At 43.6% G+C, this 58,922-nt stretch overlaps 1 protein-coding gene and 1 long non-coding RNA gene across 3 annotated transcripts; one reads left to right on the top strand and one right to left on the bottom strand.

Annotated features, from left to right (window-relative positions):
• Positions 1-5,230: 5,230 nt before the first annotated feature.
• LOC311515724 lies at positions 5,231-33,238 on the bottom strand. Its single transcript, XR_014710211.1, has 5 exons — positions 33,174-33,238; positions 31,406-31,660; positions 22,318-22,362; positions 16,416-16,459; positions 5,231-7,513 (listed from the first exon to the last, which is right to left on the bottom strand). It is a non-coding gene; the product is annotated as an uncharacterized lncRNA (long non-coding RNA).
• Positions 33,239-33,528: 290 nt separating this feature from the next.
• Positions 33,529-56,346, top strand: RGN (regucalcin). Of its 2 annotated transcripts, none has more exons than XM_084618968.1 (7): positions 33,529-33,720; positions 38,450-38,615; positions 45,572-45,754; positions 46,687-46,902; positions 48,542-48,673; positions 54,409-54,563; positions 56,009-56,346. In XM_084618968.1, the coding sequence occupies exons 2-7, from the start codon at positions 38,453-38,455 to the stop codon at positions 56,057-56,059; spliced, it is 900 nt and encodes a 299-aa protein (XP_084475094.1). In that variant the 5' UTR covers positions 33,529-33,720; positions 38,450-38,452; the 3' UTR covers positions 56,060-56,346. The 2 variants fall into 2 exon arrangements, with proteins under 2 accessions (XP_084475094.1, XP_084475095.1); XM_084618969.1 differs by lacking the exon at positions 33,529-33,720 and adding an exon at positions 36,838-36,855.
• The last annotated feature ends 2,576 nt before the right edge of the window (positions 56,347-58,922 follow it).

A 58,922-nucleotide genomic window follows, 5' to 3' on the forward strand; every position in this document is an offset into this window, starting at 1 on the left:
ATTCCTAAGTGAGAGGAATCTGCCTGTTTTGATTCCCAAAAGAGCCAAAAAAGAAAGGGAAAATCCCAAAACAAATGAATCTTCCCTACTCCATTTGTATCACATTCACTGATTTAATCATAGCGCATGCATATGTTTTACTGATGACCGAAACCTTCCCTAAAATACTTACCCCACAAAACACCAGACCGCCCTGTCACTGCTCAGACTTCCTGCTAGCTTTGCCCCTGCTTTTCCAGACTCAGGAAGAATTTTGAGTGTTAGGGAGCATGTGTGGGGGGGAAACAGTGTATTCTTAGCATGAGTGTTTGGAAGAGTTCACTTCCAACCAAAGCGGCCGTATTAATACCTTTAGAGGTCCTAAGCACTGAAAAGATTATGGTGTTCCCACCATGTTGTTCAAAATAAAAATACCGTAAAATAAAATGTTTCGAAATGACACAAAACTTACATGTATGCTGAAATTAAAATAGCTTCTTTCTAGATTTTCTGATTGCAAAATTCTGGATAAATTCATCGAAGCTGACTCGACGAAGCATGTCTGCTTCCATACACAATAGAGAAAGTGAACCAAGTCTGTCTTGACACATTGTTCTCTGAGGGTTTTTTATTCTTTTTGGCTGAGAAAAAGAGCATTCTGCGGAGCAGTAATCATCTATGTTAGAAAAATACGTAGTGCGATCTCTACATTTGAAAATACACATTGTATTCTGTCTTTCAATATTGTGTCATGAAGATCCATGTGACTGAATTTCATTTTTCCTGTTTCATTAAACTTTGCACGCATGCAACTGTGGAACTGCCATACTTTTAAGAGATTCATGTTCAAGTCAACAGGGTATGAGTCAACTAGCTTTTGGGAACGTTGTGAATATTGTTCGTCAGATAAGTCCATATCGTTTAGAAAAGACTATCTACTTGATACTTTTGTACATTTCACCTCTCCTCTTCTTATGAGCTTCAAGTGTATCAATTATAGCGTAGTAAGTAGATACGCAAAATTTGTCTCTAGGATTCAATGCTGTTTCTGTTGCACTGCTATCATTTGCTTGTTTTTTCCTGATTTGCTTGCGGGACTGGGCTTCTTTGTAGTTAGTATCAGGCAAGATGTCTTTTGATAGGTCTTCAAATCTTTCGAAATCATTCCTCAAAGTGTGTAAGTGGTCTGCTAATGATTGACAGAGGTCTGGCACATGTTTTCAAATTCAATTCTTTTTCTTGGAGAGCTTGACTTGTGTGGTAAAAGTGTTGTAAAATTTCATTCCACATGGTCAACATGAATTCAAACTCTAGTTCTTGCATCTTGTTTGCAATGTTTTCTGCCTCTAGTATAGTTTCTCCCTTTTGTGATTGGTCTTCAGCTATACTTCCTAATGCATCCACAATCTTTGAGTAGGACTCCAGAATTGCACTTGTTGCCACTGCATGTGCCTCCCAGCGAGTATTAGAGATTTCAACACAAGATCATTGCCCAAATACGTTTTAAGAACTGCCCATCGATGTGTTGAGGCAGAGAAAAATGTATAAAGTAACTGGACTGTTGAGAAAAAACTTACTGCCACTGGACAACAATCAACAGCACTGTGGCCAACAAGATTGAGAAAGTGTGCAGCACATGATATGAATAGGGCATATTTGTTCTGTTCTAAAAGCTGCTTCTGCATTCCTTGATAACGCCCTGACATGCTGGCAGCGTTGTCATAAGATTGACATCTGCACTTTGAGAAAGTGTGTAGTGGAGTGTAAGGAAGTCTAACAGTTCTGATTTTTCCCATGATGACTACTTCGATGCTTTTTTTGAAATATCAAATTCCCTGCCCCCAAACTTTTTTTTGGGTGCCCCCTGCTTTGCTGGTGCCCTAAGCACATGCTTAGTCTGCCTACTGGGTAATCCAGCCCTGGAGCTGACCTGTGGAGAAGTAAAGTAGGTAGTATGCAAGTTGGGGGATGAGGAGTACTTCTGAGTAGGTGGGAGTTGGTTTGGAGGGAGTTGAGGAAGCCTGAAGTTTCTAAGCTGCTTGGGGGATGGGTTGAGTGCAATGAGGTACTAGTTGATTAGTGGGACAAATAAGGAGACATGGGCTGAGTTGGAAGGTGCACCTTCCAGTGATGCCTTTGCCCAGTGTGTCCTCACGTTCTCTTTGAAAATATAGTCAACTTCCAGGATAGGGTGTAGGGAAGGGTTGCAGATTGCTACCTGCAGCCCCAGTACTTATTCTGGCCACCACAACTGTTAAGAAGAGGGGTTTTTATCAGTATGAGTTTGGGATGAGTACATTGGTTTCACCAATACCAAACGAGTGCCAATAAAATCTGTACACTACCCCCACAGCATTATGTATCTTGGCTATGCCCCCCTATTTACAGAGGGAACAATTTAGTGTTTCACAACTATTATTGATTCTGTTTTTTATCCTGGCCCTTGTAATGTCAGGCTCCCTTTGCACCATGCATCCCAAACCCCAGGTGGGGTGAAATTCTAAATGTTAAAATTTCAAAAAATTACTCCAAATATCTCTGTAATACTTAAAAAGTTTTGATTTCTGATACCTCTGTTAGGAGAGAGAGAGGAAAACACAATATATCTTTTAAAAGGGGGAGGGGAGGAGAGGACCTCAGGGAATTATAGACCAGTTGTCTAACTTTGATACCTGGGAAAATACTGGAACAAATGATTGATCATTTATAATCACCTAGAGCAGGGGTTGGCAACCTTTCAGAAGTGGTGTGCCGAGTCTTCATTTATTCACTCTAATTTAAGGTTTTGTGTACCAATAATACATTAACGTTTTTTAGAAGGTGTCTATGTCTATATAACTAAACTAAGGTGTCTCTATGTCTGTATAACTAAACTATTGTTGTATGTGTAAACAAGGTTTTCAAAATGTTTAAGAAGCTTAATTTAAAATTAAATTAAAATGCTGACCTTACACCGCCAGCCCGCTGCCGGCCTGGAGTTCCGTTCACCTAGGCTGGCAGCAGGCTGAGTGGGGCCTGCGGACAGGTCCCCGGCTGGCAAGGGGCCGGCAGCCAGAACCCCAGACCAGCAGTGGGCTGAGCGGCTCAGCCCGCTGCCATTCTGGGGTCCCGGCCTTGTCCACGTATAGTGGGTACCTACCTTCTCCCTGGTTCTAGCCCATTTTCTTCTCCTCTCTGCACTGAGATGAGGGTGGGAGTGGGCTGAGAACAGGGCTGGGGTGAAGGAGCAGGCTGGCGGTTGGGGTGCAGGGTCTGGCTAGGAGCTAGAATGAGGGCAGGAGCTCAGTGTTGGGGCAGGAGGTTTCGGTGTGGAGTGCTTACCTGGGCAGCTCCATTGGTGCAAGGGGTGCAGGTGGGGAGGGGCGTGTGTGCAGGAGCTCCCGTTTGGTGCTCTGGGTGGGGGGTGCAATAGCCAAGGCATGGGGTGTGGGGGGGTGCAGGGGTCAGGGCAGGAGGCTGGGTGTGTGTAGGGGGTGAGGGAGGTCAGGGCAGGGGGCTGGGAGTATGGGCTGGGGTCGTGGAGGTGCTCACAGCCCCCTGCCCTGAGCGGCTCACAGCCCCCTGCCCTGAGCGGCTCACAGCAGGAGGGGACATGCTGATTCCACCCCCTTCCCCAAGGTCCCTGGAGCAGAGAGCACACTGCAGCTCCACTTTTCCCTCTTCCCCTCCATAGCAAGGGCCCTCAGCTGATTGGTCACAGGGAGGGAGAGAAGGAGGGGCAGGAACCCAGCACGCTGGGGGAAGAGGTGGGGGGAAGCTTGCCTGCCCTGCAAGGAGGGAGTGGTGGGCAGGGGGCCGGAGAAGAGCAGGCCAGGCTGGATTTTTAATGGCATGCTGCTGTCTGCCAGGGTCCCCAGCAGACAGCACTGTGCCATTAAAAATCGGCACGCGTGCCATAGGTTGCTGACCCCTGACCTAGAAGATAATAACTAACATGGATTTATCAAGAACAAATCATGCCAAGCTGATCTAATTTCTTTTTCACTGTTGTTGGCCTATTGGACGAGGGAAGCGGTCTATGCGCTATTAGTAAGGTTTCTGACACAGTACTATGTGACCTTCTCCTAAGCAACCTAGGGAAATGTGATCTAGATGAAATTACTGTAAGTTGGGTGCAAACCTAGTTGAAGGTAGTTATAAACTGTTTACTGTCAAACGAGGGATGTAGCTACTGAGGTCCCACAGTGGTCTGTTCTGGCTTCAATACCAGTGAATATTTTCATAAAAGACTTGGAGTGGAGCATATGCTTATAAAATTTGTGGATGGCACCAAATTGGGAAGGATTCTTAGCACTTTGGAGGACAAGACTAGAATTCAAAATTACCTTGACAAATTGGAGAACTGCTCTGAAATCGAGATGAAATTCAATAAAGATGTGCAAAGTACTACACTTGAGAAGGAAAAATCAAATGCACAAATATAAAATGGAGAATAACTAGCTAGGCAGCAGTACTGAAGGATCTGGGGATTATAGAATATCACAAATTGAATATGAGCCAACAATGTGGTGCAGCTGCAAAAAGGGCTAGTATCATTATGGATATATTAACAGGAGTGTTGTATGTGAGACCAGGGAGGAAATTTTTCTGCTCTACTCGACACTTACTAGGAGTACTGTGTACAGTTCTGGGCACTACACTTTAAGAAAGATGTGAACAAATTGGAGAGAGTTCAGAGGTCAGCAACAAAACAGATAAATGTAGAAAACCTGACCTGTGAGGGAAGATTTTTTAAAAACTGGGCATGTTTAGTCCTAAGAAGATTGAAGGGGGGACCTCGTAAGTCTTTTGATACATTGAAGGCTGTTACAAAGAGGACAGTAATCAATTGTCCTATATCTACAGTGGACATAAAGGACAAGAAGTAATGGGCTTAATCTGCAACAAGAGAGACTTAGGTTAGATATTTGGAAAAGTCTTCTAACTATAAGGATAGATAAGCACTGAAATAGGCTTCCAAAAGAGGCTGTGTAATCCCCATCATATGAGGTGTTTAAGAACAGGTTAGACAAATACCTGTGAGGGATGCTCTAGGTTTCCTTGGTCCTGCCTCAGTCTAGGGGCTGGACTAGACCTCTCGAGCTCTCATGGGTCACAAGATATTGGCTCTTAAACCAGTCACTCTCTGTATTGAATGGTTTCAGAGTAGCAGCCGTGTTAGTCTGTATCCGCAAAAAGAAAAGGAGGACTTGTGGCACCTTAGAGACTAACCAATTTATTTGAGCATAAGCTTTCGTGAGTTACAGCTCACTTCATTGGATGCATCACGAAAGCTTATGCTCAAATAAATGTGTTAGTCTAAGGTGCCACAAGTCCTCTTTTTCTTTTTCTGTACTAAATCTTGCTCATCCTAGGCCTTGTTAGGACGTAACATTGATGGGAAATATCACCTGGTGGGAGGAAACAGTTCTTTGGCAGGTCAACTTTTTAAAAACAAATTTGAGACACCTGCTTGAGCTGCTCTGGGGTTTGGAATGTTAGAATAAATGAGAGGAGTGATGTGATCAAAGTGCATGATGAACTGAATACATCACCTGGATATCACTTCCACACAAATACAGGGGTGGGGGGGGGGGTAACATGTATGTATATATAAAATATACTATTCATCTTTTTTGTTGTGGGCAGGCAATTACTACACAAAGAACTGAAGAGTTAATTCTTTGAGTAGCTGCAGCCACTTAGGTTTGCACACATCCAGCATGCACGGGCTGGAGAATTTTACCTAGCAGTACCCATACAGGGAAGGAGGGTACTCACACCTCCTGGCTTTAGCCTCTCCCCTGCCTATATGAGGCGGTGCTGCCCTGACCCCTCTACCACCTCAGGTCCTTCTTACCACCCGTGGCTGGAGTCGGAGCTCTGAGGTTTTCAACCTTACAATCCTCTATTCAGTGACTTCTTTTCTCGTATATAGTTCATTAGTATCCCTAGTAAATTGTTAGTTAGACTTAGTTTAAGTGTTCCCTGGTTGATACCCTCACCAAGGTTTAAACCTTGTCCGTTGTGTGGGGGAATGATCCCCAACAACAATCCCCACACACGGTGCTTGTTATGCCTACGTGAAGTGAAGCACACCGCAAGGAGCGGTGTTTGATTTACAGATGAGTGTTTCATGAACAAAGAGGTGGGATCTTCATCTGAAACAGCACCTGCTCTAACAGGCCATGTGGCCTGTTTTGGTACCAAGGCCTCATCAGATTGCAGGTCACCCTCAGATTTGGAGAGTGCTGCTGCTTTGCACCCTGGAGCTGGCACATTTCCAAAGAGAGGGAGGAATTGTTCCCCATCAAGTGTACTGAGGAAAAAGTCACATAAGACCAACGGAGGCCGATCCAGGTCCTATGGGGACTCGTCTCCCCACCGCCCCCCCTCCAGAAGGCATGTGGATCAGCATGGGGTGAATACTGGTGTGTGCAGGATGGAGCAGGACAAGTCAACCACTCCCCAGCACTGCACACAGGGGCCAGCCACCCCGTATTGTTGAGTCCGGTTCCAGCCCTGGGCATCCGTTGAGTTCAGTACCGATGAGGGCGATGCCAGCACCGGCTGCTTCCATGCTGGTGGTGTATCTGGCAGCAGCAGACCTCCTCTATCTTTCTGTCCCAACCTCTCCCTTGGTTCAGGACTTTGACAGGGCTGTGCCCTTTATAGCCCCATTGGCTCAGCCGGCTGCTGAACCTATCCATCTGCTGATGCTGCACCCCGATATTTCCCTTCTATACACAGTGGAAATGGGGCTGGCACTGGACTTGGCACAAGGGACCTCCTCAGCACCTGGAACTTCTTTGGTAGCCCCTGTGGCTGGAAATGCCAATGTTGCCATAGCGACAGTCACCACTTTCCACTTTGGCACCATTAGTTACTTCAGTACTGATGACGACTTCAGGGTCAACATTGCTCCAGCACCAGAAACGACAAAGGCATACTCGTTGCTGGCGTTATCGTTTCCACCATTGATGCCAGCCCCCTGGTCATTCTGGGCTATGGACAAGTCGGACTGGCTTCTTGCACTATCAGGGCTGGCCCCACAGCTATCCCCCAGGTCTCCTTGGCGTCTGAGGTTGAATCTTATTCCTCTCTCTTTCCATGGCCTGAGCGAGGGGCGTTCATGGAGTGCTAGACTGGCGCTTGTCTCATGGTTGGGACAGGGGCCCCTGCTCCGGCACCTACTGGCTACCACTGCCATATTCATATCAGTGGCCTCCAGGGGCCACTGCTCGGATATATAGGTCCCACACCTCATCCCGCTTGAAGCAGAGATCATTGGCCAGGTCTGTAGCAGTGACCATCGATCTGCCACCGGTTCTGGTACCGGTGAACCTTCCCCTTGAGGAGCCTCCAGATTCATCCTGCCTGGTCCTGTCAGCCTTGGAGCAGGATTCAGCTCTGGCACAGTTTAACCGCCTCATTCTCATCCCTGGACAATTCCACGGTGCCAGGCTCTTCCTCCCCTTCCGTACCGCAGGATTTCAAGGTGCACCAGGACCTGTTGCAGTGCATGGCCACTTCCCTGGGTATTCAAGCAGAGTTCCTGTGGGAGAACACTCACAGGTTAGTGGATATCCTGCAGCCATCTGCCCCTGGGAGAGTCACCTTATTCATGATACGCTCTTTAAGCCTGCTAAGGTCCTTTGGAGCACCTGGCTTGGCTACTGCCTGTAGCTAAGCATGTGGAAAAGAGCTACTTCATTCCTAGGCACGAATTTGTGGGTTTTTAGTCTCATCAAGCCCCAAATTCCTTGGCAATAACTCTGGTGAATGAAAAGGAGTACTTGTGGCACCTTAGAGACTAACCAATTTATTTGAGCATAAGCTTTCGTGAGCTACAGCTCACTTCATCGGATGCATCCAATGAATGCATACATTCATTGGATGCAAAGCTTATGCTCAAATAAATTGGTTAGTTTCTAAGATGCCACAAGTCCTCCTTTTCTTTTTGCGGATACAGACTAACACGGCTGTTACTCTGAAACCGAGCAGTGTTCCAGTTGTCACTCCTTTCCTCCCCCTCCCCCCCCGATCCCTTCCATGTGAGGCCAGGCTAGCCTGCTTTCACAATGTTTGGGGTTTGATCACCACCAACAGTTGGATCCTAAGCACCATTGGATCAGGCTGTGCTATCCAGTTCCTTTCTACTCCTCCTTCCCCGTCCCTATTCAGGGACCCCTCTCAAGATACTGCTCCTTGAGCAGGTTCATGCTCTGCTCGTATTGGGAGTGGTGGATGAAATTCCATCAGATCACCGGTGTCAGGGTTTCTGTTCCTGGTACTTTCTGGTACCAAATTCAAGGTAGGAGTAAGACCTATTCTCGACATTTGTGGCCTCAACAAATATATCAGATACCTGAGGCTCTGAATGGCTACTCCATTGACTATCCTTCCCCCGTTGTCTCAGAACAATTGGTTTGCTGTCCTGGACCTTCAGGACACCTACTTCCATATGGCAATTTTGCCAACCCACAGAAAATTCCTTTGATTTGTCATAGTGGAGAGCCATTTCCAGTGTACCCTGCTTCCCTTTGGCTTTACCAAATGGCCATCGTCATGGCATATCTCAAGAAGAAAGGGATCTACATCTTCCTGTATCTAGATGACTGGTTACTGAGGGGCAGATCCAGATAGGAACTCCATTTCTTATATCCGCTCCACCCTGTGCTTGTTCAACCCTCTGGTCTCATCCTAAACAATGGGAAGTCAACTTTGCTTTGCTCACTCAGAAAATGGAGTTCATTGGGGCCCAAATAGACTCTACCAATTCGAGAGCACTTCTGCTGACCGACAATTTTCAGGCATTTGCCACCTCTACCTCAGTCTGCAATTTCAGCCTTCCATGACAGTTTGGATGTGCCTGGGGCTTTTGAACTGCATGTCTGCTTGCATGCAGGTGGTCCAGTTCACAAAGCTGCATCTTTGTCCCTTCCAAATGTGGCTTAGGACAGTTTACTGTCACTCTTCACTCCTTGGACAGATTTAGCCGTCTTCCTTCACTGGTCCTGGATTCCTTACAGAGTGGACACTTCTTGAGAATGTTTGTTTGTCAGGGCATTCTTTTTGTCTGGCCCTTACCAACCAGGACTGTTGGGCAGGGGAGCACATCTGGGGTCGCTGAAAGTACAAGGTCTGTAGTCGGAGCAGGAGTCCTCTCTGCATATCAATGTGCTGGAACATCAGGCCATTTACAATGCATGTCACGCTTTTCAGGCCCATATTAGGGGTGCAGTGGTTGATATTTACCAACAATACCACTGCAATGTGTTATGTGAATAAGCAAGGAGAAGCACACTCCAAAGTGCTCTGCCATGAGGCAATCAGGTTGAGGCAGCTTTTAATTGAGGAGAGTATCACTCCGATGGGTGACCACTTGGCCCAGGGTCCAGAATCATCTCACGGACCATCTCTGCAGGATTTTTTTTTTTTTTTTTTGGGCTGAGTCACCAGTAGTCTCTGAAGACAGTATCCTCCACACTATCTTTGCAACCTGGAGCGTTCAGTGATCGACCTGTTTGCTATGAGGGACAACAGGAAATGTCACCTGTTCTGCTCTCAAGGGGGCCTCAGACCAGGCTCCCTGTCCAATGTCTTGTATCTCAGCTTGCAAGCAGCTCTCTTCTGTGCTTTTTACCTAATCATCCCATAGTTCATCCTCAAGCTGAAGGCAGATTGTATCCTCATTGCTGAGGTAGCGCTGGTTTTCCAGTCTTCTTGTGCTATCAGTTCAGCCTCCAATCCCTCTTCCTCTCCATCCCAACCTATTCACTTACCTTGTGCTCTGTGCTCAGTTCCCTGCATCTCTGTGTGGCTGCTGCATCGCAGAATGAGAAGGAAGAACGGAGTTTGGAACATGTTCAGCAGGTTCTGTTCAACAGTAAGAAGCCCTCTACAGGATGGCCTATTTGGCAAAATTTAAACTGTTTTCCATGCGGTCACTCACCCGCAGAAATCAACCAATGCTGGTTTCCATCCAGGACACCTTGGAGTACCTTCTGCACCTTCAGTTGTCTGGAATTGCATTTAGTTCATTGAAAGTGCTTCGGGCAGCGATATTGGCATTTCATCCCCCCTATTCAGGGAAGATCAGTCTTCTCCAATCTCATTGTAGCAAGATTCTTAAAAGAGCTCCTTCGTATACATTCTCTGGTCCAAGAGCCGGTTCATCTGTGGAATCTTAATGGGATACCGATGGGATCTCTGTTCAAGCCCCTAGCATCTTGTCAGGGGACAGAGGACAGAAGCGACTTTGTGTGTACAAAGTGCAAGATGGTCTCCATACTGAAAGAGAAGGTTCAAGGTCTGGAGCAACAGGTATCGACCCTGCGTTGCATAAGAGAAACTGAAGATTTCCTGGACAGACGTCAGGATATGCTTCTACAGGCACAAGGTTCTGAAGATTCAGAGCAGGCTGCGCAGCGGGGACAGGAGGACGGTAAAGAAATCTGGCAACATGTGACCTCCAGAAGAAGGGGGAATGTCCATGTACCAGCAACGCGGATACAGGTAAGTAACCGATTTCATGTTCTCTCCACAGGTACCATTGCGAGGAGTGGCCCAGATGATACATCTGGGGGAAGGGAGCAGAAGGAGACTCCACCAGTTGAAAGGCATGAAATGCACTGTCCTAAGGTTGGGGGTTCCACAACCACCACTCCCAAGAGAAGGAGGCGGGTGATGGTGGTCGGGGAGTCTCTCTTCAGGGGGACTGAGTCATCTATCTGCTGCCCTGACCGGGAAAACAGAGAAGTCTGCTGCTTGCCAGGGGCTAAGATTCGCAATGTGACGGAGAGTCTGCCGAGACTCATCAAGCCCTCGGACCGCTACCCCTTCCTGCTTTTCCACGTGGGTACCAATGATACTGCCAAGAATGACCTTGAGCGGATCACTGCAGACTACGTGGCTCTGGGAAGGAGGATAAAGGAGTATGAGGCACAAGTGGTGTTCTCGTCCACCCTCCCTGTGGAAGGAAAAGACCGGGGTAGGGATTGTCGAATCGTGGAAGTCAATGAATGGCTATGCAGGTGGTGTCGGAGAGAAGGCTTTGGATTCTTCGACCACGGGATGGTGTTCCAAGAAGGAGCAGTGCTAGGCAGAGACGGGCTCCACTTAACGAAGAGAGGGAAGAGCATCTTCGCGAGCAGGCTGGCTAACCTAGTGAGGAGGGCTTTAAACTAGGTTCACCGGGGGAAGGAGACCAAAGCCCTGAGGTAAGTGGGGAAGCGGGACACCGGAAGGAAGCACAAGCAGGAGCGTGTGAGAGGGGAGGGCTCCTGCCTCATAGTGAGAACAAGGGGCGATCAGCGGGTTATCTCAAGTGCCTATATACAAATGCACAAAGCCTGGGAAACAAGCAGGGAGAACTGGAGGTCCTGGCAAAGTCAGGGAATTATGATGTGATTGGAATAATGGAGACTTGGTGGGATAACTCGCATGACTGGAGTACTGTCATGGATGGGTATAAACTGTTCAGGAAGGAGAGGGAGGCCAGAAAAGGTGGGGGAGTTGCACTGTATGTAAGGGAGCAGTATAACTGCTCAGAGCTCAAGTATGAAACTGCAGAAAAACCTGAGAGTCTCTGGATTAAGTTTAGAAGCCTGAGCAACAAGGGCGATGTCGTGGTGGGAGTCTGCTATAGACCACCAGACCAGGGGGATGAGGTGGATGAGGCTTTCTTCCGGCAAGTCGCAGAAGCTACTAGATCGCACGCCCTGGTTCTCATGGGCGACTTCAATCATCCTGATATCTGCTGGGACAGCAATACAGCGGTGCACAGACAATCCAGGAAGTTTTTGGAAACTGTAGGGGACAATTTCCTGGTGCACGGGCTAGAGGAACCAACTAGGGGTGGAGCTCTTCTTGACCTGCTGCTCACAAACCGGGAAGAATTAGTAGGGGAAGCAAAAGTGGACGGGAACCTGGGAGGCAGTGACTATGAGATGGTCGAGTTCAGGATCCTGACACAAGGAAGAAAGGAAAGCAGCAGAATATGGACCCTGGACTTCAGAAAAGCAGACTTTGACTCCCTCAGGGAACTGATGGGCAAGATCCCCTGGGAGAATAACATGAGGGGGAAAGGAGTCCAGGAGAGCTGGCTGTATTTTAAAGAATCCTTATTGAGGTTACAGGGACAAACCATCCCGATGTGTAGAAAGAATAGTAAATATGGCAGGCGACCAGCTTGGCTTAACAGTGAAATCCTTGCTGATCTTAAACACAAAAAAGAGGCTCACAAGAAGTGGAAGATTGGACAAATGACCAGGGATGAGTATATAAATATTGCTCGGGCATGTAGGAATGGAATCAGGAAGGCTAAATCACACCTGGAGTTGCAGCTAGCAAGAGATGTTAACGGTAACAAGAAGGGTTTCTTCAGGTATGTTGGCAATAAGAAGAAAGCCAAGGAAAGTGTGGGCCCCTTACTAAATGAGGGAGACAACCTAGTGACAGAGGATGTGGAAAAAGTTAATGTACTCAATTCTTTTTTGCCTCTGTCTTCCCGAACAAGGTCAGCTCCCAGACTACTGCACTGGGCAGCACAGCATGGGGAGGAGGTGGCCAGGCCTCTGTGAAGGAAGAAGTGGTTCAGGACTATTTAGAAGAACTGGACGCGCACAAGTCCATGGGGCCGGATGTGTTGCATCTGAGAGTGCTAAAGGAATTGGCGGATGTGATTGCAGAGCCATTGGCCATTATCTTTGAAAACTCATGGCGATCGGGGGAAGTCCCGGAAGATTGGAAAAAGGCTAATGTAGTGCCCATCTTTAAAAAAGGGAAGAAGGATGATCCTGGGAACTACAGGCCCGTCAGCCTCACCTCAGTCCCCGGAAAAATCATGGAGCATGTCCTCAAGGAATCAATTCTGAAGCACTTAGACGAGAGGAAAGTGATCAGGAACAGTCTGCATGGATTCATCAAGGGAAAGTCATGCCTGACTAATCTAATTGCCTTCTATGATGAGATAACTGGTTCTGTGGACGAAGGGAAAGCACTAGACATGTTATTGCTCGACTTTAGCAAAGCTTTTGACACTGTCTCCCACAGTATTCTTGTCAGCAAGTTAAAGAAGTATGGGCTGGATGGATGCACTACAAGGTGGGTAGAAAGTTGGCTAGATTGTCGGGCTCAACGGGTAGTGATCAATGGCTCCATGTCTAGTTGGCAGCCGGTATCTAGCGGAGTGCCCCAAGGGTCGGTCCTGGGGCCGGTTTTGTTCAATATCTTCATTAATGATCTGGAGGATGGTGTGGATTGCACCCTCAGCAAGTTTGCGGATGACACTAAACTGGGAGGAGTGGTAGATATGCTGGAGGGTAGGGATAGGATACAGAGGGACCTAGACAAATTGGAGGATTGGGCCAAAAGAAATCTGATGATCTTCAACAAGGACAAATGCAGAGTCCTGCACTTAGGACGGAAGAATCCAATGCACCGCCACAGACTAGGGACCGAATGGCTAGGCAGCAGTTCTACAGAGAAGGACCCTAGGGGTGACAGTGGACAAGAAGCGGGATATGAGTCAACAGTGTGCCCTTGTTGCCAAGAAGGCCAATGGCATTTTGGGGTGTATAGGTAGGGGCATTGCCAGCAGATCGAGGGACGTGATCGTTCCCCTCTATTCGACATTGGTGAGGCCTCATCTGGAGTACTGTGTCCAGTTTTGGGCCCCACACTACAAGAAGGATTTGGAGAAATTGGAGAGAGTCCAGCGAAGGGCAACAAAAATGATTAGGGGACTGGAACACATGAGTTATGAGGAGAGGCTGAGGGAACTGGGATTGTTTAGTCTACGGAAGAGAAGAATGAGGGGGGATTTGATAGCTGCTTTTAATTACCTGAAAGGTGGATCCAAAGACGATGGATCTAGACTATTCTCAGTGATAGCAAATGACAGGACAAGGAGTAATGGTCTCAAGTTGCAGTGGGGGAGGTTTAGGTTGGATATTAGGAAAAACTTTTTCACTAGGAGGGTGGTGAAACACTGGAATGCGTTACCTAGGGAGGTGGTGGAATCCCCTTCCTTAGAAGTTTTTAAGGTCAGGCTTGACAAAGCCCTGGCTGGGATGACTTAGTTGGGAATGGTCTTGCTCTGGGCAGGGGGTTGGACTAGATGGCCTCCAGAGGTCCCTTCCAACTCTGTTATTCTATGATTGTCCCTTTCTGTGTTTGTGTCAGAGAGCTTTTGTTCCTGGTAGTGATAACATCTGCAAGGAGAGTGTGTGAGTTGTAAGCTCTGATGGGAGGGCCTCCTTATACAGAATTTCCCAAAGACAAGGTGACTTTACGACCACATCCAAAATTTCTGTTTAAAGTGGTTTCTCAGTTTCATTTGAGAAATATGTATATTTACCTGTATTCTTTTCTAAACCACGTTCATCTCTGGACGAGCAGCATCTCGCTACATTACATGTCAAGCGATGTCTCGCTTTCTATCTGGTCAGGACTAAACCATTTTCGTGTTTCGCCTCACCTCTTTGTGTCATATGCAGATCTTATGAAGGGTCAAGCTGTCTTCAGACTATCTATCTAGCTGGATAACATCCTGTAACAAGACTGCATATGAAATAGCATCCGCTACACACCCTCAGCGGGTGCAAGCTCATTCAGTTAGAATGCAAGCACTGTAAATAGCATTCCTCAGTGATGTTTCCATATTGGACATTTGCAGGGCTGCTACGTGGTCATCTATACATGCATTCATGAGCCACTATGCCATTACTGCACATTAGAGTGGAGGCAACCTTTGGAAGGGCGGTTCTGCAATCCTTGCTTAGGTAGACTCTGAGCCCCACCTCATAAGAATATACATAAGAACCTAAGTATGGCCATACCGGGTCAAACCAATGGTCCATCTAGCCCAGTATCCAGTTTTCCGACAGTGGCCAATGCCAGGTGCTTCAGAGGGAATGAACAGAACAGACACTCATTGAGTGATTCATCCCATCGTCCACTCCCAGCTTCTGGTAAACACTCAGAGCATAGTATTGCATCCCTGCCCATTCTGGCTAATAGCCACTGATGAATCTATCTTCCATGAATTTATCTAGTTTTTTTTTTAACCCAATTATACTTTTTGGCCTGCAAAACATCCTTTGGCAAGGAGTTCCATAGGTTGACTATGCGTTGTGCAGAAAAAATACTTCCTTTTGTTTATTTAAACCTGCTGCCTATTTCATTGTGTGACCCCTAGTTCTTGTGTTATAAGAGAGTAAATAACACTTCCTTATTTACTTTCTCCACATCAGTCATGATTTTATAGACCTCAATCATATCCTTCCTTAGCAGTCTCTTTTCCAAGCTGAAAAGTCCGTCTTTTTAATCTCTCCTCCTACAGAAGCTATTCCATACCCCTAATAATTTTAGTTGCCCTTCTCTGTACCTTTTCCAATTCCAATATGTATTGTTTGAGATGGGGCAACCCGATCTGCACACAGCATTCAAGATGTGGGTGTACCGTAGATTTATATAGAAGCATTGATATTTTCTGTCTTATCTATCCCCTTCCTAATGGTTCCTAACATTGTTAGCTTTTTTGACTGTGCCTACACATTAAGTTAGGAGTGGGCAAACTTTTTGGCCCGAGGGCCACATTGGGGTTATGAAACTGTATGGAGAGCCTGGACCCTGCCCCCTGACTGCCCCCCTCAGAAACTCTGACCCATCCAACACCCTCCCACTGCTCCTTGTCCCCTAACTGCCCCACTAGGACCCCACCTCCTATCTAAGACCTCCCTGCCCCAACCCCCCCGTTCCCTGTCCCCTGACTGCCCTCCTCGCCCAACCCCCCCACCATTCAGCTCAAAGTGGCAGGAGCACGCAGCCTGGTCAGAGCCAGTCACACCTGCCAGAGCACTGGTGTCGCGTGGCGCTGAGGGGACGGTGGGGGAGGGGCCGGGGGCTAGCCTCCTCTGTCAGGAGCTTAGGGGCCGGGCAGGATGGTCCCACAGGCCCGAGTTTGCCCACCTCTGCAATAAGCACACGTTTTCAGAGAACTATCCAAAATGACTCCAAGATCTCTTTGAGTGGTAAGAGCTAATTTTAGACCCCATCATTTTGTATGTATAGTTGAGATTGTTTTCTAACGTGCACTACTTTGCATTTATCAACATTGAATTTCATCTGCCATTTTGTTGCCAAGTCACCCAGTGTTGTGAGATTCCTTTGTGACTCTTCACAGTCTGCTTTGGACTTAACTTTGAGTAATTTTGCACTGCCGGCAAATTTTCCCACCTCACTGTATACCCCTTTTTCCAGATAATTTATGAATATGTTGAACAGCACTGGTCCCAGTCCTGGGGGCCACCACTCTTTTCCTCTATACATTCTGAAAACTCTCCCATCCTTTGTTTCCTACCTTTTAACCAGTTGTTCATCCTTGAGAGCACCTTCCCTCTTATCCCACGACTGCTTACTTTAAGAGCCTTTGGTGAGGGTCTGGGACATACCTAGAAGTCTTGACATCAGCTTCAGTTGCTCCATCCCTGGGAATCTGTGCGAACATAGAAAAATCTACTTGTCTAAAGTCTGACAAAGACTGTAGAATTTATAGGAGTAATCTTAGATTCAGTGAGGGCTTATCTCCCTGTGGACAGATTTCACACTGTGAGCTACCTGATAAATCAGGTTACACTCAACCTTTGCAAATCAGTTAAGATTTGCCTTACTCTCCTTGGGCACATGTCATGTATTTACATGACATCAATCACCAGACTCCACCTCTGTTGCCTCTAGGCTTGGCTTTGAACAGTGTACATACACCACGTGCACGCAGCATGAACAGCATATCAATTGCTCTCATCAAGGAGAGGGCCTCATTGATTTGGTGAAAAGATCTCGGATAAGTATGAGAGGGTTGGATCTCAGAAACCCCCTTTGGGGCTGCCAGCTACTTCTGCCCCTGCTTTCCCTGCTCTCCCAGCTTGGGACTTCAATGCCCAGCCTGGTTTCAGCCAGACCTGCTAGCCTGCTGCAAACCCAGAACCATGTCTGAACTACGTCCCCTAACAGCTGTAGGCTTAAACTTAAAGCAGCTTACAGAAGTATACCTGTCTTTAACACTCAGATGCCCAACTCCCAATGGGGTCCAACCCCCGAATAAATCCGTTTTACTCTGTATAAAGCTTATACAGGGTAAACTCATAAATTATCCACCCTCTATAAGACTAATAGAGAGATATGCACAGCTGTTCCCCCCACAAGTATTAATTCATACTTTTTACTTATTTATTAACCCAGAGTGATTTTATTAAATACAGAAAGTAGGATTTAAGTGGTTTCAAGTAGTAACAGACAGAACAAAGTGAATTACCAAGCAAAATAAAATAAACCATGCAAGTCTAAGCCTAGTACAGTAATAAAACTGAATACAGATAAAATCTCACCCTCAGAGATGTTTCAATAAGTTTCTTTCACAGACTGGACACCTTCCTGGACACCTTCCCCTAGTACAGCCCTTGTTCCAGCTCAGGTGGTAGCTAGGGGATTTCTCATGATGGCCACCCCATTTGTTCTGTTCCACCCACTTATATATCTTTTGCATAAGGTGGGAATCCTTTGTCCCTCTGGGTTCCCACCCCTCCTTCTCAATGGAAAAGCATCAGGTTAAAGATGGATTCCAGTTCAGGTGACATGATCACATGTCACTGTAAGATTTCATTCCCCACTTGCCAGCCCACAGGTATACAGGAAGACTCACAAGTGAAATAAAGCCAGGTACAGTCAACTGTCCTGGTTAATGGAAGCCACTAAGATTCCAAACCACCATTAATGACTCACACTTTGCATAACTACAATAGGACCTCAGAGTTATACTTCATATTTCTAGTTTCCAATACAAGAGTGATACATTTATACAAATAGGATGACCACACTCAGTAGATTATAAGCTTTGTAATGTTAGGTTTCAGAGTAGCAGCCGTGTTAGTCTGTATTCGCAAAAAGAAAAGGAGGACTTGTGGCACCTTAGAGACTAACCAATTTATTAGAGCATAAGCTTTCGTGAGCTACAGCTCACTTCCTCAGATGCATATCGTGGAAACTGCAGCAGGCTTTATATATACACAGAGAATATGAAACAATACCTATTCCCACCCCACTGTCCTGCTGGTAATAGCTTATCTAAAGTGATTTCCAGCACAAATCCAGGTTTTCTCACCCTCCACCCCCCCACACAAATTCACTCTCCTGCTGGTGATAGCCCATCCAAAGTGACAACTCTTTACACAATGTGCATGACAATCAAGCTGGGCTATTTCCTGCATAAATCCAGGTTCTCACATCCCCCCACCCCCATACACACAGAAACTCACTCTCCTGCTGGTAATAGCTCATCCAAACTGACCACTCTTCAAGTTAAAATCCAAGTTAAACCAGAACATCGGGGGGGGGGGGGGGTAGGAAAAAACAAGAGGAAACAGGCTACCTTGCATAATGACTTAGCCACTCCAAGTCTCTATTTAAGCCTAAATTAATAGTATCCAATTTGCAAATGAATTCCAATTCAGCAGTTTCTCGCTGGAGTCTGGATTTGAAGTTTTTTTGTTTTAAGATAGCGACCTTCATGTCTGTGATCGCGTGACCAGAGAGATTGAAGTGTTCTCCGACTGGTTTATGAATGTTACAATTCTTGACATCTGATTTGTGTCCATTTATTCTTTTACGTAGAGACTGTCCAGTTTGACCAATGTACATGGCAGAGGGGCATTGCTGGCACATGATGGCATATATCACATTGGTGGATGTGCAGGTGAACGAGCCTCTGATAGTGTGGCTGATGTTATTAGGCCCTGTGATGGTGTCCCCTGAATAGATATGTGGGCACAGTTGGCAACGGGTTTTGTTGCAAGGATAAGTTCCTGGGTTAGTGGTTCTGTTGTGTGGTATGTGGTTGTTGGTGAGTATTTGCTTCAGGTTGCGGGGCTGTCTGTAGGCAAGGACTGGCCTGTCTCCCAAGATTTGTGAGAGTGTTGGGTCATCCTTTAGGATAGGTTGTAGATCCTTAATAATGCGTTGGAGGGGTTTTAGTTGGGGTTAGTTAGTCTCTACGTAAAAGAATAAATGGACACAAATCAGATGTCAAGAATTGTAACATTCATAAACCAGTCGGAGAACACTTCAATCTCTCTGGTCACGCGATCACAGACATGAAGGTCGCTATCTTAAAACAAAAAAACTTCAAATCCAGACTCCAGCGAGAAACTGCTGAATTGGAATTCATTTGCAAATTGGATACTATTAATTTAGGCTTAAATAGAGACTTGGAGTGGCTAAGTCATTATGCAAGGTAGCCTGTTTCCTCTTGTTTTTTCCTACCCCCCCCCCCCGATGTTCTGGTTTAACTTGGATTTTAACTTGAAGAGTGGTCAGTTTGGATGAGCTATTACCAGCAGGAGAGTGAGTTTCTGTGTGTATGGGGGTGGGGGGATGTGAGAACCTGGATTTATGCAGGAAATAGCCCAGCTTGATTGTCATGCACATTGTGTAAAGAGTTGTCACTTTGGATGGGCTATCACCAGCAGGAGAGTGAATTTGTGTGGGGGGGTGGAGGGTGAGAAAACCTGGATTTGTGCTGGAAATCACTTTAGATAAGCTATTACCAGCAGGACAGTGGGGTGGGAATAGGTATTGTTTCATATTCTCTGTGTATATATAAAGCCTGCTGCAGTTTCCACGATATGCATCTGAGGAAGTGAGCTGTAGCTCACGAAAGCTTATGCTCTAATAAATTGGTTAGTCTCTAAGGTGCCACAAGCTTTGTAATGATACCTTAAAGAGACCTTTTGCATGAAGCATATTCCGGTTACATTATATTCACACTCATTAGCATATTTTTATAAAATCATATAGAGTGCAACACCACAAGGGTGTTCCTTTCCTATCCCCCACACTCACAAAGGCAATAACTGTAAACAACTCTGTGAGGCTGGAGAGTTCACATGGATGGCCACACAGCACAGGGCACCTGGCCATCCTGGGAAACCAGAATGTGCATAAATCTTCTGGAATTCAGAGCAGTCCAAGAAGCCAGCAAAGCAGTCTTACTATTCATCCAATCTCCTATCCTCATATCAGACAATATACAATAACCATATTCTACGTAAATAAGCAGGGAGAGAAGAGATCCATTTCCCTGCGTAGAAGCAGTCAACTTATGGAACTGGTGTATCACAAACCAGACCACCCTTTCGGCAGTGTACTTTCCAGGCACCCAGAGTTTGCTGGCATACAGCCTAACACAGGAACGGGCAAACTTTTTGGCCTGAGGGCCACATAGGGTTTCCAAAATTGTATGGAGGGCTGGTTAGGGGAGGCTGTGCCTCCCCAAATAGTCAGGCATGGCCTGGTCCCCGACCCCTATCCGACCTCCCCTGCTTCTCGCCCCCTGACGGCCCCCCCCCAGGACTCCTGCCCTATCCAACTCCTTCCCTGTCACCTGACAGCTCCCCAGGACCACTGCCCCCTGCCACCCCATCCAACCCCTCCTCTCATCCCTGACTATCTCCCTGGGATCCCTGCCCCATCCAACCACCCCTTCTCCCTGTCCCCTGACTAGCCCAAGAACCCCTGTCCCTGACTGCCCCACCCCACCCCATCCAACCCAACCTCTCCTTCCTGACTGCTCCCCTGGGACCCCTTCCCCCATTCAACCCCCCTGCTCCCTACCTGCAGACCACTCAACCCCTATCCACACCCCCATCCCCTGACCACTACCCCGAACTCCCCTGCCCTCTATCCAACTCCCCTGCTCCCTGGCCCCTCACCACGCTGCCTGGAGCGCCGGTGGCTGGTGGCACTATAACTGCGCCGCCCAGAGCACCAGGAGAGGCAGCCGCGCCGCCCGGCTGGAGGCAGCCGCGCCACCGTGCAGCACAGAGCACCGGGTCAGGCCACGGCTCTGTAGCTGCACTGCCTAGCAAGAGCTCGCAGCCCCGCCGCCCAGAGCATTGCACCGGCAGTGCAATGAGCTGAGGCTGCGGGGAGGGGCTAGCCTCCCAGCTCAGGGGCCAGGCAGGAAGGTCCCATGGGCCAGATGTGGCCCAGGGGCTGCAGTTTGCCCACCTCTGGCCTAACAGGTACTTTGCTGGCAATCACAAGTGGGAGTTACATGATTTAGCATCTTCATTCAGTGGCGAACCCCCACCTGGGGGACCTGTTCTTTGATATGTGTGTTTGCTATCTGTATTCCATTACCCACCCTCCTTCCTGTCCGCTTCAGATCATGCTCAAGTTGCAGTGGGGGAGGTTTAGATTGGATATTAGGAAAAACTTTTTCACTAAGAGGGTGGTGAAACACTGGAATGTGTTACCTAGGGAGGTGGTAGAATCTCCTTCCTTAGAGGTTTTTAAGGTCAGGCTTGACAAAGCCCTGGCTGGGATGATTTAACTGGGAATTGGTCCTGCTTCGAGCAGGGGGTTGGACTAGATGACCTTCTGGGGTCCCTTCCAACCCTGATATTCTATGATTCTATGTCTGATTTGTAGTTAGAGAAGGAACTGGAGAAGCATTTGGTCTGCATTATCCCTTAGACCCTCAGTACAAACCATGAGGAGTTTGAGGGTGCAGGTGCAAGCCAACAGACACGACTTGCAAGAATTATCCAGTCTCAGGTGCATGCATATCCAGAGTGGAATACACTCAAAGTGGAATGCAGATAGGGAACATATTTCTCTAAGAACTCCAGTTACAAAGGGTGACTAACTTCCCTTGGTAGCCTTTGATTCAGTCCGTCAACTTAATGTATGGGTAATAGACTGTAGCCTCATTTCTGCATTTCTTGGGGAAATTATCAGAGCTTTGTTCTAGAAAGTTAAAATTAATGTTCTTATACATAAAATAAACTATACCCTTTAAGTGTAAAATAAGTAACTTTAGAATAATAGAATATCAGGGTTGAAAGGGACTTCAGGAGGTCATCTAGTCCAACCCCCTGCTCAAAGCAGGACCGATCCCCAATTAAATCATCCCAGCCAGGGCTTTGTCAAGCCTGACCTTAAAAACTTCTAAGGAAGGAGATTCCACCACCTCCCTAGGTAACGCATTCCGGTGTTTCACTACCCTCCTAGTGAAAAAGTTTTTCCTAGTATCCAACTTAAATCTCCCCAACTGCAACTTGAGACCATTACTCCTTGTACTCATTGCTTACATTAATGAAAATTCAGAAATTTCAGAGAGCATGGTGTGTGCCTCCTGGGTACAGGCTACAGCAGCTCTGAACAAAACAGACATGACAGATATCTTATTAGGAATGTACAGATGAAGTATACAGAAAATGTTACATACAGTACATCTTGTAAGAGCTAGCACTTACATGAAATACCAAACACAGGGCAATGTCCTGCAGTTCTTACCCATATTAGATGTTGTTGATGTCATCAGCTCCCTTAGCTCATGACCTGTCAGGTAAGTGAGAGGAAATGACTTTCAAATAAGCTGTCTTACAATGTATTTATAATGGAAGTCTATCCATATATTCTGTTTTAGCTTGGGCTATATAATGCACTTTTAAATTTATTTTTAAGAAGCATTTCAGTACACTTCTAGTAGTTTTATAAGAGAAATCAGACTTTCAAGGCTGATTTTAAATTATTTAATATACCTTAACAATTATTCAGTGCAATAGTCCCTAGAAAAGGTGTTTTCAAACTTTTCCCCACTTGAGACCCCAAAACCTGGTGCAACTTCTTATGATCCAGTCTCTCAATCCCTTGTGGTCACAGGAGAAAATGGTGGCTGATTTGGGGAAAAGGGCGCTAGATGGAGTGAGTTTCTACTGGCTGTAGTGCGGATCATGAGGCAAGTGCTGGCTGGGTTGGGGATTCATCTTCTGGTTGGGAGGCCACAAGTATTTGAGTTTGCTATTAGGGTTGCCAACAATTCAGTGTCTTGTCATTGCCAATCACATTAGCTGAGCAGTGAAACTTGGTAGTGAATTTTCTGTTTCTGTATTAATGTGAAATGTTGACAATATAGCAGTATTACCAGGTTAGAAATATGAGCTTAATTTGACGCGGTATCAAGTCTACCCACAGGCATAAGCCTTTGTTATTACATCTAAACATTTTTAACTCCTTAGGGAAGGATTTTTGTAAAGTGGGAATACATTGTTCAGGACAGACTTTCCGCATGAAAAGTTATGTTGAAATGTGATTATGATACAGACGAGTAAATGGAAAATCAAAGAGACTTGTAGAAATTTGATCTCTCCTTGGTCTACTTGCCACCTACTAATGTAAGTTTAATCAAAAGGCACCTGTTTCAATGTTCATGCTAGGAACCATTGTCGCTAAAGGCAACTTCTTGGCAGTGCTGATTCCTGCTCTATAGCCAGCTGACCATACCTGCTGATATTATAGTATCTAAATTACATCTAACAGCTAGACTAATTTATTTTGATCTAAAGTAGGATATTAACAATGATGGGCAAATTCCCGAGAGTAGACTGCTATTAATGGATGCAACAGTATTAAACAAACGTGACTCTTGCTCTTTAAAACAGATACTGCCAAGGGAGGAAGAGTTACATGTGAAACACGCACACTGAACCAAAATTTTCAAATATGGTATGTTGGTTTTGAAAAGCAAGTGATGACCAAGGAAGATCAGAAAACATTTTTTCTCTACTAGGGTTGCTGCAAACAAATCTGGGTCTTCAGCCATGAACCCTGAGACCCAGCCTATCACCTCCAACTTCTACTGGCTCCAAATTACTATGCCATAACTCAGGGTGGAGGGTTTTCAGAACTGGTGAAGGGGGGTGGCTTAGAGGAATCAGTAGGCTTTCCATTAAACAAAAGGAGAGGAAAACTTGTGATATGTCCTGCTTGAGATAAAGGGTAAGGTATTCTGACGTTTCGGTAGTCCTAAACTATGAACTTGACAGAGTTCTCAGCTAGTATGCATCAGTGTGTGCTCCATATTTCTTGGAACTAGAGTGTGTGCAGTAACCATACTAGCATCACAACCTGTCTGTCCAGCAGGATCACTTGTCTGGTGAAGCCCCCTTGCAGCTCATTGTTTGGCAGCTTGTCTTGACCATTCCTGCTTCCCTCGCCAAAAATCCGCCACAGTGAATCTTTGTTAGTTTGAAGCATCAGCAGCCAGCATGAATGAGAACCTCAAAGCATACAGGAGAAAATGCAAAATCTCAGAGGGTGGATCTACCCTAATTACTCCTCTCTCTACTTCTATAGGCAAAAGTCCTCAGTGGTGAATCTTTCTTAGTTTAAAGCACCTTAATTTTTCATTTATCCATTTAACACTTGTATTTAACATTAAAGAACCAGTAAATTCCATCCTCTCTCAATTTTCATAATTAAAAGTCTTGTATTAGCATTTTATAACCACAACTACTGATGCAGGAAAAATGTTTGGCATCCTGCTGACTAACCACAGTTCAGAGTTCAAAATATTTGTTGTGGGAGCTAGAAAAAGACAGCACTAGTGTTGTAGTTCAGTAGAGCATAGAAGAACTGTTAATTTTCTCTTACACTATGTCCTAACAGTAGCTAGTTTTAATGTTTACAAGCCATGCTAAAGAAAAAGTATGAAAAGCAGCAAGAGCTGAATAGAAATCCCAACTGCAAGGAGTAAAGAAACTGACCAGATTGATTCAAGGTGCAGCTATCTCCCACTAAAGAACTTTTGCAAGCTGTAATTTTATCCACACTTCATGACTGGCAAATTTGTGGGATTCACATTTTGCAAGAAAAGGGGAACAGCAGCCAAAGGCCGGCAGGGGCTGTTGTGAAATCACACTTGGGTAATGAGCAGTCATCCACTACAAGGCAGTATTCTACCCTTGTTAACACATCCAGCTGAACTCTCTTCTTCTCTTTATTTCTAGTCTCCTTTAAATAAGCTATACAAAGCAAGCCTTTACTATCGAGGCACTTCTCACTTAGCTAAGGGCTTCCTCTCTGTTTATGCAGTCACATAGATTCTCTGCACCCGTGCCCTGGCACAGAATCTAAAACAGGTGATCTCTAAGAGGAAATCCAATAGCTGTTTAGAGGACAGACTTGTGGGAAGCGGGGGGAGGGCGGGAGAGAGTTTCTTTCCTGAACGCTATAACAAAGTTAAATTTAAAATAAAGTCGACAATGATATTTGAATCCAAGTAGAGGCACGTGATGGTGGAATGCTAATGAGAGAGAGCTGCCCTTACTAAACAGGCACTGGAGCTCAAAGTTAAAATGTTCTTTGTTTTGTCATTTGTTAACTTCTCAAGCCTGAGATATTTAGCACCTGGTATATAGATACCAGTATGGAAAAGGAATGTGATAGAGAATTACAGACAGAAATTTCTTGTTAATTGGTTTCAGAGTAGCAGCCGTGTTAGTCTGTATCCGCAAAAAGAAAAGGAGGACTTGTGGCACCTTAGAGACTAACCAATTTATTTAAGCATAAGCTTTTGTGAGCTACAGCATCCGATGAAGTGAGCTGTAGCTCACGAAAGCTTATGCTCAAATAAATTGGTTAGTTTCTAAGGTGCCACAAGTCCTCCTTTTCTTTTTACCTTCAAATAGTAAATCAAGGAGGTCTACAGACATAGGTGTCACTACTTCTTTGAGTGATGGTCCCAACATGCATTCCACGCACGGAATAACACATGCCTACCCTGTGCCTGAGTCTAGAATTTTTTTTTTTAATTTTTACAAGTACTGCCTGTGGGAGATGGCACAAGACAGGAGGTCCAGAAGATCGGGGTTCTGACCTTTGACCAGATAAGACTGGCGAAGAAATAGGTGCCACCCTATGCCATGGGGCCCTCCTTTGTCAGTTGATCCATTCTACTGGCAATGTTGGGGATAGTGGGAGCCCTACCCTAAACACCCAGGATTGGTGCAGGAGTCCTACATGCCATTGCCTAGACACTCACAATGGGCCCTGTCAGAATATTCAGAACAGCAAGGTGAGCCTGATCCGCTAGTTCTGGGAGAAAAAAAACGAGGAGTACTTGTGGCACCTTAGAAACTAACAAATGTGGGCTTTCGTGGGATAAAACTCACTTCATCAGATGCATGCAGTGGAAAATACAGTAAGAAGATATATATACACATACATACACACGCACACCATGAAAAAAATGGGTGTTGCCATGCCAACTGTAACAAGACCAATTAATTAAGGTGGGCTATTATCAGCAGGAGGAAAAAAAAACCTTTTGTAGTGATAATCAGGATGGACCACTTCAAACAGTTGACAAGAAGGTGTGAGTAACAGTAGGGGGGGAAATTAGCAAGGGGAAATAGTTTTTCTTTGTGTAATGACCCATACACTCCCAGTCTTTATTCAAGCCTAATTTAATGGTGTCCAGTTTGCAAATTAATTCCAATTCTGCAGTTTCTCGTTGGAGTCTGTTTTTGAAGTTTTTTTGTTGGAGAATTGTGACTTTTAGGTCTGAAATTGAGTGACCAGGGAGGTTGAAGTGTTCTCCGACTGGTTTTTGAATGTTATAATTCTTGATGTCTGATTTGTGTCCATTTATTCTTTTGTGCAGAGATTGTCTGTCTGGTTTGGCCAATGTACATGGCAGAGGCATTTCTGGCACATGATGGCGTATCACATCGGTAGATGTGCAGGTGAACGAGCCTCTTATGGTGTGGCTGATGTGATTAGGTCCTATGATGGTGTCCCTTGAATAGATATGTGGACAGAGTTGGCAACGGGCTTTGTTGCAAGGATAGGTTCCTGGGTTAGTGTTTTTGTTGTGTGGTATGTGGTTGCTGGAGAGTATTTGCTTCAGGTTGTCTTGCTTACAGGCTGTCTGTAAGCAAGGACTGGCCTGTCTCCCAAGATCTGTGAGAGTGATGGGTCGTCCTTCAGGATAGGTTGTAGATCGTTGATGATGTGCTGGAGAGGTTTAAGTTGGGGGCTGAAGGTGACGGCTAGTGGCATTCTGTTACTTTCTTTGTTGGGCCTGTTCTGGAGTGGGTGACTTCTGGGTATTCTTCTGGCCCTGTCAATCTGTTTCTTCACTTCAGCAGGTGGGTACTGTAGTTTTAAGAATGCTTGATAGAGATCTTGTAGGTGTTTGTCTCTGTCTGAGGGATTGGAGCAAATGCGGTTGTATCATAGAGCTTGGCTGTAAAAGATGGATCGTGTGGTGTGGTCTGGGTGAAAGCTGGAGGCATGTAGGTAGGAATAGTGGTCAGTAGGTTTCCAGTATAGGGTGGTGTTTATGTGACCATCGCTTATTAGCACTGTAGTGTCCAGGAAGTGGATCTCTTGTGTGGACTGGTCCAGGCTGAGGTTGATAGTGGGAAGCAAATTGTTGAAATCATGGTGGAATTCCTCAAGGCATGGGTCCAGATGATGAAGATGTCATCAATATAACGTAAGTAGAGTAGGGCTGTTAGGGGACGAGAACTGAGGAAGCGTTGTTTTAAGTCAGCCATAAAAATGTTGGCATATTGTGGGGCCATGCGGGTACCCATAGCAGTGCTGCTGACTTGAAGGTATACATTGTCCCCAAATGTGAAATAGTGTTGGTTGAGAGCAGTCTCATTGTCTTCACCAGATGAGGCGGTTACTCCATCTTCTATCTCTGCCAAATGACTTTAAACAAAATCAAGAGCTCATGCACAGAGTCACTTCGGAACTATAGATTGAGCTTGAGGAAGTCTAGGAGCCTCAGCACAGCTTACTAGACATTCTGTAGCTTTCCAGTCCCAATCCAGTGGCCTTCCGCATCAACATCATGGACACAGTAAAGACAGTTTGGCGCATACCTGCTTTGTGTGCTCCTACCCCAAGAGGGTCAAGAAGGGTTATTTTGTTGCATCAAAAACTTTCTGCCTTTGGTTCTCTTACCCACCACCCTAACTCTTTGGTGGTACAGGCAGCTACAGAATGGTCCAAGCAACAGCACCCAAAGACTACTCCCTCTGATAAAGGGCACAAGTGACTTGACTTTCAAGGGACAACAGCCTTCTCTTCTACTTCCCTGCAGTTCAGAATCTCAAATTATCAGGCCCTCTTGGCCAAATATGATTTTACAAATTATAATAAGTTGTTGGAATTTAAGGACAAGCACCCTGAGGAGGCTAGGGCCTGCTTCCAGGCCTTAGAGGATGAGGTCAGATTGGTGGCCAAAACTTCCCTCCTAGCTGCGGTGGATCTGGCAGATACTGCTTTTAGAGGGATGGCTACGGTCACTGCTATGAGGAGACACTTGTGTTTACAATCTTCAGGTTTACCTACAGAGGTGCAAAGTACCATGCAAGATCTGCCCTTTGATACTATCAACCTATTACACAAGAAGACAGATGAGTCTCTTCACTCCTCAAAGGCTTGAAAACAATGCTTCATTCACTGAGCATTTATGCCCCTGCCTCGAACAGAAAACACCATAGAAAGGGGTATAGAGCAAGACTGCTGCCTCGGCCATTTTACCACCAACATCCTCAGGAGCCACCACACAACACTCTAACCCCAAACAAAGAGGTTTTTCAGACAGAACTGTAAAGACCCGCATCTCTTTATTGATGCCTCTTCATTCCCCTCCTCTGATATACACAAGAAGATCTGGATGACCTTGACAACTGGAGTAATAGAAATGGGTTGAAATTTAATAATGCAAAATGGAAGGTAATGCACTTAGGGACTAACAACAAGAATTTTTGCTATAAACTGAGGATTTATCAGTTGAAAGTTATAGAGGATGAGAAAAACCTGGGTATATTCATTGAACATAAAGATGAGTATGAGCTGTCAACACAATGCAGCCATGAAAAAGGCTAATGCAGTCCTAGGATGCATCAGGTGAGGTATTAAAAGTAAAGGCAGGGAAGTACCATTATACAAGGCACTGGTGAGACCACATCTGGAATATTGTGTGCAATTCTGGTCTCCCATGTGTAAGAGAGAGGAATTCAAACTGGAACAGGTGCAGAGAAGGGCTACTAGGATGATCAAAGGAACGGAAAACCTACCTTATGAGAGGCGACTCAAAGAGCTTTGCTTGTTTAGCCTAACCAAAAGAAGGCTGAAGGGAGATATGATTGCTCTCTACAAATATATCAGAGGGATAAATACCAGGAACGGAGAGGAGTTATTTCAGTTCAGTGCAAATGTGTACACAAGAACAAATGGATATAAACTGGCCACCAAAACATTTAGGTTTGAAATTGGATGAGGGTTTCTAACCATCAGAGAAGTGAATTTCTGGAATAGCTGTCCCAGGGAAGCAGTAGGGGCCAAAAACCTAACTGGCTTCAAGACTGAGCTTGGTCAGTTTATGGAGGGGATGGTATGTTAAGACTCCCTACAATGACACGTAGCCAATCTGCAACTGCTAGTAGCAAATATCTCGAACCGCTGGTGGCGGGACACAAGATGGGGAGGGCTCTGAGTTACTACAGAGAATTGTTTTCCAGGTGTCTGGCTGCTGGGCCTTCCCCACCTACTCAGGGTCTAACTGACTGCCATATTTGGGGTTGGGAAGGAATTTTCCCTGTGTCAGATTGGCAGAGAATCCTGCGGGGGAGGGGTTTCACCTTCCTCTGCAGTACAGGGCTCGGGTCACTTGCAGGTTTAAATGAATGTAAATGGTCGATTCTCTGTAACGTGAAGTCTTTAAATTATGATTTGCGGACTTTAATAACTCAGAGGTTATGGGTCTCTTACAGGAGAGGGTTGGTGAACTTCTGTGGCCTACAATGTGTAGGTGGTCAGACTTGAAGGCCAGAAGGGGCCATTATGATCATCAAGTCTATTTGGAGGCTGCCTTATCCAATTTGCCAAAAATGGAGGGCCATAGCTAGAGACAAGTTTCTGATGCCTCCTACCCACAAACCTCCTTCCTAGTTCCTTTTCAGGGACCAGTCTGATGAGATTCTACAACAAGAGATGAACTCCCTTCTCTTCCGGGGAGCCGTAGAAAGGCTGCCTAGGACGGGCTGAGTGTGCTGGAGGGGGCAGGTGCAGTAGGAGGACACAAAGCAGCATCTGTAGGCCCACGCCTGTGCAAAGCAGCGCTTCATGCAAGGAGGTGTGGACAGGCCACCACGCAGTTCCTTCTGAACTGCCTGCAGCTTCAGATGAAGTGATTACATGTCTGCTATTTCTCAGCTTCCTGCCTTTCTTAACATAGTGATTTACAGTTTTTCCTCTATTTGTTTAGTTATCTATTTCTTTTTCTTTCAGTCCTGTTTTTGGTTCATGGAGTGTGTAATGCTTTCCTTTAGGAACCCAAAACCATAAGCTATTGTTACACCTCTCTGCCTTAGCAAGAAAGCTCTGCTGGAGATTAGACAGTAAGACAGCTCCCTCCCGCACCAGTCTCTCCACCTCACCAGCAAAGTCCTTAAGCTCCTGTTACCTGCAAAGCAAGGTTAAGACAGGCAATTAGTGAACCTCAGTTTCTGAGTTCCACACGGACATCACGCTGTAGCATCCAGCCCTTCTCACTGGGCCCTCACAGAAATTAATTTTGAACAAGCTCTGTCTTTGCCTAAACCAGTTTCTCACTTACATAAAGCTACTATCATCTCCTGCCCTCCACCCACGAGGCTCCATCATTTACAAAATCAGAGAGTGTTGTCCCCATTTTCCCCTAAGTTATAGATAAGCAGAATGGGAAATATAAGGCAAACAAAAAAGAAAAAGTCCCTTGGCATTGCCTCAAGAGCCAGGAAATACCTCTTGGGGGTTCAGACTCTGCTGTGTCCCCGATGTGCTCACTAGGCTCTTCCCTAGCTTAATTGCTTTGTTTTCCTTATATGTAAATGTAATTTTCATTGGCTATGGTTTACAACCCTTGACACAGACAGGTAAATCCACATTCCTTTGTCTAAGGCATGCTTGTTTGTTCACTGCCTCCAAAACACACTTTAAGAACATATTTCTGGAGTGTGCGCACACAAAACTCTCTTTACACAACCCATACATACTTCAATGATATTCATGCCCAGTGTGTCACCAGGTTTTATATGATACCTTACAGGTGGGTTTGTCAATTTCTTTCATTAGCTCAATCTTCCACCAGCGAATTGGGAGTGGGGTGGGAAAAGAAGCACAATTTTCCCTGGGAGACACTCATGTTTACAATCTTCAGGTTTCCCTAGAGAGGTGCAAAGTACCATCCAAGATCTGTCCTTCGATACTATCAACCTATTACACAAGAAGATGGATGAGTCTCCTCACTGAAAATTGCCCTACCAATTAACAAGGCTCTGTTATCACCTGCTTGCAGTCTGGTAAACATATGTCACTAGCTAGCCCACCTGTAAGCAAGCAGATGATAAACACTATATACCAGCCCAGAGAATAGAGCACTCCTTATAAGACGCTGTCTAGCTAAATATTCTGACAGCACCCTCCAATGGAGCTTAGTCTACATCTATAGCTTTACTGAAAGATGTTCCCATAACAGAAATTTGTAGGCCTGCAACTTGGTCTTCTATTCATACCTTTGCCATGCATTATATCATCTTACCTGCTTGCCAGGATGATGCTACCTTTAACGTCACAGTCCTTCAAAACCATCTTGGACTTGCCTCCTCAGCATCCACCTCCTTGTTGAGTTAGTGGTTGGGCGGTAGAGCGCCCATAGAGACAGATGTTTGAAGAAGTGGAGGTAACCTTACAGCAACTTGAGTTCTTTGAGATGTTTTGCCCCTGTAGGTACACTCTAGCCAGCGGTGTCACTTGGGATACCAAAGGTAAAGTCTAAATGTTGACATCCTTTCATCTACGAGAGACGGTGGGAATTGCAGCCTGTGATGTAGATGGTTTGCAATGTCTCATGTGACTGAATAGTCTGTTTCCCCACATTTTATCAAATTGTGTCAGCTGTATGAAATAACTGGAATGGGGTCTGATATGGAGGGGCAGAAGGTGGAGTTTAGGGGCTGGGTATCTAGGGGTGTGGAGTGGGGTTGAGTGATTTGGGGGGCGGAGACCCTACCACTGAGGTGAGACAGCAGTAGGGCAACTGTTTAGGAGCTGGCTGGGTCAAAGGGGAAGGGCCTTACTGGATCCAATCCTAAAACATGAAGTTTAATTGGGGGGGTGGGATTGTCACTTTTTTGCACCATCCACCCTACTATGCACAGGTGCCCCCACGGAGCCAGGCTGGACCCTTTGCTCCTGCAGATGCCTGGTATTGAGTCAGCCTGACCCCACCCCATTCTGTCTCAGGTGTTACTAGGAGATGGTGACAGAGTTCAGGCTCCTGTGCTGGGCCTGTGCAGGCTCTGCAGTAAAAAAAAAAAAGGGCCTGGCAGACGCAATGCTGTTCCCAAGCTGCCACCCCCTTGAAGCCATCACCTACACAGACAGCTCCTCAGCATCCCTGCTCCACCCAGCCAGCTCCCCACCTTAAGTTGGCATCTCCCCTACAGGCACCATGTGGGGAGCCCCACCAACGAGTCAGTGCTGCCCCTGCCAGGTGGCACCACTAACACCCTGAGCTCCTCTGTTGCTGTATTTTCTTTATGGGCAGGGGCGAGATCTGCCAGCTCAGCAACACTCTACTTCTGAGGCTGGAGTAGCACTACTAGCCAGGGAAAACAATGTTATTGAATGGTTTCAGAGTAGCGGCCGTGTTAGTCTGCACCCAATGAAGTGAGCTGTACCTCACGAAAGCTCATGCTCAAATAAATGTGTTAGTCTCTAAGGTGCCACAAGTCCTCCTGTTCTTTTTGCAATGTTACTGAATGTGGTGGGAGTGAGGTGAGAGGGCTTTGCCCCTCTCTGTCTCTCCCCACTCCCCCCCTTGTGGTGGCCCTGCCCTGGGCTATGGAGGCTCTGCTCTGCAGTCGGGAACTGAGTGGGGGTGCAGCTGAGCCTCCTTATACGCCCTTTTCGGCGGCATGGTGCTCTGTGCAGGCCTGCAGACTCCGCTTTGCCCACAGGCGTGTGTCTGTCCGCTGGCCGGGCATCCCTAGGCCCACACCGTCTGGAGAACTCCAGTTAGCGGAAGGTGAGCAGTAACCTTTCCTTGCTGCCGCACGGCGAAGAGCCCGAAACAGGGAAGGGCAAAGAAAGCAAAAGAGCGGGGGCGTGGGGGGAAGAGTCCAACCCCGCGCTGAGAAGCAGGGCGGCTGGGCGTGCAGGGGTGAAGAAGGTGGGAAGGGAGGAGCTGCCCTGACACGGGGCTGGAGTCACGCCCCGGAGAATGCCAGGGGGGCTGTCTGCACCCACACAGCGCGGCCAACGGGGGTGCTCGCTAATCACGGAACTGCCCCTTGGCTCCGCTTTACCTGGCCCCGGTGGGTCCGGCCTTGCGCCAGCTCTGGCTGCAGCCAAGGCCCGGCCTCGCCTTCGGGTCTCTCCCCTGCCCCCCCGCCCCGCACGCAGCCAGCACAGACACGGCGCCGCCGCCGCAGCTCGGCCCCCGCCGCGAGACACCCGCCCAGCGCCCCGGGCTCGGCGCGGCCCCGCGGGGGAGAGGGCGCCGCGCGCGCACTGGGGACCATCGCGCGGGCGCGCGCCTCTCGGGGCGGGCACCGGCGTGGGCGGAGAAGCCTCGTGGGGAGCGCGCGCGCGCCCCGGCGAGGCGCTTGCAGGGTCTGTCGCCGCTGCTGGGGGCGGCGCCAGCGGGCTCTGCCCTGCACCGCACCGGCCTGGGGCCAAGTGCTGAGCCGGCCCGCTGCCCCCAGGGCGGGGAGTGGAAAAATGCAGCGAGTGACCCGCGTTAACCAGTAACAGAGTCAGGGGCTATAAGTGCTTAGTCCTCGCCGAGGCTGCAGCCAGCGCCGGAGCCAAGAACTCCCCCCCCCCCCGGTCTTGTGCCTTCCTCCGAAGCAGGTACCGCGGGGGCTGCAAAGGGGCACCAGCCCAGGGCTCCTTCGGGCAGGGGGTTTGAGCGCACCAGGCAGCGTGCTTGGCCAAGGCAGAGTGACTGCGTTTGTGGGCGTGTTTCCGCCCCCCGGGACTTCTTCATTGTAACGGGCTGTTGTGTCGCGGGGCTAGGGTTACAATGCGAGCCGTGTGTGGAAGTGGATCTTAAAAGGGCATCAGCTGGGTGTGTAGTAAATGGAAAGGTGAACGGGGAAGCGCGCTGTGTGCAGCCGGAATGCTGTGGCTACGGTTTGCAGGGCTTTGCCTAGCAGTGAGTTGGAAAGGTATTAAATGTGGCATTCAGAGTTAGGTCATTCAACGTTGCCTCTCTGAAACATGTTTGAAATTGAGTCTTTTCCTTTGCTAGTTTCTCTCTTGTCTGATTTGCCTCGGCAACTTTTGAGACCTTGTGACATGAAGACTTAACTTCTGCAAATGTAGTGCCGCGAGGCATAATTCCGAAACATAAACATATGTCTAGACATTTACATAGCTATGTGGATAAAATGAGCCAGCTGGTCTCACGATCTTTGGTATTGGCTTAAATGCCAATAATACAGCGTTCGCTCGGGAATCTTCTTGTTTCTAATCCATGAAAGATATAACCCACTTTCATATGAAGCAGAACGACTCCATGGCTACTTTAAACAAGTCAGCTGCTGATGCTTATTTATGTAGGCACCACATATATAGTACCTAAGACATTTACATAAGGGTGTTTTTTGCCACGAGGGGGAGAAAAGTTGCAGTGAACTGTATAAAGAACAGGAGTACTTGTGGCACCTCAGAGACTAACCAATTTATTTGAGCATAAGCTTTCGTGAGCTACAGCTCACGTCATCGGATGCATTCAGCTGTAGCTCACGATAGCTTATGCTCAAATAAATTTGTTAGTCTCTAAGGTGCTGCAAGTACTCTTTTTCTTTTTGCGAATACAGACTAACACGGCTGCTACTCTGAAACTTGTGAATTGTATGCAATTAGACGAACAAAGGAAAAAATCATGCCCATAAATAAATTCTGAAGTTACTGTATTGCACAGATGTTCTGTATAGATGTAGAAATCTGATCCTGCAAACACTTGTATGTGTGCTTATTACTAGTTATATTAGTAGTACCAGTAATCCTGCAAACACATACATCAAGTGTGTTGGTGACCAGTGGGATTCAGAGGACTAAAGTTCATATTGAACATCATAAACTCCTTGGGACCTGACTAGGCTATCAGTTGGAAGCTTAAAAAAGAAAAGAAAACCCCATGGGGAAAAAGTAAAATTAAAGCGTGTTATATAGGTAACTCAGACTTAAAGGCCTAAATTGCCCGAAATGGAAACTTTGCAATTGTGTAGGAAGAACATAATAATGGAGTCCTCAGTCAGTTATTTAGGCCTCTATCATGCTTCTGAATCTGGCTTAGGTACTCATTGACAGTCTGTACTTCTATGTTCACCCCTTTTACGAGACTAAGTTAAATTTTGTTCAAAGCATACCAAGTAAGGTATCATTTGAAAACTCATGATTTACTGATCATTGTTGTCCTGGTGAAAATGTGTGTGGCAACATTGTATGTAAAGATATAAGATTCCACTATAGGATATTATCAAAGACATGTTCTGGAGAGCAGTCACACAAATGAGTTCCCCATAGACAAAAGACTAGCCAACACCTCAGCCAGGTGTTGGTGAAATCAAATGGACCATCACCTGATTAAGTGGCCACTCTTTCGTGTAGCAAAAATCTACATTTTGACAAAGAAGCAACTTAAGGTTCCTGGACACACAGGTTTCTGTCTCCGGAACAGGGTGGATACAAATCAATGATTATTTCTTTTTTTTTTTTAGAAAAAATCAAAACAATCGGATTTTTTTTATTTAAATCTGATTTTTTTGATAAAATGCTTTTTGAGGAAAAAAACTATCTAAAGATGGTTTTAATTAAGATACATTATAGCTCAAAGATATCTCATCATGGAATAGGGATTATAAATTCTAATTCTATAGTATGAGACAATATATTCATGTAATGTTTAAGAAAAGTTTTGTAAATGAGTTCCAATAGTTCATGGATTAGGGACCCAATTTTATGCGGTTGCAGGGGCTTCTGTACAGATTATTTAGGTTAATCTTTCTATCTACCCAATGGGACTCAGTGCTTAGTCGAGAAGATACCATCAGAGATGCTTAGTTTTGCAGTTCTCAAACTGTGGATTTGTGTCTCCAGAGGTAACATGCTTGTTAACAGCAAAAATGTTTTTAAATGTATAGAGGTGAGAAATAGCAGACTTCAACTCTGTTGTCCCTCTGCAGATTTGTGTACACAGAGTCAATCCCTTACCTCTCTCTAAAAGTGCAAAGTTTCAAAAAGTTCAATGAATAGAAGATTGTAGGGGGCGGAATAGATCTGGACAAGGAGAAGAAGTCTGGAGAGATAAATGTGAGAAGTGAGGGACATATGCTTGTTTTGTTAAAATATTATATGTTTGCTTTTGAAGATAAAAATCCAGAATACTTAACATTGTTTTAGTTATACAATTTATATGTCTGTCTGGTGATGTTCTCCTCCTAATACCGCCTGGCAAGAAAATCCTCCAAATATTAATGATTAACTTGTTGAATTGGAGATAGTTCACCTCCCAATGACTTCAGAAATATCTGCTTCAGTTACCTTTGGTAAATGAAATAACCAAACAATCATTCTCTGATATAGCTGTCAAACCAATCTGAAAAGTTTTCAAAATAAATCACTGTTCAAAAATGTATAGTGTGTACCTTCTAAAAATGAAACCTACATCTATCTCTGAGTTGTGAAGAATATGTATTAAGGTTATAACAACCAACAAGAATGCACTTTTATGTAGAAAACCATGATTAAATTGAGTCTTCCTGGCTAGTGATTTAAATCAATTCGATTTAACTCAAATCCACCCTGCTCCGGAACATCAGCTGGATTCTTGTGCAAGAGAAAGGGCTATAAGAGGAGAGGGCAAACACCCCCTAATCATTTCTCTCCTTTGCCTTCTACTTATATCATCATCAACCCCTGAGGAAGAAAAGAAGCAACATTGGACTGGTGGAGATACCCTGACTAAAAGAGATTCAGCCAGTAAGACTGCTGGAACATGTCGGGAGAGAGACTTTTCCTTTGCATTCATCTAGCTCCCCAAACTGGGGACACGGAGGAACATTTGGGGTGGAGTGGTGGGCCTGGGCCAGCCCTAACAGGGCAAAGGGGGGAAATGCCACCTAGCCCTGCTCTGCTCTCCAGCTCTGCTCAGGTCCCGCTCCCGGCCCTGCTCTCAGCTGAGGCTCTGCTCCTTGCCCCAGCCTCGACCCCCTGTCCACCTCCCCTCCCCCAGAGCCACAGCCCTGCTCCCAGCTCAGGGAGGGGCAAGTGACCGTGAAAAGTTTGGGGATCACGGATCTAGCTTGTTAAGTTAGTTGTGTTTTTACCTTTTACTTCCTTGTAACTAATTCTGATTTAATGTGCCTCATTAACTACAGACTACAAATAATGTGTTGTTTTATCTAAATCATAGGTGCCGGCTCTGTGGGTGCTCTGGGGTGGAGCACCCACAGGGAAAAATTGGTGGGTGCAAGGGCACCCACCGACAGCTCCCCACCCTGCCCCAGCTCACCTCCACCTCCGCTCCACCTCCTCCCCTGAGCGCGCCGCTGGGTCCTGCTTCTCCCCCGTCCCTCCCAGGGCTTGCGCCACTTAACAGCTGTTTCATGCGGCAAGCCTGGGAGGGAGGGGAGAGTAGGGGGAACACCACGTGCTTGGGGGAGGAGGCAGGGCCAGGGCAGGGATCTGGGGAGAGATACAATAGAGGCAGGGAGGGGCAGAGTTGGGGCAGGGCCGGGGGGGGGGGCGGTGCGAGCACCCACCGGCACCGCAAAAGTTTGTGCTTGTGATCTAAATGAGTGTGTTTGGATTGAAGTGTTTGGGAAACTCCATTTGGGATAGGAAGATTTGTGCATATCATAAACGACAGACTTTATATGAGCTTGTATTGTCCAGGAGGGGGCTGGGCAGTACAAGATGCATATTTCTGGGGGGAAGTCTGGGACTGGGAGTTTGCTGGTGTTGCCATGAAGTGTAATCAGGAGTGGCTGGCTATTGCATTCAGACCCTACTGCTGGGAGTGATTTACATCCTGGAGGCTGTGTGTGAGAAGGCCAGACGGGAGTGGTCACTCTCACAGCAAAACAGTGTAAATTAAAAAGCACCCCAGGTTGGGGAATTGCGGCGACACAGCTACCCATCTGTTCAGATTGTACCCTTGGTAGAGTCACACTTTTACCAGTTAATTTGCTTTTTCAGCAACTGTCCTATTTTCCTGAGGGTAACCCTCTTCCATGAGACTTCAGTACCTAAAATCAGGGTTAAGTTAATATTTTTTTTCTGCCTCCTGATTTTCAGATGGTGATCAGGAGTCACTGTCTACTTCATTTGCTTTCTATGAGGGAAGAATAGCAGCAACTTGATGATCTCCAAAATCGCTGCTTTTTTAAAATAGGTAGATAAGGCTCTCTTTAGAGAGCAGCCTGCATTACCATGTTCAAAGCATGAGGGAAAAAATAAACATTAATATTGTTTTACATTCAATTTCATTTCAGCTTTAAATTGGATTTAAAGCTGATTTTCTTTCACATATTAACGTTTTGCTTTGCTGACTTTGAATTCTTTTTTCTCTCAGGAAATGTCATCCATTAAGGTTGAGTGTGTTGTCAATGAGAATTGCAAAATTGGAGAATCTCCAGTCTGGGAAGAAAAGGAAAGCTCACTTATATATGTGGATATAAGTGGTAAAAAGATTTGCCGATGGAATTCATTCACCAAGCAAGTGCAAAGTGTTTCTGTGGGTAAGAAGCTGCTTTTAAAAGATGCCATGGATTGCCAAAATGTAAATGTTTTTAGTGTAAATGTTTTTCTTTGGATTGATAAAATATGCCTTTCCAAAAAGCTTAGACTCATGTGCATAAAGAAATTAAAAGTGCATAAATACCGAACAATTCCATGTTTAGTGTTGGGGGAAGAAAGAACATTCCCTACAATTCATGCCCATCACACTCTTTTGGAGAAAAGGAGTGGGCTTTGCAGTGTCTCTTCAAGACCAGTAAACTTATGATTGACTGGACCCAGTCCTAAGGATTTTTTTTTTCCTGTTTTGTTTCATTTAGCATTTAGGTTTTTGCTATTTGGTTACATATAGTTATTCCTGTCTTTTGAATTTTGTAGTACCAGTTGTAATCCATTTTCCTTGGCCATCTATTTAGAATAGGAATGGTATGTATCCACATAGGTTCTGATCCTGCATCATTAAATTGCAAGATTTAATAAACTTTACATTCATTCCAAAAAGCCATTAGCATTCATTATTGTGAAAACAAGGTAATATACTTGTGAACATCATGCATAACAGATAGACCATGTAACCTGTCTAGTATGAAAGAAAACATACTTGAATGGATAATTTAAAATTGTAAGTAATAGGATTTCCTTTTTGTACAATTTTTTATTAATAATGAATCTGTATTGTAAGAAACTGATTCCAGTTCATAAAAGTCTGGTTAACTTAGTCTGTCTATCAGCAGTAAATTGAGATACCTGTAAATTTAGGAGTTACTTAATTTAAACTTTGAAGTTAACTTCCTTCAGACTTCTGGTTTGAGGACTGGACAAAAGGCAGTAAATGGCATCTTACGGGTTATAGAGTTCTCCTTTGATGACACTTCTAATTCTTTTATACTAGTATAGCGTTCCTTGGTGCTGTATACGCTTGTTGGCTATGTTGGATGTTTAGAATGTGTGCATCTATGCTTCTGTTTCCACATCTCTGCCAGCCCAGTCGTATGTCTGAGTCCCATGCATTTCATTTATACTGTGAAGTAATTAAATTTGTGCAAAATGTTATATTACATTTCTTACATCCTATAAAAAAAAAACTTTTGGTAATTTAGTTTCCAAATCAGTTCTTGTCTGATATTTATCCCAAGTTTTACTGGCTATACCTGTTAGTTATTCTTCCTTACTTTGTTTCTAGATAATAGGCTTTTATAGAAACAAGGTATTTCTACTCAACTTTTCTTTTCTGTTTTTGTCAATTCCCTGTTAATCACCTGTAATTGTACCTGATGGGTCAGTTGAGTGTAAAGTAACCAGGGATCATTTGCTAATTCTCTGATCTACTTAAATCCCTGGAAAGCTCTGCCACCTACTGATTTTATTTTATTTTTTTACAATATGACTAAACTATTGATATTTTCTGTGTTCTAATGGTACTGTATTTAACAGAGAGAATGAAGCTTAGATTTCTATGTTGAGCAGTTATCTTAGTTATTTTATATTTAGTTTTTGCATCTTGGGCAACAACTTAATGGTGAATTGTGCAAGAGTTGTTTAATAGATTTTAATTTCAGTCTTGCTGATATAAAGGTCGTGTCTGTAATGTCCTCGATCCCGTTGAACTCAGTGGGACTACTCACATGCTTAAAGTTAAGCACACACACGTCTTTTTTGCCCGCAATATCTCCCATCTGATATTCCCCCCCCCCACCCTGTTTTCTGTCACATCTAAGCCTTCACTCTGTTCTCCTAACCCAAGACTGGAAAACAGGGTTCCCTTACACTTCTTCCATTCTTCCACTGTGTCTAGTGGGAAATTGAGCTATACAGTCCCTTCAGAGACTATCAGCAGTGCGTTTAAAATAACCAAATACATAAGTAACTTTCACTGTTTCTGTATAATATTAACACAGATGCAGGATGATCTAGACCAGTGGTTCCCAAACTAGGGGCGCTGCTTTTTCAGGGAAAGCCCCTGGCGGGCCGGGCCAGTTTGTTTACCTGCTGCGTCCACAGGTTCGGCCGATCGCGGCTCCCACTGGCCATTCTTAGTCAAAACACAGTTTGGTCCCATTAATGCTGCAACACTACAATGTTGTAATTGGGTCATTGGTAAAGATTGAATAGGGTATTTGGGTTGTTAAGATTTTTAAGTTATTTTTCTTTCTTTTCATGTTGGTTCAACATTAACAGTAATTTGAGTACAGGAATCAGTTGCCAAGGCCTCAGTTTTGCTTGTTGTACACCATTAAACAAAACTCTCTAACATTTAGTAATCATGCATACGAAGTAAAGAAAAGAAGTCACAACATTTAAAACCCAAGTCTTCATTTTAACATATCCTTTTATAGAATCTTTTAACTGATGGGGAGGGGAAAGTTTATTTGAAAGTTCCCAGCCAATGGGAACTGTGGAGCCAGTGCTCGGGGTGGGAAAGAGGCAGTGTGCAGAGCCTTCTAGCCGCGCCTCCGCCTGGGAACAGCAGGGACAGGTCGCTGCTTGCAGGGAGCCACCCGAGGTGAGTGCTCCCCAGATCCAGCAATCCGAGACCCCTCTCATGCCGCAGCCCCCATCCCCACACCCTCTCTTCCACCCAGACTCCCTCCCTCTTAGTTAACCGGAATTTTTCACTTACCGGAACCCCCATTCCCTGAACATGCCGGATTAAAAAAGGCTTTTACTGTAGCTTTCACCTCTCACATTCTGTTAAAATCCAGTGCTATTTTTTCAGTAGACAGAATAAATGTACACAAGAGGAAGAGAGAGAATAGCAAAGGGTAGAAAAATGCAGTTTCAGTCTCTAACACTGGCAGATTAGGTCTGGTCTAAGTGGCTTAATTAAGTTTCTCAGGGCTGAAAAATCCAATGCCCCCTGACCAGCGTACTTAAGCTGGCGCAGTGTATGCAGCTCTAGGTTGACGGAAGACAAACCCGTAGTTTCTGGAAGACCATAGACAAAGCATATGGTACATTAAAGGTGCAGTAGGTTATATATATTTTCAGAGGCAAAGACTACAATCTCTTCAAGTTTGTGACTTGCAGCATAGAAGGGCTTCTCTACACTTAAAACACTATGGTGGCACAGCTGCAGTGCTTCAGTGTAGACACTACCTACTCCAACAGGAGGGTTTGTTATGTTGGCGTAAGTAAAGCTGTGTCTACACTGCCACTTTCAATGCTAAAACTTTTGCTAAACGCTAAAACGCCCCCCTGGGCGACAAGTTTTAGCTCTGGAAAGCACCAGTGTAAACCGCACTTTATTGCCGGGAGCTGTGCTCCCGGCGATAAAGCTACCACCACTCATTAGGGGTGGTTTTTTTTTTTTTAATCTCCAGGAGAGCTTTCCCACTGCGATAAAGTGTGACTACACTGCTCACGTCACAGCGCTGCCGTGGCCAGGCTGTAATGTGGGTAGTGCATACACAGCCTAATCCTCCGCCCCAGGAGGCGGTAGCTTGGTCAATGGAAGAATTCTTCCATTGACGTAGCACTGTCTTCATGGGGACTTAGGTTAGCTTAACTACAATGCTCAGAAGGGGTGGATTTTTCACACCCCTGAGCAATGTTGTTACGCTGACCTAACTTTTCTAGCGTAGACTAGGCCAAAAGGTAAAAGGAAGTAAAACGCATATTCAGTTTGCAGCATCTGAAAGACCTGCACAACATCTTGCCTTTGTCTGAGAAATCTGATGGAAAAATCTTTCCACTGGAAGATCTGCTACCATTGATATCTTCCCCAGCCTTTTTAATTGTGGGTATTTGTAAGCAGTTTAAGGCAGGGACTCTTTGTTTGTGTGTGTTGAACTGCAATGCCTAATAGAGTCCTTCAGAGTAACAGCCGTGTTAGTCTGTATTCGCAAAAAGAAAAGGAGTACTTGTGGCACCTTAGAGACTAACCAATTTATTTGAGCATAAGCTTATGCTCAAATAAATTGGTTAGTCTCTAAGGTGCCACAAGTACTTCTTTTCTTTTAGTAGAGTCCTGATACTGATTAGGTGCTGCTGCAATATGTATTACTCTGGGTTTTTCTGTTCTATAGCAACTCCTTTTCATACATCTAGTCTTTTTTCCACTTCAAGTATTTTTACAGGAACTCTATGGTTATCACCTCAGGGTTCCAATAAAGAATGAAACAGCCTTAAGATCTTTAAGCCTGACCTATTTTTAAAAACATCTTAATTACAGTTAGTGGATTTTAGCCATAAGCTCCATGTTGTCCTGGGAGATCATGTCAGTTGAATAGCCTGGTGAGGTGAGATTCCCTTTTGCTGTCCTAATTTTTCTAAATTTTTTTGAGGGTTTTTTTGTTCTCTGGGCCCATTTTGGTTTCTGTCTGTGTTCCATGTTTCTCTTTATGTAAGTAGCTCCATTCTTTTCCCCAGCTTCCTAGGGTAAGCTTGTCACGCAGTTTCTCTGGTCGTCTTTAATCTGTGTAGCCATTTCAATCCACGTGAACGCAAATTGCTGTTTTATAATAATGAAGTGTTCTCTCGTGTAAAATTAAACTGGGGCAGTGAGTTTAGGCTTAGGTACATCTTAAGCTGTCATCCCGTGTCATGAGTAAGGCTACGTTTTAGTCACAGGTATTTTTAGTAAGTCATGGACAGGTCACAGGCAGTAAACAAAAATTCACAGCCTGTGACCTGTCCATGATTTATACTATATACCCCTGACTTGGGTGCTCTGGGGCAGGGAACGGCCCGGGGGCGCCGCAGGTGCTCTGGGGTCGGGGGGTAATATGGGCAAAAAATCATGTTCAGTTTAGTTAAATACAGTAATGGTATTTGGATGTTCTCACACACAATTAGTTTCCACTTCATTACAGAAATAGTTTTTAAAATGCGCATCTGAATTGCCTTGCCTTGTCTTCTCTATTTTTATGTACTGTATTATGTTTACCTATCCAAACATACCTATCAGTTTAGTAGCAACTAGCTGTAGTATGTAAATGGAAACTCAGTAAGTATCTTACATTGCACATTTATTTTTTTTTAATTTATTATTGTGGTAAACTCGGTTTCACGCTACTGTAAACGGTGGATTGAGTTCAATCAAAGCAATTTAAATCATGATTTTAACCCTCATTTAAAATCAACAACTGGGAAATCTTATTTAAATAATTGATTTTAATCTTGTTTTGAATTTGTACTTTTTAGCTATGTTCCTGAAGAAAGGATGATTCTCCGTGGTTGATATAATTTGGTACTTTTTGCTAACCAGTAGGATAGACTATATATGCACACATTTTATTTAAGCATTTACATAGCTTAACATGCATTTATTCACATTCTTAATTTTTTAGCTTTTTTTATTGTTAAAAAATGATGAATGGCGCATTTCTTATTTACTTAGTTTTTTTAACTCATGATTTGTGTCAAGCTGCATTTGTATAGAAATTGGAATTCAGTTAAGTGCACAAAAACAGCATTTTAAGTTTTATTTAACTAAGAATTTATCTTACGTGTACTTGATACTTACATAATAAGTTTGTCAAAACTAGTTTTGCATTTAAAACTAGCTCAGTATATTAAAGAAAGGAAGTATTATCTGTAGTTATTGAGTTCAAGTGTCAGTTTCTGGTCACCATGTTCTTCCAAGATTTTAGAATTAGTAGATCTCCTCCCTTGCACACCTGATTTTTATTCATAGATTGGAAGAGGAAAACAAGCATTCTTGCTTTTTCAAGAAAATTTCAACTCCCAGTCGGTCTCTCAACTTTGAGTGAGCTAGTCATTTGAGCTGAATTAGTTGAATAAATTTTGAAATTTAAGAAAATATTCTCTCTGCACCTGCAGGAGAGGCTACTGCTCTCAAAAGCTGGTTTAGCCCTTCAGTGAACTCTGGTTCCAGGTGCTCAGTCAGCCACTTTCACTAATTCAGTGGTTTGACTTCCTTTTAAATCTTTAGCAGAGAACATGTACTTCTTGAATATTATCTTTTTAAAATTAATTTAAGTGATTTTAGTAGATTATAGTTTAGACGTTTGTTTGCAATTATAACATAATTTTAAACAGGTTTCTTTTTAAAAGAAAAATCTTTTTAATTGAAATAAAAAGATAAGTTTAACCATCAGAATGCATAGAAATTATTTTTTTAATTTATAGCGTATCTGATCAACTCTTCGTTCTCCATATAAGCTTTTTGTTCTGTGTTTGTACAGTGCGTAGCACAATGGGGTCCTGTTCAGGACTGGGGCTTCTAGGTTCTACTGCAATATAAATAAACAATAATAACAATACTATTAGCAGTATTGCAGTAGCCCTCAAAGGCCCTGCTAGTTTATCGTTACTGTAGATTCTTAGCACCACACAATCTTTAATGCATTTATCTTCACAACACCCTAGTGAGATAAGTACTATTATCCCCATTGTACAGCACCGTACAGAACTGAGGCACAAAGAGGAGATGATTTGCTCAGAGTCACACAGGAAGTCTGCCAGGGCAGGGAGTCGAACCCAGGTCATTCAAGACCGAGGCTGGTGCCCTAACCATTGGATTATCCTTCCTTGCTAGGTACTTCTAGCTACCTACCTACCTACCCACACACAGGACAATATGATGCCTTCCCCAAGAAGCTTGCAGTCTATACATTAATTCAATATATAATTTGATTACTTTTGTGTGTGCAATATTAGTTCGTAGTTCTCACTAATGGAATTCCATAAGTGTGCATAAGCATGTACATACAAGCTTCTTGTTTGTTGTGGTGAATGATAGATATACCATGTTACCCAGGAAGGCACAGATTAATTAAAGTGAGATTAATTATCAATTATTATTTTGTGCTTTTGTATTTGGCCAAATACATCACAAATAGAAGAATAGCATCTGGATATGAATGAAATATTTGTCAACCTTGGTTATGAGTGTGATGAGCAATCATAGGTTGGTTACAGGTGGCTGACTGCTTTTTATATACAGTTATAGTATTTTACATCTCCCCTCACACCCATTTTCTTATGTTGTCTCTAGATGCTCCTGTTAGCAGCGTGGCCCTTCGGAAATCTGGGGATTATGTTGTTACCCTGGGAACCAGGTTTGCTGCTTTAAAATGGAAAGACCAGTCAGTAACCACCATTGTTCACGTTGACAAGGATAAACCAAACAACAGATTCAATGATGGGAAAGTGGACCCTGCAGGGAGGTTTTTTGCAGGTATGTTGGAAATATGTACTAAGGAGCACTAGAACTTTTTCCTCAGATTTTAGGGACAATTTGTAAAGAACCCTGGCAGATGTAGGAAGTGTCTGTCTTTCAAGTCGAGGTTGTCATCTTACTTTCAAGCCACAGAAAATATTAATTCTAAAATACCATAATAATTTAATCCACTTTTAAAAATGTATTACCCCAGAGCTCTGCTCTATTCTGTTTAAAAAAAAAAAAAAATTCTTTCGTTGTATAAAAATTTATTTTCTTGTCTCCAATGTTGGCATTCATGTCTTGTTTTGAATGTACTTGGAAAATACCAATGCAAATATGTTTACAGTGGAAAACTTATTGTTTGTTTTTTCCCATACACTGAATATAAATATATTTTCAAAAACAATTAAGCATACAGCAAATTGTTTTCAAAGCAGAGAGAGTGTGTCTGATATACGTTTGAAATTTCAAGGTTTAATTTCAATTTTCTCTTACCAAACCCTCCCCCCCCCCAAAAAAAAAATTATCTCTATTAGTGGCATAACTTGTCATTTAAGATTTTAAGACTTTTTGTAGCCCTGATTCTAAAGTTAGTGCAATTTTTTCCAATGTTTGGGGGAGGAGGGGCATTAAATTGTGACAACCATCTTACAGTTTGAAAACACTGTGTAATTAACAATGCTAGCATGATTGCCTTCAACTCCTTTGCAGCCACAATTTTTAAAAAATCTTTAATTTTATTCATCATGCTCTGTTAAATGCACACAATCAAATTTGCCTTCTCCCTTTTGGTTTTAACTAAATCTCTTTGAATGTTTAAAGGAGAAAACCTAGTCAAAGTTTGAGGGAAGTTTATGTCAAAGAGACAGTCATTGCCACTGTAAAAGGAGTGCATTTGGTTTCTGTGAAGCTGTGCTTTCTAATGAATGACCCTCTCATTTTTGTAGGTACCATGGCTGAGGAGATTCGACCTGCTGTGCTAGAGAGACACCAAGGTGCTCTGTATACACTCTTCCCTGATCATTCTGTAGTGAAGCATTTTGATCAGGTGGACATCTCTAATGGCTTGGATTGGTCACTGGATCACAAGACTTTCTTTTACATTGATAGCCTGTCCTTCTCTGTGGATGCCTTTGATTATGACCTGCAAACAGGAAAAATTTGTATGAATTCTTTTCTTATGCTAAAATATTTTTAAGTTACTTTCTATGCAGTTTTTTTCTTTCAACTATTAAGCAAAAAATCAATTGTGACCCAGGCCCTACTTACACCTGTGGTCCTAGAGCATTATTTTTTGAGTTAGTTTAAATGTGGTTTGGCTTCATCCATTCTGGACATCAAAACCCGGTTTAAAACAAGTTAGCAGAAACTGGGTTAAAAAAACAGCTTATCTAAGTAGGTTCCTGGCTCAGAGTAATTAGATGGATTGGTTCATATTAGGACATTATTAAATTTATATATTTAATAATTGACCTGAAATAATTTGTTAAAATTCATTTTATCCATTGCAATCTGTGCTGAGCCTGTAAATTGTACATTCATTGATTATACACTTACAATTCACTTCTAATGTTTCTGTGTTATCAAGTATGAAGCATTTTTGCCTCATTTTCCTCCAGTGGCTATGCTGCCTGTTATGAAACAGTAGGTGAATTAGCAGAGAAGTTTGTAGTCCATCTTTTCAGCATATAAAATGTGCTACACTTTTATAGTGTGTGCATTCATATATTGTTTTAAAATGGAAATCCCTAACTGAAGAAGATCCTAGAGAGCCAACCAATGCTGAAAAGCAGTAACTCAAACATCATCTTCCCTTATTTATGGGGGAAAAAAACAAAACAAAAAAACACCACCATAACCTCAAGGTCTTTTCACAGGTATGGGCAAATGGAAAAGCTCCTCCAACTTGGATTCTAAAAATTTGATTTAAAGTAACATGAACCATAATAATTTGGTTTAAAGGAACACCATCAGTTTGAAATCTGGTTAGTTTTAAAATTGAACTTAAACTAGTTTTAGGTACAATGTCTGCCCCAAGTCCCACTACCATATTTGTGGTTTACAATCACATTTTTCTATATTAAAAAGCCACACGCAGCAGAGGAAACCTAGGAACAAACTGACTCTGACAGTCAATTGTCAAAACGCAGAATAAACAAACTAGAACAGTTGGATTTTCTTTTGTTAATATCTTTTAATAATAGCGGGTGGTAAAATGTTCATATAAAGTGCAATTTTTTTTAAATTGACATTGTCTCTTTGAGTTCATAGTTTTCCTAACTTTCTGTTGATTTATATATTTGAATGTCAGCTTTGTGTTGGAACAATTAGTGGTGTGTTCTGGGAATCTCTTTATTGAGATGGCTCCAGTTCTATGTGTGACTGAAAAAATCCAATTATGAAGTGGCCCAGACAGCTTATAAAATGCTGTATAGGTGGAAAAGAGTCAAATTTGGAATACACAAATTATTAATTCCTATAATATATTCAATAGTTCCCTGATTTATAGTTAGGGGGAAATATATGGTTGACATACCAGAAGGGAGTACCAAAAATAATTGTTGTGTGTTTGACAGTCAAACTGACTTGCAGGCTGTCAAGCTGAATAATAACCATCTGCAGAAACAAACTGGTCTTATATACTCTCTCTCTCATCTGCAAGACTGCAGGGAGCTGGATTCAGTGCAGCATTAGAAAATCATCCTTCTTAGCTATTTCTAGGAGTATGACTTAGGAAAATGTTAACTCACAATAACTTAATATCTCCCTTAGTGTATGATGCCTGTTGATTTTCTTTTGCAGCCAATCGCAGGAGTATGTACAAGCTAGAAAAGGAAGAAAGCATCCCTGATGGAATGTGTATTGATACAGAAGGCAAACTCTGGGTAGCCTGTTATGATGGAGGGAGAGTGATCCGTCTAGACCCTGCGACAGGTAATTCCTCTCAGAGGATGAACTGAAATTTTGCATTAAATAAGCTAAGGGGTAGTTGGATAATGGGCTTTTCTGGAAGTGTGTCTGTACTCATAATCTACTGTGGATGAACAGCTCTTATCTTAAATGCTCATTCCAATGCTAATTTTGTAAACATATCTACTCTTCTTTGATAGTGGCTACAAAAAATGATGTGGAATGATTTCATTTAAAGTTCTTCCTCTTAAAAGTTAGTCTTGTCATGGATATGTAACCTTTGTGATCAGCATGCTAGCTTCTGTTAAACATATAAAACATATAAAAATGTGTATCCATTGAAGAGTTCTGATAGCAGCCAAAATGACAGGTTTGAGATGGGTTTTTACATATTCATTAAATAACAGAAGCTGCAGAAGTATTTTTGCAACTTGGCCATTAGATGGTAGTGTAGCTGAACTGTTTCTATAATTCCCCACGTTCGTTGGCCTTTGGTTGATGATTATCATTTTTTTGAATTAGTAGTCTGACATTTTTCAGTCTGAGACCAGTGTTTACTATACAGTAACTCCTCGCTTAACGTTGTAGTTACATTCCTGAAAAATGCTACTTTAAGCAAAATGATGTTAAGCAAATTTAATTCCCCATAAGAATTACTGTAAATGGGTAAGGGGGTGGGGGGCGTTTAGGTTCCAGGGCAAGTTTTTTCACCAGACAAAAGACTGTATGTCTGTGTACACATGTACACGCGTGCACACACACACGCAGAGAGTACATTTTAAGCAAACAATTTAATACTTTACACAGCAATGATAATTGTGAAGCTTGGTTGAGGTGGTGAAGTCAGAGGGTGGGATATTTCCCAGAGAATGACTTACTGCTAAATGATGAACTAGCATTCGGCTGAGCCCTCAAGGGTTAACACATTGTTAATGTAGCCTCCCACTCTACAAGGCAGCACGAATGGAGGGAGGGGAGACAGCATGGCAGAGAGAGACAGACAGACACACACACTGTGTGTGTGTGAGAGAGAGAGAGAGAGGTGCATTGCCCCTCTAAGTACATTGCCTTTTTATGTAGATCAGCAAGTTGAGACAGCAGCTGCTGCCAGCAAGCTCCCTCTGTCCTGAGCCCTGTCGTGTCCGCCCCGTTCCCCCCACTATGGAGATGGGGTAAAGGAGCGGGGAGCAGGAGCGGAAGGGAAAGGGGGACACCCTGACATTAGCCGCCACCTGCACAGCAAGTAAGAGGCTTGGGGAGCAGCTCCAAGGCAGAGGGTAGGAGCAGCACAGGGCAGCGGGGAGAGGGACAGCTGAACTGCCAGCAATTGGTAGCCTGCTGGGTGGCTGCTGCACAGGGAACTTAGGGGAACGGGAAGCTGATAGGAGGGCTGCCAGTCCACCGTGGTTTCAAGCCCCCACCAGCTAGCTGCAACGGGCTGCTCTTCCTGCAAGCAGTGGACAAAGCAGGCGGCTGTCAAACAATGTTATAAGGGAGCATTGCACAACTTTAAACGAGCACGTTCCCTAATTGATCAGTAACGAAACAACGTTAACCGGGACAACTTTAAGTAAAGAGTTCCTGTATTGCTAAATGGTCTGGAAGAAGAGGTAAGCAGTGAAGTGGCAAAAATGGCTGATGACACAAATTTATTTAGCTAGTACCCCCTTTGACACATGCACAAAGGTTACCTATGTTCTACTCACTTTTATTGTTTAAATTATTTACACCATAAATATAGAATCATGGAATGGAGGTTATAAAGTTCTTTAGTGTCCCACAGCATTTTAACTTTCCAGCATGAATCATTCATGTGTGCGCACTCAGGTGTTTGCCTCCTTCATTTTGAGTCTGTCGCATGTAACTTCCAACATTTGGGACTTGGCAGGTTGAGAGGTATGATTAAGTTTAGTCACACCCAGAAAAGACTGTAAGGAACTACAAAGAGACCCGACAAAGCTAAGTGAATGGGCAGCATGATGGCCTATGAAATTTATTTTGACAAAGACAAGGTAATACGTGTTTTAAAGGAAGATTTTAATTGCACAATTTGTCTATACATATTGCTTGATTCTAAATTAACTTACTAGTCAGGAAGAAGACCTGAGCGTTATTGTGGACAGCTCCATGAAAACCTCTCTGTCTAATACACAGTAGCTGTAAAAAATGCAAACAGAATGTGGATAAATAGGATAGAAAATAATACTGAAAATGTTAATAAAAATCATTGGTACACACGTGAAATACTGTGTTCTGTTCTATTCAAATTATGTTAAAAATAGCAGAAATAAAAACCATTCAGGGATGGGTGATGAAGACAATTTAAAGTAATGAAAAGATTAGGGTTGCTTACAGAAGGGATGAATAAGAGGGGTCATGGTAGAGGTGTACAAAAGAATGATTGGTACAGAAAAAGTAAGTTAGCTGCTCCTACTTACCCTTTCTTATAACACAAGTACTTTCCATTTTCATTGAAAATCCCTTGTAACCTATTGAAAGCTGTGAAATGCTACCTAAACACAACCTGTGGAACTCACTGGCATGAGATAGAATTGAGTCCAAGAGCAGAATGGATTAAACATTTATATAGCTAGGATGCTTGTTTGTTAATAAGGAGAGTAAACCCTCATATGTAAGAGCATAAGGAAACCACTAACTGATGGGTTTTAGGAATAAACTTCCCCTTTGGGTAGGTTATTCCACAATTACCCATTATAGTGTTTTTTGTACCTTCTTCTGAAGAGTCTGGTGCTGTGCATTGTTGGAGGCAGGATATCAGACTAGACAGGATATCGTTCTGATCTAGAGTGACAATTCCTGTGTTTTTCTTCTCTGGAGAAAGTTATAGGGTGTTTAGGTCAACCGAGAACTGGAGTCAAAATGTACTTGGCTGATGTGGGCTTGGACATTTGACACTTGACAGTATGTTTGTGTGTGGATGGGTTTTTGTTCTGAGGGTTTTTCACTCCATTGTAGAGTTTCGTTTTCTTGTTGTCTCTCTTTGAATAGATGCTCCCCACTACTTGTCCTTCTCAGTGAAAGGAGTGTGGTGTTACTGTCTTATTTAAACTACACGTTTGAAAGCCCAGGGATTTAACCTGATAGATTTAGTCTATACATATCACTTCAGTTTATTTTAGATTACTAATATTCTCACCTTGTCGGTTTGGACTAAGCAAAGATGTCTTTCGCTTCTGTAGTTAATGGCCAATTGAAGGCTTTTTATTGGCAAACTGGCTGATAAAACAGTCTATGGCTTATTTTATTTTTAGCCAGTGGCAGAAAAATTCGTGAAACAATTGGGCTAAGGTGAAGATGGGACATTTTTAGAAAGGGGATTTTCAGGTTTTACTCAGTGAAATTTGGATTTGGGAGCATTTGGGTGGAGGTGGATAGACAAGGGAACTTGTTTATTTGGCATCTTTTTTTAAGCAATCCTTGGAGATAACTGGATTAAATAGTGGTGAGATGGAATTCTAGTATCTGCACGCGCAAACCAAAAGATATCTAGTTTGCATAGTTCAGACAAAATACGAACCTTTAGTTTGCACTTGCAGTTACAGCGCAGCATAGTAGAGTGTGCTGCACTTCACACCCCCATAGTTGAACTGTTGGGCTGTGTAGACATGCCCTCGGTTGTCAGTTTATTTTAGGTATTGTAAAAATGTAAGATGCTATTTATTATTATAGATGCAGGGAGCCCAAGATGCTTCTCAAACCATGTGGACTATTCAGGATATACATGGGAATCTTTTTTTTGTCCATTACTGAAGCAGACTTATCTTTGTGGGATTAATTTTAAGGCAGTTTTTAAAATGTATCTAACTCTTGTGACAAGAAATTCGCAAAGTGTTTCAATGAGACATGGAAAAATCTCACTCATCCTTTTTTGAAATCACATTTAAGGACTTGATTATCAAACATGGACCAAGTAACTGTTGTTGTTTGTGTTGGTACTTCGTTTAGAAAAGGAAATAAGAGTAGCTTGTTGGGTGAGCCAACAAAAGTGTTTTTGCAAACTAAAATAATTTTGTTTACTATCTGTTTATTTAAAATACAAAGATGAAATCTTGGCCTGGCAAAGTCATGTCAAAACTCCCTTTGACTACAGTGGAGCTAGGAGTTTTCACTCCTAAAGTATTTCACCATAAAATGTTGTATTTTAAACTTTCAATATATTATTACATTGCTTCTACCTGCAAGGATTACCAACATTGGGGGGTGGGGAGAGAGAGGAAATGTATTTAAAGAAAACACAAGACCTCAGCAGAATTCAATAAATGTATGAAATATCTATATGATAAATAGGATAAAAATATGTAATGGGTATAAACCCTCATGATTCAGGGCCTTAGACAAGCACTTACTGCTTGAGATTAAAAAGAATTTCCCCTGTATATATTTTCGTTATGAAGTTTCTTGAAACTTCTTTTGAAGCATCTAGTACTGGCCACTGCCAGAAACCTTATACTTGGGCTAAGTGGACCACTGGCATGTCAGTATCCTGAGTCTCTGTAATAATTATATAGACATTTGAGTGCTTTACAAAGTTCAGATAATCATTATCATCCCTGTTTTATGTGGACCTGATCCAAAGCCCATTGAAGCCTATTGTTCCATGTTTGAATTTAATAATAATGTGAGATGTCAAAATAACAGGCTCAGATGGAATTATTTAAAGATTATCAATCCAAGAGTAATACCAGCACTATGCAGACTACAGAAGCAAAGTTTACTTTACCAGTCTTTGTGAATGGTGAAAAGCTGACACCACTGTAAGTGGTGGAATGCTGGCAGTTTTAATTCTCAGTCTAACTCCCAGAATCTTTCCTTTTATAGGGTGTGAGATAAAGAAATTCCTTTTGGAGTGAAAAATTACTTTCCCACAATGTGTACAGTTTGATATTTTAGTTTACCTCATTACTTCTAGAATGTCTTTTTATGGTATATCCGTTTTGATTGATAACCCAAAGAGATTTTTGACCCAGTCATTATTACTGACAGCTATGGCAACAGGCAGTTGCTAATGAGTTAAAACTTAAAACATCTTTCGGGGGCCATTATTTCATTCATTACAGGAACATCTGCAATAACAAATACCTTTTACCAATCTCAGAACTTAATTGGATAATAAGCACCCCTTATCAAGTACCCAGTCTTGTTTTTCTGTAGGGTCCCTTCATTAATTTTGAGGGGTACCTTCCTGGTCATCTGGACTCTCTCTCAAACTGAGAGATGCAGGGAATAATTAGGCACATCCCAATATTTAATTAGATACCTTCTTGAGCGTTGCTCACATACTAAGTTCAGTTCAAGGATAGAATTTTTCACTTTCATAGATACAGGGGACTGCATTTATAGACACACAACATAAAAAGGATTTTGGGTAACAGAATTATGAGCGTTTAACATACAAAAATAATGAAAGGCTAATATTTATTAACACAATGGAAAAAGACACCTACTTACCTCAGTACGCTTTGGATCAGGCCCCATTTACAGAAACAGAGATTAAGTGACTTGCCAAAGGCTATACTGGGAGTAAATGACAGAATCAAGAATGGAACTCTGAATTCTTCCCAGCCTCACACTCAGCCTGCTAAATTACAATAAATTGGTCTCCCCCTTTTCCCTCCACCCCAAACCTGGCATTTCTGTGCAACATAGGGTTCTATGCTGGTTACTAGCAATCTTGTTAAATTCTTTGTAGAAAATAAACCAACAAAAAGCTTCTTTTTTTTTTTTTTCCTCCCCTCCAGGAAAAAGAATCCAGACTGTGAAGCTGCCTGTTGACAAGACAACTTCCTGCTGCTTTGGTGGAAAGGATTATTCAGAAATGTATGTGACTTCTGCATGTCAAGGAATGGATGATGAATCGTTTTCACGGCAACCACAGGCTGGTGGTATTTTCAAGGTGATTAAATTATTTCTTTTCTTTTAAAAGACCAGAAAGAATTTTCTTATACATTTTGGTTTGAAGGCAGGTGGTGGTGGTGTGGGGGGGTGTCAGTCTGAACGTACCATATCACTTAAAACTATTGTTCTTGGTTTTTTGACTTTCAGTTTTTTGGTCCCTACTGCTGTATTTAGAAAATTGCTAGTCTTTTCATGTTTACATGGTAGACTGGTTCTAAACTTGTAACAATACTGACATAGCTAATGTCTTGTACAATCCATCATTTTCTGTACCAAAAAACCTCTACTTTTAAAAAAAATTCCCAACTTTAGCAGGGCAAAAACTTGTAGAGAATTTTTGTTTTAACACAAAGTAGGAGACAATGTGTTATCTACCAAACTGTTATTTATAACTTAGTTTGCTAGGATTTTTTTTGTTTGTTTTTTAAATTGGTGACTGGCATAGGGCACGCATGCTCTGTGGCGCCCTCTGCTGCACATGTCCCATCGCCTCAACTGCCTCTCCCCTATGTTTTCTGTTTCTCCCAGAGATTCATGTGACTCAGCTCTCCAGCTGGGTCACTGAGTTCAGCCCCCTTCAGAAGCCCAAACAAACTTCTTTTGTGCTCCTTGGGCTCTTCTTCAGCCTATCCTCTGGGCTCAGTTCCCAGCCCCTCCTGGGCCATCTTTAAGTGTCTCTGCTCTGAGATAGAGCACTGACTCCCAGGCTGCTTTCCCTGGAGCCCCCCTCATATACTCAGCCCCTCTGGGCTACCTTTCAGTCTTCCCTGCTCTAAGAATTGAGGGCTGAATCCCTTGTTTCCTCCAGACCCTACTTCAGGGCCTTTCACAGGAGCCCATCTTGCTCCCTGTGGTTCCTTCTCCAGACTGAGTTTTCTGAATCCCAGGTGTTTCAGCCTTGTCCCCTGACCCAATTAGTCCTTAGCTTGGCAGGCAGCTAATTGTTGCAGACAATTGAATTGATTGAACAGGGTTGGCTAGCCCCAGGCCTCCTGGCTCTTATAGGGGCAGGCTAGCCTGTTGCACAGACCTTGTGGATTTAAAACCCTGATCCTGCAATTGACTGCATGCAGGCACACCCCTGTAGCTGTACACAATCAACTGTAAGATAGGTGCATCCGATGAAGGGAGCTGTAGCTCACAAAAGCTTATGCTCAAATAAATTGGTTAGTCTCTAAGGTGCCACAAGTACTCCTTTTCTTTAATTGTAGGATTGAGACCCAACTGTGTTTGAAAGAGGGTTGTCAGGAGAATGGGCCATGGCATAGAAATTATGGTTGTTTGGAAACAGCAGTGGGTTGAAATTAATATCTGGTGATGGGTTGTAATGTAGAAAATTGCAGGATATCAAGTCGGTCACAGTCTTCTAAAACAAATTACTCTGTGGAAAGATACATGAATCATCACAATTATCTTCTCTCTCTCTCCCTTATTTTTAAATAGATAACTGGACTAGGGGTGAAAGGAATCCCACCACATTCATTTGCAGGTTAAATATTCACTCTTCAGAACAAAGTACACGTCCAAAAGCAAGAGTAGCTTAAGCAAGAAACATATTAAAGAAGTACTTGAGCTGGAATTCTGCATCTCCTGCATTTGAAACCACAGCTCTGTGGGTAGACTTCTGGCAGAAACGGATAAATGAAGCAACTTTTGAAATGCATCAAATTTTTCAAAATTCTTTGTTTTCTTGGTCTCTTGTGTAACTTTAAATATCTCCTGTAATTTTCTATAACACTAAAATCACTCTCATCTTAATAAACTTTGGAAAATAACTTGAACAGTGGTATTTTTTGCCTTGTTTGCTCTACCATCCCTTTTCTATTTGTAGCTTATAGTTAAGGCTAATTTTTTGTGACAGATATTTTTAGTAAAAGTGAGGGACTGGTCGTTGGCAATAAACAAAAATTCATGGAAGCCTGTGACCTGTCCCTGACTTTCACAAAAAATATCCCTGACAAAATAGGAAGGCGGGTTCAGCACCCATTGCTGCTGGGGCTCCCAGATCCCCCATTGCTGTGGTCAGTGGGAGCTCTGGGGTCCCTCACCGCTGTGGGAACTATGGGGTCCTCCTGCCCCCAGGCTGGGCGGCTGTGAGGTCCCCTCACTCCTGAGGTGGCTGGGCACTCATGGGGGTCACCCGCCGCAGCTGGGAGCTGCAGGGTCCCCCAGCCGCCTGCCACAGCTCAGCAGCTGCAGGATCTGCTGGCTGCCAACTACAGCTGGGCAGCTGCAGGGTTGCCCCCACCATGCAGGGGCTGGGAGCTCTAACCCGGAGGCAGAAAATGTCACGGAGATCAGTGGAAGTCACGGATCCATGACCTCTGTGACATAATCGTAGCCTTACTTATAGTGTATTGAGTCACTGATATTTTTTTTATTGCCTTCATTTGCTTGCTACCTCTCTCAAACAAGCTTTCAAAGCTTCACATAAATTATCCACTGTGTACATTCACAGTAAAGAAAATATTTGTTACTGTAATATAACTTAGCGAGTGATGTTTAATTTTAAATAGCTTGTTTTATATAGTTGGTTTTCATAGGTAACTTAGACTTTTATTGGTTAAATTAGTGCCTATGAAAGGTGTCTACTAACTGTATTAGCTAACATAGCCATCCCTGTAACTTCAGAATAGGAAGAGTAACTGCAGTGGGCAATGCAAACTAGCTTGCACTATCCAGGCAATATACTCTTTCACCTTGAAGAACCTGGTTTCATACATCTCCCATGTCCATCCATCTCACTAGAGTTCACCTGTTTAAAAAAAAAAAAAAAAAAAAATTGGGGGGTGAAGGGGTTGTGCTTTTCTTATCCACAAAGCAGTAAAGAGGAGATGAGCTGTCTTCCTCTCAAGTTCCTTGTTTATGTTCTGAGGCATTAATACAGGTCACCTGCACAAACACATGAGGTGGTGTGTTTTTTTTTTTTTTCCCATTCAACAATGAAATCTGTCTTATCCACTTCAGGTTTTTAAACCGTACCGATCATGGTTCTTCCTAAATGCGGCACGTACAGCTGACCAGAAGAAAAAAATCCGTGGAAAACTTCAGTTTTTCAATAAAAATTCAAATACTGGAAAACTTTGACTGAAAACTGTAAAATTTCAATTTGGAAATGTTGCCACAGTGACTCTTACACTTTTTACTTCTTCTCTGTACGTTGGACATCTTGGTCAGACTATATCTCCCATGAGGCACTGTGGTCTCCCCTGTTGGAGTGTCTCTGACCTACATGCATCATGGGAGATATAGTCTGACAAGGGAGCCTGGCCTATAGAGGAGAATGGGAACATGAGGCAACCAAACTAAAACTCCCATGAAGTTCCATGTAATATTTAGGTTTTTGGCTTTAGAGTTCTTGATGAAAAATCAAAATTTTCCCCAGAAAGCCAACACTTTTTTTTTTTCCATGAAAAATTTTAGTTGAAAACCCAATTTTTATCAAAAACAATGTTGACCAAAAACTTCTGAAGGGGCATAAAAGTCCCCTAAAAATGCTTCATTTTCCAGGGCAGTTGGGTTACAGAAATTGGGACTATATCAGGATTACTGGGAGCTTCTCACAAATTTGAGACTAACAGAGATTTTATCCATAGAAGGCTTGGAGGAATTGGAGATACAGCAATGTCCATTCAACACAGTAAGAACCTAGATAAATAAGAGGATAATCTAAAATATTTGGAGCACTATTTTTTTAAAGGTGAACTGCTGGCATAGTCTCCCATCAGGACTGGGTATTGAAATTTCCACATTTAGGGTAACAGCAGCGTCTGTTTTGGAAGCAATCAGTTTTATTCCAGATAGGCTACAGATTTTAATGGCAGTTGGGGAGGAAGGACAGTAATTATCACTTGCTTCAGATCCGGAAGGAAGGACAATAATTACTTGCTTCACTTTTCAGGAGCACAATGAAATTTTGCAATGAACAAAGCTGAACAAACAACTTGTAAGTGGCAGAATGAAATGTGCATCTCTCTCTTTCCAGATAATTGCACACCAGCTGTGTATTTACAAGATGCCAGTCGCTATGGAATTGGGGCTACCAAACTACCAGAAAGGATTACATGCTTGAGTTTCTCAATCTCCTGACCAAGTACAAGAGCTGAGATTTTAACATCAAAATTGGATGTTATGAGAATACAGTAAAGCTGATAAGATTCAGTTTCTAATTAAAATACTAGCAATCAAAACAACAATTGATGCCTGCAGTTGGAATTTGTAGTCAAAGATTTTTTTTGTTTGTTTAACTTATATCTTAACTCTAATTAACTGGTTTTGTGTGCTGTATTTTTTTTTTTAATCTTATGCAGGATATAACATCTGAACGCAAACTAGCAGAAAACAGTGGCTCTTATTA

The sequence above is a fragment of the Lepidochelys olivacea genome, assembly GCF_965140295.1.
Source record: "Lepidochelys olivacea isolate rLepOli2 genome assembly, chromosome: 1".
Classification (NCBI taxonomy): Eukaryota; Metazoa; Chordata; order Testudines; family Cheloniidae; genus Lepidochelys; species Lepidochelys olivacea.

Coding starts and splice junctions, on each gene's coding strand:
- RGN (XM_084618968.1), top strand. CDS start 38,453: ATGTCATCCATTAAGGTTGAGTGTGTTGTCAATGAGAATTGCAAAATT. Junction 38,616..45,571: donor AGTGCAAAGTGTTTCTGTGG/GTAAGAAGCTGC, acceptor TGTTGTCTCTAG/ATGCTCCTGTTAGCAGCGTG. Junction 45,755..46,686: donor TGCAGGGAGGTTTTTTGCAG/GTATGTTGGAAA, acceptor TCATTTTTGTAG/GTACCATGGCTGAGGAGATT.